This window comes from Vicia villosa, linkage group LG5, assembly GCF_029867415.1.
Source record: "Vicia villosa cultivar HV-30 ecotype Madison, WI linkage group LG5, Vvil1.0, whole genome shotgun sequence".
In the NCBI taxonomy this organism is placed as follows: Eukaryota; Viridiplantae; Streptophyta; class Magnoliopsida; order Fabales; family Fabaceae; genus Vicia; species Vicia villosa.
This window is the reverse complement of record NC_081184.1, coordinates 168291997-168348181: the sequence shown is the minus strand read 5'-3', so window position 1 is coordinate 168348181 and position 56185 is coordinate 168291997. Positions and strand designations below refer to the sequence as shown.

The following is a 56185-nucleotide window of genomic DNA, read 5'->3' as shown; positions in this document are numbered from 1 at the left end:
CGAGTGTTTCTGATCGGCCTAGATATCAGACGAGAAAAGGTGGACTTGCAACAAATGTCTTAGGTGTTTGTACCAGAGATATGAGATTTATATATGTGCTAGAAGAATGGGAAGGATCAGCTTCAGACTCCAGGGTATTACGTGATACAATAAATAGACCAAATGGATTATCGATTCCAATCGATACGACAACTTCTTTTCTTTTTAGTTTGTTAGAAAATCATTACAAAGAATGAGTTGTTGTTAATATTTTAGGTTCATATTATCTCGTTGATGGCGGATACACTAGCGGTGAAGGCTTTCTTGCCCCATATCGAGGTAAACAATATCATTTGCAAGAGTGGGGCACCGGTCGTCGTTCACCTCAAGACCGTGAGGAGTTATTTAATTATAGGCATACTCGGGCAAGAAATGTGATAGAGAGATGTTTTGGCCTCTTGAAAAAATGATGGGCTATATTGAGAAGTCCTTCATTTTATCCTATTAGAACACAATGTCGAATGATCCTTGCTTGTTGTTTATTCCATAACTTCATCCGTATAAACATGACAATGGATCCAAAAGAATTTTCTCCATTTGCAGAAGACAATGTACCTTTAAGAGAAGAAACAATCAATGTAATGGGAACTATTGAACCTAGTAATCAATGGACTCAAAGGAGGGATGTGCATGCACAAGAAATGTTTACTGAATGGAGGAATAGACATAGGCATTAGAAAAAACTTGTATATTGGATTTGTCTTTTTGGTATGGGTGAATTGTGAGTTTATTACCATATGATTGCATAATATTTTTGGATTCTTTTATGCTTATAATGGAGTTGAACTTATTACCATGTGATTGTCAATATTTTTGTCAAGTTAATTTATTTGATTTATTTTTTCTTGTTGCACTTGTGAATTATATTCGTTATTACAACCTCTTATGATTTTTTGGTATTTAGAAATGGAAAGTGAAGGTGGCATTATTAATGAGAAATCAATGAATAACATTAGAGTTCGACGTAACTGGAGTACAACTGAAGAAGAAACTTTACTCGCTATATTAGAAGAGATGGTGGTGGCTGGAAAAAAAAAAGAGAGAATGGAACATTCAAGACTGGAACTCATGAAGAAGTATGCAAGAGAATGAAAAATAAAATTCCAGGTATAGCTATCAATGTGAAACAAATAGTTAACAAGATGAAAAGGTGGTCAACAAAGTTGAACGATGTGGTTGACATGATGAATACTAGTGGATTTGGATGGGATTGCACAAAAAAAATGTTATTTGCGACAACAGTCAAGTTTTATCTCAATATTTGGAGGTATCTTACATATAATTTGTACATTGTGTTGTTTTCTAATAAATAATTTTATTCATTTGAAAATTTATTTTTTTCCTTGTAGAAACATCCCAAAGTTGGCAACCATGTCAATAAAGAATTTAAAGAATTTGAGAGGTTGCAAGGTATTTTTGGAAAAGATAGGGCAAATGGTCGTAGGGCTGATGATGGTGATGAAAATGGAACAAATGAGAATCAAACTGGTGATGATGATGAGTTAGTGCACCAGCATGATAATTCACCAACTTCTGATGGAAATATTACTCTTGGACCATCTTTTAAACGACCTCGACGTGATCAATTAGCCACTAATTTTTTGGAGAGTTTTAATAGTAAAATGGAAGTTGTGACTACTGACTTTGCTAAAATTGTATCCAAACTTCCAGATCCTTCAAAGCTGGATCCTTCAAAAGCTGACTTGGTTGACGAGGTCAAGAAATTAGGATTAACTGATGAAGAGGAAATTGACTTGTTGATTAAATTTTCTCATAACCAGCAGTACGGAAAGTTCTTTTGGGAGTTTGAAGGTTCTCAAGGAATGTCTTTTGTGAGAAAGATTATGAGAATGTGAGAAAAGTTAAGTTTTAATTTTTTTTTTTTAATTCTATCAACATTAGATTTGGTTCATAAAGTTATCTAGTTTATTTTATGGATGTTAATTGTGTGTATTTTTTTTATGTTTTGCTTTTTAATTGTATTCAACTATATGAATTTATGATATAATTTTTAATTATTTAGTTTTAATATGTTTTTTGTCTTTACCAAATTGCTTATCAAATTGCTTTGCCACCATCGCTTGCTAATCTATATGATGTGTTTTATGTGTCTTAGTTGAGAAGGTACATTGCGATCCTTCTCATGTAGTCCAATTAAATGATGTGCAGGTGATGGATAACCTGAATATGGAGACATCACCTATGCGGATAGAAGATCGGGAGTTGAAACAACTTCATGATAAAGATACAATTATTTCTATGGTTTATGATGATGATGTTTTCTCACGGTAGTTTCTATTTATGATGCTGAAGATGTAATTGATAGGGGCATCCTTAATGCTAATTGTGTGTTTTCTTGTAGAGAATATGAGCATGTCAGTGGAACACTCATTTTGGATTCTTTTTTCTCTCTACAACCATTGCATTCTTTCAGCTCAAATTGTTTGAGAACAGCTTAAATCCTCTCTATTTTGCTAAAACATCTTAGGCTTAATTGCAATTTTGGTCCCCTTATTATTAATTTTTTTTAGTTTTGATCCCCCTATTTTAAAATCCTGAAATTTAGTCCCTTTATTTTAATTTTTTGAGGATTTTGACCCCTTTTCAAATTCGAAGACAATTTTTAATGAAATGGAACACACATTGATGACATGTTCAACATAAATCTTAAATAAAATTAGTTTTTTTTTAACATTTCACTGCTGAACTGACACTGACACGTCATCAATATGATCTTCATTTCATTTAAAAATTGTCTTTGAATTTGCAGGGGACCAAAATCCTCAAAAAAACTAAAATATAGGGACTAAAATTACGGATTTCAAGATAGGGGGACCAAAACTAAAAAAATGATAACAGAGGACCAAAATTGTAATTAAGCCAACATCTTAAAACCCATAAAAGAACCATCAAGGTGCAGGTGAGAATTGGCCAAGAATGTTCCTAATCACTTAGAAAGCATTTGTTCAATGCCTAATCGATTAGAGAGACTTTATGTTCTAGCTGATCAACAAAAATAAATATTTAATATTTTTCAATAATGAATACAAACCTATTGAAGATACAAAGTTTGCTTGAACAACTAAATCTCACAAGTGCACCCAAATATCGAAGGAGAGAAATTCGGTCAAAGCATTTATTATAAGCTTGTGTCTATTGTGTATCGCTATTTCAAGACATATGTTATGAATATTATGATTTTTTTACTCTAGTGTTTTCAATTATATGAATATTATGCTTGGTTATAAATTTAGCTCAAATTCTGAGAGTTTTGGTCATGTGATGCGATTCTCATTAATAATCTTTCTTTCTCAACTATATTTATTACTTTCGATTTCTTACTCAGTTAAAGTGATCATGTCTTAAATAATTATTTGAATACGAGATTATGAAGGCTCACACTTTATTTAAACTTATTTAAACTTTTATATATATATATATATATATATATATATATATATATATATATATATATATATATATATATATATATATATATATATATATATATAATTGGAGAGAATCCAAATGAAGTGTTCCAGAAACTTATACTTATTGAAAGAAAAAAACATCATTGAGAAAAAAAAGTTTGAACATCTCATTTTGTATTAAAATAAATTCAGCAAAGGACCATCTCTACATTTTGCTCCATATTTCTACAAGAAAATACAAATAAAACTGATTAGACAAATAAACTTTATATTTCTTTCAAATACAATAAAAATATTATAACATTTAACAAAACGTATATTACTAAAATATTTAACCAAAAATTTAATAAAATGTTATAGCAATAAATACAAATGAAATCAACAACATTTGATATGATATAACTACTAATAAAAATGGATTATGTGATTTTTTAGATGTTGGTTGATATAACTACTAATAAAAATGGATTATGTGATTTTTAGATGTTGGTTGAAAAACCAGTTGAGACCATTTATAGCTAGGCTTATGTTGCCATAGTGTTATTGTGGTGGCCGGATCATTTGATCACCTTACTTGTATCGTATTTGGTTTTTGAAATAAATTTTTGTTTTTTGTTTTTGTTTTTTACCACCTGTTTAGTTCGGTTCGTGAGTCAGTTATGGCATCAAGTGGTTTTAACTCCCTCCCAATTTTAGTTGCGGAGATCGAACCGTGATTCTCCCTACCATATCTGTTCAACATGCTAATTCACTGTGAGAGAGTGTTGGGAAGATATCTAGTTGTGCTGACTCAAGGTTCAATAGGCCAGGGTATCAGTCTGGCCTCCCTTAGATCTTATTATGATGAACTCATATTGAGCGACAACTCTGCCGAGGACTATGTTTGGTTAATGACTAAGGTCTATATCATGCTGATATTTGGTAACCTTTTATTCCGAGAGTCGACAGGTAACACTGTCAACTTTTTTTATTTAAGTAAATTTGATAGTATTAGCAAGATTATGAAATATAGTCGGGGGTATGCCGTTTTGGCGATGTTATACCAATCGCTTTGTAAGAACGCGGTTGCCGACAAGTGCACCTTCTATAGATGTGCGTTCCTCCTACAAGTATGAGGTTGGTGGAGACTGCCTACGCTATCTCCTGCAGGCAGGAACAACTACACGTTTCCTTATGCAACAAGGTACATCTTTTTCAACGCTATCCCTTGACTGCTAACTCTCTTTTATATAAAAATCTGAAATGACTTGCTCTTTTTTTATAGGTTCTGTGGTCCTAAATTGGATTACAGTAAGAATCCAAGGGGGAGTGTTGTTTTGTATCGGCAACTATTGGATCACCTCCGAGCTGAAGATGTATTACCACTAAACTTTTATATGATCATATAGATGTATTACAATCCATCATCTTTTTTAATAATATATTATTCTTTTCTCCTACGCAGTTTAATTGGAGACCATACTTGATGCTAGACCATGAGCCCAACGAGAGTGACCAAGAAGTTTGGACTGCAGTGACACCTATAATAAGGTTCAACATCATGGAGATGCACCAATCTGACCGTGTGAGACTCCAGTTTAGCATGCATCAACCAATCCCGGATCCCCCCACTAATCTGGGTCGTTGGCATCTTAGAAGAGTCAATCACCAACGGGATCACGCAGATTATCATTCATTCGCACCTGAACTTTGTGAGATGTGGAAGCAGCGTCGCCACCGTCTACTACAATTCCCTGTTGCCCAACTCCCCATATATCCAACCGCGGACTACGTTGCTTGGTATAGAACAGTCATAACCCCCGATATGTATGTGTCCGACCCCTACTACCTACACGACCCCCGCCAACAGCAATACAACCAACAACCACCCCAACAACGTCAACAACGCCAACAACGCCAAACCTCCGAACAACCTTACCATGAAGAATATCAAACAACACCAACGCCCTACCAAAGTCAACCCATCCAACAACAATCATGGGGCTTCACCCAACAACTCCATGAAGCCGACCCCTCTACTAGGCTACCCATCCAACAACAATCATGGGGCTTCACCCAACAACACTACGACGCCGGCCACTCCACCTCCACTAGGCAACCCATCCAACAACAATCATGGGGCTTCACCCAACAACACGACGACGCCGGCCCATCCAACTCCAATAGGCAACCCAGCCCCGACATGGGTCTAGATGACGAATACGACCCAAACGGGCAAATGATCACTCAATCGTCACAATACCAACAACATGGTTACTCCACACCCCAACTATCACAACACCAACAATATGGCTACACCACACCCCAACAAACAATGCCTTTTTTCCAAGGCCAATCAAGCGCTGGGTTTTACCGACCATATGACGCAACTCCACTGCCAAGACCAATCTTTGAGGGCATGGGGACCCGACTGTTTGACAGCAGGATCCAAGACTACATATCCAACGAGCGCATGAAGGGGCTAATCTGAGGCCCACCGACCCAGACACAACAAGAACAACCAAGGAATAGGGGGGTCGTGGAGAAGTGGATCGTCGAGAACCTTCCAACCGGATTCGAACAATTCCAGATTGCGAAACTGGCGGTCAGAGGGGTCATGGTCCGAGGGGTCATGAATAGCATAATATCCATGTTTTAAAAATATTCTCTTTTTTTTCGTATTTGTAATGTTTGTCCCGTACTTCCCGTATTTGTAATGTTTTTTCTGTATTTCTCGTATTTGTAATGTTTCTTCCCTTTTTATATCATTAAACACTACCTGTCTAATTATTTATTTAATAGTTTTTTTTAATTATGTTAAAACAATTTAAGAAAAATCAAAAACCAAATAACATAAATATGTTAAAACAAGAAAAAAAAAAAAAGGAAAAAAAAAGAAAATACATGTATGCGCCACCCAAGGTGGCTTGATAATTCAAATTGCACTATGGCGCCACCCCAGGTGGCACATATGAAAGGGGTTTTGGGTGTTGGCGCCACGGGAGGTGGCTCCTACGTGGAGACCACCTCCCAAACCTGGTCATACAGGTAATTTTCCTGAAAACCTGGTTTTTTGTGTAAATTTTTTTTTAAACATGGTTATTTGGATTTTTTCTCAAAAATATTTATTACTATTTATTTAATATGTATATTCATTTTAATTTAATTTAATTTAATTTAATTTAATTTATTATTTAATAAAAATTACTTTTCTTCCACTAACCCACTAACTCTTATATTTATTTAATTTTTATTAAATAAATAAATAACTATAGCTATAATTCATTTTTAAAAAACTAATAACTTCCCCACTTAAATAAAATACTTCTCTTAACCATTTAACCCCACATTAAATAATTTTTAATGTAATAATAATAATAATAATAATAATAATAATAATAATAATAATAATAACTAACTCTATTACAAACAAAAAAATCAACTTCTTTCACTTCCATAACCCTACTAATTCTATTAAATTATAATTTATTAATTAAACCATATTTTTGTGGTCAAGAATTTAATTATTTATCATATCATACTAAATAATAATCTTAGAATGTCTTCCTTAATTTTTCTCTCCAAAACTTTGAAGGTTAAAATTGGTATTTTGAATTCCTAACACTATTAATTTTAAAAAATTAAATATGACACATAATTCTAATTAATTAATAAAAATATTATAACTTAAAATTGGTATTTTGAATTCCTAACACTATTAATTTTACAAAATTAAATATGACACATAATTCTAATTAATTAATAAAAATATGGATTAATGAAATTTTTCGCCCCTTTAAATATTTTAAATTTCGTTTTAGTCCCTCCAAAATTTTCCTTCAAGAAATCATCCCTTCAAAAAATTTCTTCTGAACTATTGGTCCCTAACGTCAAATTTCGTAGCAAATCGGTGGCTAAAGTCGTAGCTAATCTCTCCCAAATTTAACGTTATGGACCAATAGTTTAGAGAAAAATTTCGATGGGATAATTTCTTAAAGGAAAATTTTGGAGTGACTAAAAACGAAATCTGCGACCAAAAAATTCATTAATCCTAAAAATATTATAACTTACCAATCACCTCCACCACTAATATTAAATAACTCCCACAAAAAATCACTAAAAATAATTAATACTAATAAAAATATTAATTAATTAATTTTTAATAAAAACTTAGTTAGTTAATTAAAATTTAAAAATTAAATAACAATTTTAATTAAATAATAAAAATATTATAACTTACCAACCACCTCTACCACTAATATTAAATAACTCCCACAAAAAATAAAACTAATTAATTAATTAATACTATTAAGAAAAACAATAATTAATTAAACAATTAATTAATTTTAATAAAAACTTAATTAATTAATTTAAATTTAAATTTAAAATTTAAGTATTCCACACGTTATTAATTTATATTTCAAAAATTAAATATGATACATATATCCAATTAATTAACTAAATCAAAATATTATAACTTCTCCACTATTTTAGAAACCACTTTCCACTTTCACAAAACCAATTTCCACTATCCTTACATTCATTATATTATACTTATCTTCATTACTTTTTGCCCTTTTCTTTCTTCATAAACTATGGATTATTTTTTTTTTTTTTGGGTATATTTTACTATACTTTTCTTTTTGCTTTTACAAGTTACTTTCACTTCCTATCAAGGTAATTGTTCCTCTCTCATATTTAAAAGACCACCTATTAAATTCAACATTGTGCAAAATAGAGTTTCTAACATCATTATTTTTACCTTTATGAATTGTTTTATTTTTATTTTTGGTACAATCTACTCTATTTTTTAATTTGTTTTTACATGTTGCAACTTGCAAGGTTGTAATTTTTTTATATCGTGCTGAATTAATGTTCAATTGAAAATTGGGTCATTTTAAGAAATGATGTAGATGTTGTTCCATTATATGAATTTGAGAATAGCCGAGTATCAAACGATTCTAACAATACACTAATTTTTTTGGTAAATATTGAGATTGAGACTTGTATATCATATCTAGCATTTATTAGTTGTATAGTTATCTACACGCATGACATTTTTTTGCGTTACATTAATAATATTTTATTTTTAATTATTTCAAATTGACTTAAAAATATAAACATTTAAATAGCATAAATATATTAAGGGAGATTTTCTTTGAATTTTAATTCTATTAATTATGTTGAAAATATATTATTATTTTTTAATAAAACATAAATTATTAAATTATTGTTAACTTTGGCTATGAATATAAAGTTAATATTATTATTTTTTAAAAAGTGTAAAATATTATTTTATTTATTTTTATATTGTTTATTTTTCTTTCACTTTTTATTTTTTAGTTTAAAATGTGACAAATATAATTTATCTATTAAAGTTGCACATTAATTTTATGCAATTTTTGTCATGAATGTTCATTCAATAGAACATATTCCTGCATCGCACGGGTAGACGACTAGTATGTATATAATTTATAAAAGTGAGTGTGAGTTTTTCAATCAATAAGTTTCTTACATTTTTTATTACTTTTTCTTGTATGTAGTACTATATATATATATATATATATATATATATATATATATATATATATATATATATATATATATATATATATATATATATATATATATATATATATATATAAGGGTTTAATTGGAGAGAATCCAAATGAAGTGTTCCAGAAACTTATACTTATTGAAAGAAAAAAACATCATTGAGAAAAAAAAGTTTGAACATCTCATTTTGTATTAAAATAAATTCAGCAAAGGACCATCTCTACATTTTGCTCCATATTTCTACAAGAAAATACAAATAAAACTGATTAGACAAATAAACTTTATATTTCTTTCAAATACAATAAAAATATTATAACATTTAACAAAACGTATATTACTAAAATATTTAACCAAAAATTTAATAAAATGTTATAGCAATAAATACAAATGAAATCAACAACATTTGATATGATATAACTACTAATAAAAATGGATTATGTGATTTTTTAGATGTTGGTTGATATAACTACTAATAAAAATGGATTATGTGATTTTTAGATGTTGGTTGAAAAACCAGTTGAGACCATTTATAGCTAGGCTTATGTTGCCATAGTGTTATTGTGGTGGCCGGATCATTTGATCACCTTACTTGTATCGTATTTGGTTTTTGAAATAAATTTTTGTTTTTTGTTTTTGTTTTTTACCACCTGTTTAGTTCGGTTCGTGAGTCAGTTATGGCATCAAGTGGTTTTAACTCCCTCCCAATTACAATTGCGGGGATCGAACCGTGATTCTCCCTACCATATCTTAGGCCACTCACCACTAAACCAACTAACTATTTCAAAAAAAAAAATGGCTTATAAAAGTAAAAATTAAATTATTTTAAAATATATAATATTTAAAAAAACATTATATTTTCAAATATTTTATACAATTCAATGTTTCCACAAAATTCAATATTTACTTTAAATAGAAGGGTAAAAAATATATTTAGATCAATAATAGAATTTTTTCATATATAAAAATATTTTGATCAATAATAGATTTTTTTCCGTATACTATTTTTGGATTATAAATATCATTTTTCGTGTATAAAAATATTTAGATCAATAATATTTTTTTTTCCGCATACAAATATTACTTTTGTTTAGGTATAGATTACAAAAATATCTGGATCAATATTAAATTTTCGTATATAAAAATATTTAGATCAATAAGAGTTTTTTTTTTCTCGTATTCCATTTTGAATAATTTTTTAATCATAAATATCATTTTTCGTATATAAAATATTCAGATTAATAATAGTTTTTTTCCCGTTTACAAATATTATTTATGTTTAGGTATGGTCGGGCGTTGAAGTCGTATAAGTTGACGCCGCGTTTTGTTGGTCCTTATTATTAATTTTTTTTTAGTTTTGATCCCCCTATTTTAAAATCCTAAAATTTAGTCCCTTTATTTTAATTTTTTGAGGATTTTGACCCCTTGCAAATCCGAAGATAATTTTTAATGAAATGGAACTCACATTGATGGCATGTTCAACATAAATCTTAAATATAAGAACTTTACAGATTTCAAGATAGGGGGACCAAAACTAAAAAAAATGACATAATTGTAATTAAGCCAACATCTTAAAACCCATAAAGGAACCATCAGGTGCAGGTTAGAATTGGCCAAGAATGTTCCAAATCACATAATTGTAATTAAGCCAACATCTTAAAACCCATAAAAATATTTTTCAATAATATACAAACCTATTGAAGATACAAAGTTTGCTTGAACAACTAAATCTCAAAAGTGCACCCTAATATCGAAGGAGAGAAATTCGGTCAAAGCATTTATTATAAACTTGTGTCTATTGTTTATCGCTATTTCAAGACATATGTTATAAATATTATGATTTTTTACTCTAGTGTTTTCAATTATATGAATATTGTGCTTGGTTATAAATTTAGCTCAAATTCGGAGAGTTTTGGTCATGTGATGCGATTCTCATTAATAATCTTTCTTTCTCAACTATATTCATTACTTTCGATTTCTTACTCAATTAAAGTGATCATGTCTTAAGTAATTATTTGAATACGAGATTATGAAGGCTCACACTTTATTTAAAGTTATTTAAACTCTTATATATATATATATATATATATATATATATATATATATATATATATATATATATATATATATATATATAAAATTAGAGAGAATCCAAATGAAGTGTTCCAGAAACTTATACTTGTTGAAAGAAAAAAAAACATCATTGAGAAAAAAAAGTTTGAACATCTCTACATTTTGCTCCATATTTCTACATGAAAATACAAATAAAACTGATTAGACCAATAAATTTTATATTTCTTTCAAATACAATAAAAATATTATAACATTTAACAAAACGTATATTACTAAAATATTTAACCAAAAATTTAATAAAATGTTATAGCAATAAATAAAAATGAAATCAACAACATTTGATATATATTGATATAACTACTAATAAAATGGATTATGTGATTGGATTATGTGATTTTTAGATGTTGGTTGAAAAACCAGTTGAGACCATTTATAGCTAGGCTTATGTTGCCTTAGTGTTATTGTGGTGGCCGGATCATTTGATCGCCTTACTTGTATCGTTTTTGGTTTTTGAAATAAATTTTTGTTTTTTTTTTTGTTTTTTACCACCGGTTTAGTTCGGTTCGTGAGTCAGTTATGACATCAAGTAGTTCTAGCCCTCTCCCGATCACAGTTGCAGGGATCAAACCGTGATTCTCCCTAGCATATCTTAGGCCAATCACCACTAAACAAACTAACTATTTCAAAAAAATGGCTTATTTAAGTAAAAATTAAATTATTTTAAAATATATAATATTTTAAAAAACATTATATTTTCAAATATTTTATACAATTCAATGTTTCCACCAAATTCAACTCTCGAATAACTTTGTTAGTATTTTAATAACTGATGAAATGATCATAAAGCTGATATGTTTCTATTTTGAGTGACTTTAAATAAAGTTTGAACATCTCATTTTGTATTAAAATAAATTCAGCAAAGGATCTACATTTTGCTCCATATTTCTACAAGAAAATACAAATAAAACTGATTAGACAAATAAAACTTATATTTCTTTCAAATACAATAAAAATATTATAACATTTAACAAAGCGTATATTACTAAAATATTTAACCAAAAATTTAATAAAATGTTATAGCAATAAATAAAAATGAAATCAACATCAAGTGGTTCTAGCCCTCTCCCGATCCGTGATTCTCCCTAGCATATCTTAGGCCAATCACCACTAAACCAACTAACTAGCATATCTTAGGCCAATCACCACTAAACCAACTAACTATTTCAAAAAAAAAGGCTTATTTAAGTAAAAATTAAATTATTTTAAAATATATAATATTTAAAAAAACATTATATTTTCAAATATTTTATACAATTCAATGTTTCCACCAAATTCAACTCTCGAATAACTTTGTTAGTATTTTAATAACTGATGAAATGATCATAAAGTATTATGGAAATAAACACACAAAAATAATTATTGATATTAATACATACAATATTTTTAAAACCCATTATTTGATATACTATCTAAAAAAATATATTTTATCCACTTAAATAATTACTCTAGAATCAATATAAAAATAAAACGTACCTACAATGATGTACTCAACATTTGCTGAATGTGAGTTTTGAAGCAAGAAATTCACCACTCTATCAAATTTGGATACGCCATAAAGCTGATATGTTTCTATTTTGAGTGACTTTAAATTACTTAGGGAAGGCGACTTATCCTTGAATAAATCAGGAAAATTGAAAAGAACCTAACAAATAACAAATTAGGGTTAGTTGTAATTCTATTTTTTGATAAATAGAATATAAAAAGTAAATTAAAATATTACAAAATACCTGAAGAGTATCTGTATCAACCGTCAATGATTCAATAATACTAAAAGTATCCAGCCATTTGAGTAGGGTTGAATAGTTTTTCATAATATTAATTTTTAACTGTTTAATAGAAGGGAAAAAGCTCTTGGTGCCAAAAACTTTTGAAATGTGAATACCTTTAAAAGAAAAGGTACTAAGATTTGGAGCATATAACTCTATATCGAAATGGAATCCATCAAAAATATTGTCATACATAGCTATGGTTAAATTTTCAAGTTTGGTATTTGAGATGCATAGGTTTCGTTGATGCAAGACCTTACATTGATGAATGATCAAAGTATTCAACATGTTAAATGTGGAAAATGGCTTAGCACAACCATCTTCATTGGGAGCAAAAGTAAAATGGGTTAGAGAGAGGGTGGCTAATGCTGGAAAATGAAGGGAATTTGGAAATACACTATCCACACCCGAATCACAATGGGCACTAGTAAGTTCAAGTGACTTTAATGTAGGACATGAAAAGGAAATACAATTAGGTTTAAAATAAGTGATCTTCAATAATAAGTGTTGGACATTGTGTGAAAAAACATATTTTACAATCTGGGACACTAATATGTTGCTTCTCTTTTTGGTAAAAAGAGGATAAAGTTGGAGAGAATGAATATCGGTCCGGTCATCCCGAAGAGACAAAAGCTTGGGTACAAATTGTTGATAAAATCCATCAATCTCTGATGGATAATAGAATACGAGAGTGGGGAGTTTCTTCCAAACATTGATCCATCTTTTAGACAAAATACAAGTTTGAACAGCCTCTTTTGCATGCAAAAAAGACATTATGTGAATCAGAATACAATCCGACAAATCAGAAATCATATCTACAAAATAAAAAAGACATTATGTGAATCAGAATACAATCCGACAAATCAGAGATCATATCTACAAAATAAAAAATAATACAAATCAATATGATTCTAGTAACACAAATAAATAATACAAATGCAGTAGATAAATTTTAATCCATAAAAAATCCAAACATCATGAGTTTTTATTATAGTTTTTAAAAAGAGATGCAGTCGTTTTAGTCGGTACCAATATGATTGTGGCCATCGACAATAATTTGTATTTTAATATAAAAGCGTTGAAAAGAGTAGGCATCTGTCGATTTTTTGGTGGTTGTAGACCCTTTTATAAAACCCTAATTTTTATATTAAATAGAAGAAACGAGGAACCTGGTTGGTCGATGGGAGCCTTTGCCTTCTTGGCTGATGCGAGATGCCGTTGATTTCTGCGACCCTTCACATTCTTGGCTGGTGCGATTTGTTGTTGTTGATTTCTGCGAGCCTTCACATTCTTGGCTGGTGCGATTTGTTGTTGTTGCTTTCTGCCCTTTGTGGATTTCTTGATCTTCTTGGCTGGTGCGATTTGTTGTTGTTGAGTTTTGCCCTTTGTGGGTTTGGGGGTTATTTGGTTTGAACGTGCCATCTATATTAGTGAATTCTTAAGTATTATTATTCAATTTGACGATACTTATATAGATGAAAATATGACCTTTTCAAAACAAGACTGTTAGTCGGTTTGGATCTTATACACAACATATCCGTTATTGTTATTATTTGAGAATATCTCACCCTCTTTTGATCTTCTTGGCTGGTGCGATTTGTTGTTGTTGTTGCTTTCTGTGAGTTTTGCCCTTTGTGGGTTTGGGGGTTATTTGGTTTGAACGTGCCATCTATATTAGTGAATTCTTAAGTATTATTATTCAATTTGACGATACTTATATAGATGAAAATATGACCTTTTCAAATATGATCTTATGCACAACATATCCGTTATTATTATTATTATTTGAGAATATCTCTTCCTCTTTTCATTAAATTTTCTATCTTTTTTTCACATTTATATATTCAGTGAATCCACGTAATAAAGTTGATATATTATTTTCATAGATATTTTAATTAATCAAAATCTATACGCTATTAATTTTTTTTGTTTAGTTTTCTCTCTCTTACATTTGAAAACATTGCTTTTTTAAAACAAAAACACAAATGCTTGATTTTATTTCAAGAAAAATATTTTTAAGAAAATAACTATCATGCACACTTTGAATAATTTATTGAAAATTACATTGAAAAAATAACCTAATTAAAATAAAATAATAAAACGTAAAATATTTTTAGAATATAAAAATTTAAACCAGCATATATATTAATTGTTAAATTAATTAAATATAAAGTCTTGCATTTATTTAAAATACTAAATCACATGAAATTCTTTCCGTCACTAATTAGCGACAGATTTAAAAAAAATGCCACTAATTAAATAAAAATATTAAAATAAAATATTTTAAAAGTTAATAGATCAAGAGACAGAAAAAACATTAATCCCAAAATATAGTTAATTTAAGTATTTTGTCTATAATTTTCCTCCAAAACTTTCACCCAATTTTCCACTAATTAATAAAAATAATAATTAATAATTATTTTATATCAATGTAATACACCTCAATTATAATTAATTGGACCACGTCCATTTTCCTACACCTGTCCAATTAATTAAATATGTACACGTACACCTCTTCACTTGATAAATTAATTAAGAAAACGGTTATAGAATTTCAAAAAGAAATCACTAACTTGCCAAATTTATTTATGGAAAAAAAGGATATGCATAGTTTTTTTTTTTTTTTTGGTAAAAGGGAGGGCCTAAGCCCAAAAGAAACAACTACACAGGAGGACCATTAGAGTCAAGAACCCCAAGAAGGTCATGTTCTAGTTTATCATAAATAAAAAGAGGCATGTCAAAGAAGACTTCTAAACCATGTTGCATACGCCTTCCTTGTAACGCTAACGCATTGGCACATTCGTTAGATTCCCTATGAGTAAAAGAGAGCTCACAGATGGGAATCTTATCCATGAGGTGAATAATCTGATTCTCTACAGTCGAGAGGCCAGACTTATTTCTCTTGGCTTTTGAGAGGACATCAATCACCACTTTAGCATCAGTATTTATTTCTACTCTGTCAAACTTGAGCTCAACAACCATTTTAAGTCCTTCACAAACACCCCACAACTCAGCTTTGATAACACTGCAATTTCCAATAAACTTGGAGAAACCTCTGATCCATTTACCATTTGAGTCGCGAATAAGCCCGCCACAACCAGCTGTTCCATCTAACGCTCTAGAAGCATCCACATTAAGTTTGACAAACGACAAGCGAGGAGGAATCCAGCGAATAGTTCTCTTCGTCTGCACTGCGTCGATTATCTGCGTCTGAGTCTTCATAGCCATAGCATAATCTTGCACCTTATTCGCAATAACCATGCACTGATCCGGTGGTCTAGAATAATTCACAGTGTGAAGTTCTGCATTACGCCAAGACCAAATAGTATGACACCCAACAGCCCAGAAATTCCTCCAATCCACATCTTCATGAGGACACGAAGAAACATTCAACCGAATCCAGTCATGCCAATCTAGCTTAAAGAAATCATCTATAATACTGGGAGGCACACGATTGATCCAGATTTTGCGAACCTGCAAACAGTCCCGCATAGCATGCATAGAGGACTCACACGAGTTCCCACATAGAGTGCAAGCAGCTCCTCCAATGCCAATGACGTTTTTTCTGAAATTTGTCATCAACCTATCATGATTCATCAGCCAAATAAAATACTTGACTCTTTCAGGAACCTTCAAGTTCCAAATCCTCTTCCACACGGTATCGACGGAAGCTAACTCATTTCTCATGCGACTGTGGTAAAGAGAACTAACAGTGCACGTACCATCTTCTTCAGTTGCAATCTTGAATTGATCAGTCGTAGCATTCGACCACGGCGGCATAATAGAAGCAATCTTCTTCATAAGAATATCCGGCATCCAGTCCTCCATCATACTCCAGTTCCAGTCTCCATCCACATCAATTAAATCTTTCACCATCATGTTATGAAATTGCAAGGGGATATTAATATGATAATCAGCAATATTTTTTCCAGCTTCGACCCAACAATCGTGCCAAGCCCTAACATCAGCACCATTCCCTATCTGCCATTGGCCATGCATCATCAGCTGAGGAATGTTTTTTGCAATATCCTTCCAAGTACTTGAATCAGGATTTTTAGCTTTAGTTATCAAATGAACATTGTCAAGGTTATACTTACCCTTTAAAACTCTGCACCAAAGCTCCTGATCATTATTAATTAACTTGCCACCAAGCTTCATGATGCACGCCTCATTCATGCCTCCAAGATCACGCAGCCCTAGACCACCCTTCTCCTTATCAATCGTAATGTTCTCCCAACTCACAGCATGATACTTTTTACTATCCTCAGTATCACCCCATATAAAGTTCCGTTGGATTTTCTGAATGTCTTTGATACACGCCTTCGGAAGAAGATTCGTCATCATCGGGTAAATAGGGATTGCTTCCATGACGCTCTTCGCTAAAGTAACTCTACCAGCAAAGGAGAGCTGCCGCGCTTTCCAACCAGATAATTTCCTAGAGATTTGGTCAAGAATATAATTGAAATCAGCTCTCTTTAGGGGCTTTCCCTTCAGAGGAATTCCCAAGTATTTTCCAAAACAGTTTACTTCTCGAAACTCTGCAGTATGCACCAGCTTGGATTTCAAACTTCTAGAAATGTTTTGAGAGAATAAAATGCTAGATTTTTCCTTACTGATCTCCTGACCAGACATGAGGCAGAAGTCATGAAGGACCCTTTTCACACACATCAATTGCTTTTCGGATGCCTCTCCAAACAGAAGCAAATCATCGGCAAACATCAAATGCGATATGTTGATACCCTGAGTACCAAGACGCATAGCCTTCCAGTTATTCTTGCTCACTTCATGCTCAATTAGATGAGAAAGTTTGTCCATACAGAGGACAAATAAATAAGGGGATATAGGGTCACCCTGACGAATCCCCCTACACGGTCGAAAGAAATCACCTCTGTTGCCATTCCAGTTTACATTGGTCTCTACACTCGAAACTCCATGCATAATAAGATTAATCATGTTACCGGGTAACTCAATCTCAACAAGAGTTCTCCAGATAAAATCCCAGTTGAGCTTGTCGTAAGCTTTGGCTAAATCAATTTTAATAGCAAAGAAACCCTTCTTTCCTTTCTTTTTGCTCATAGAGTGAAGGACCTCTCTAGCTATAATTGTATTCTCATGTATCGAACGACCTGGGACAAAACCTGTTTGATAGGGAGAGATCAGTTTAGGCATATAAGGTTTTAACCTTTCTACCAGAACTTTACTAACAATCTTATACATCGTATTACATAGGGAAATAGGGCGAAATTGAGTAATTTTCTGAGGATGCTCAATTTTCGGTATCAGGCAGATATCAGTCTTATTAAATTCACCAACTGCACTGGGATTTAGCCAAGTAGATTGAACAAAATCACATACGTTTTTACCAACCACATTCCAAGCTTTTTGGTAGAAGCCGGCTGGGAATCCGTCAGGGCCTGGGGCTTTCCATGGCTTCATAGAGAAAAGCGCCTTGTGCACCTCATCAGCACCAATAATTTTATTCAACTGTTGCAGCTCAGCCGGATCAAGCTTCGGAAAGCTAACATCAGTCTGCCTCCAGTTACTCAAACTACTCGGGCAAGCAAATAACTTCTTGTAAAAGTTTGTCACATGATGTTGCAATTGTGTATTGTCTTCTATCCAGGTCTCACAATCATCTTTTAGCATAAGAATTTTATTTCTCTTCCTACGCTGGATAGCTTTCATATGATAGAATTTTGTATTTCGATCTCCGTCTGCAAGCCACCTCGATCTAGACCGTTGGAACCACATAAGTTCCTCTTGAGTCAGAATATTACTTAACTCATTTTGAAGTTTCTTTTCAAGGGCCTTCATTCCTCCATAATTATCATTCTGCTGTAGGCTTCTTTGAACTCCATTTAGCCTATTAGTAATATACCGCTTACATCGCTTAACTTGATCAAAAGTTTCAAACTTCCAATGCTCAATACCTGTCATAGTGTTGTGAAGGTTTTGGCTGATATTTTGGTCATTCTTCCAAGAATTCTGCAACATATCCTGATAAGAATCGTGTAGCAACCATGCACTTTCAAACCTGAAGCTTCTTTGCCTAGGGCACACATATTCTTCTTTAAGATTAATGAGGATTGGGTGGTGATCAGAAAATGCAACCCTCATTAAAACTTTCACAACCATCTCTGGAAATATGACTTTCCACGAATCGTTGCTCATTGCTCTATCTAACTTCTCATAGATATGCTGTCCTCCATGATAAACTGGCCCTCTCCAAGTGAACTTAGGGCCATGTGAAACTAACTCAGTCAGCTTACACATATTCATTCTGCTTTGGAAATTTCTACACCTTCTAACGGAAGCTGGGGCACCTCCTTTTTTATCACTCGGATCCGCCAAGTCATTAAAATCCCGTGCCAACATCCAAGGATCATGTGTGTTAGCTGCTATAGTCTTCAACTCTTCCCACAACAGTTGTCGAGTACTTTCTTGGGGACTCGCATATATGGCAGTAAAGAACCATTCAGTACAGTCCTTCATCTTAACTTTAACATGGATGAATTGATCATTCTTATTACATAGAGAAACATCCATCTCACTAGTCTTCCAAGCTAAAATTATGCCCCCCGAAAAACCTCTATTCTCCACACACTCCATATGATCAAAGCCCAGCTTATTCAAAGGCTTAATAGTTTTATTAGGATTACATCTAGTCTCTACTATAACAATCATAGATGGTTTATGATTATCCACATAATGCTTGCAAAATCTATAGAAAGCACTACTAGCTGCGCCTCGACAATTCCACACCAGGATTTTTTGGTTTGTACACATCATAAAAGATATGAGAAAGAAGGTAGCCCTCAAGCATTCATAGGAGTTTCGCAAACAAACTCCACAGATGTCTCAGCAATTTTCTCTTCGCCACTCACACTATCAACTGCACTATCGCCCATAGTTTCCATTGTAACATCTATGTCTGTACCTCCCTTGATATCTACACTAGGCGGATCCGGAGGTTTTTCAATATCAAAGCTCGTAACTATGATGTTCTTCAGGGGGGCTGCAACAGTCTTGTCTTCAAAATTTTTCCTTGTTTCCTCATTAGCAGGAAGTTTATTAGTGCTCCCTGTTAATTGTCTTGAAATAAGGCTAAAGAGATTCTCACTAGTTGAATTGCCAAAAATATCCTCCATCCCTTTTTTACTTATGCTACTAGTTTTCTCCTTTACAACAATTCCCCCACGTGCTGCTAATCGAATATTTTTATTTTCCTGATGAGTCGCATGATGATGTCTCCCAGCTCCACCAATAGTGGTCCCCACTCTTCTATTATTTATATTTTCACTATTATGATTCTCAATAATGTTCAAATCATTGACCGGCTCTGACAAACCGTTATTGAGACTGTTCCTTGAGATTTCATACGTAAACTTCGCCTTCCCATTATATACTTTCTCTCTCCTACTATTTGTATTAAATGTATCATTCCCATGCAGATTTTGTGCACCACCAGACTTTCCTATTTCCTTATCTGCCTCAGTATCAATATTCCCATTATCTCCATTAATTTCACCATCTTCATTTTCTAAAACGAGAAAACGAGACCCCACTCCATTCTTGCCATCATTAATGTTCACCGGAGTACCGTTTTTCCGACCATCTGCCGCTCTCTTATTTCTCCTAGGCTTCTGGACAATCTTCCATGGTCCTCCATCTCCAGTTATGGCGTTACTCGTTTCTCCATTCAATGGTAAAACCTGGCCTCCACTTATGTTGTTGTTCTTCTCGACAGCAGAGCTACTCTCCTTTCCTCTATACACACAACCTTCTTTGTAATGCCCATATCTTCCACAAGCAAGGCAAAGAAGATGGAGCCCTTCATATTCAACTTTATAACAGCTCCCATTAATTTCAAACATGGCCAACAGAGGTTTGGTCAGATCAACTGTGACGCATATTCTAGCATATTTTCCTCTTTCTTGTTTGATAGTAGTTTTGTCCACCTTTATCGTGCTTCCAATTCGATTTCCAAAAGCCGTTAAAGACTTCGGATCATAGTATTCAATGGGAAGCCCAGAGATTCGTACCCACACAGCCACTTCAACTATAGAATCACAATCTGGTTGAAAGTTTGGTCTCCAGTCTTTAACAGTGAGATAGTGATCATATATAAACCACGGGCCCTTCGACATTGCTACCTTCTTATCATCCTCATGTGAGAAAGCTACAAGGTAGTAATCATTGCTAAGATCAATGATACTAATAACACCTTTGCGCACCCACATCTGATTCAAACGGTTTTCAAGCGCCTTGTATCCTATTTTTCTTCCCAGCAATTTGACAATAACTCCCCTCCTCCATGGCCTCTGTATCCTTTTTTCTTCAGCTTCAGTAAAAATGAAGGATGGACAATCATATCCACCCACCTTTTTTTCCTGCACGAGTATTCCGCCTGTTTCCTCCATTTGCTCTTCATCATCAGAGTTTGTATCAGATACTTCCTCCTCCATTTCAACCTCCTTCTGACCAATCATAATATCCCGGAATGACACCACAGCTTTCTCCTTTGCTTTCTTGACACTTCTTTCTCTTAGATCTTCTTCCTCGGTTGACTTGCCGTCATCAGTAACAAACCCTAGGAGAGGATTCGCTGCCATCGGACTCTTATTTTGGTGTTTTTTGTAATTATTATTTTGCCACCCCACTTTAGGTTACAAATTATACTAAATTGATAGATGTGGATATGCATAGTTTTACACAATGAATTACAAACATGTATTTTACTAAGTAGTGCATCTCCATTAAACTTTTTTTATTAATCAAATACTAATTAAATAACTTGTTAAATATTTTTATTAATCAATTAATACTTAAATAATAATAATAATAAATTAAGGCTCATGTAATACACCTTAATAATAATAATTAAATAATTATTGTTATAAATGATATGATTATGAATATCATCAATTAAGATATTTCAATTTCAGGTTGATTTTCCATTTATTATATATGTTTTATAAATAGGACTCATATTATATATACTAGAATCTCTTCCTCTCAAAATATAAATAATATCACACTACTAAAAAATTCGCTTTTAGTGACCGAATTAGAGACCAAAAATGCTTAAAAATCGGTCACTAAAACGTTTAGCGACCGATTTAGTGACCATTATTTTTCGGAGTTGTGATACCTAGAAATCTAGGTTGTGACCTCCGCATATATTAAGAAGAACTTACCACTACACCACTTTACATCTATTATAGATGTTATATTTTATATTTAAACATATATACATATAGTTTTTTTACAAATATATTATATGTTAAAACAATAAAAAATATGAAAATTTTATTAAAAATTAAAAAATTGAAAGAGAATTAATATCTTTAAAAAAATGGAAAGGAAATAATAATATAATAAAGAGGATTAAAAATAAAAAATCAAAACAAAAAATATTAGTGACCGAAATTTCGGTCTCTAATTTATATATATAAATTAAATTGCATAAAAAATATTTTTTGTGACCGATTTAGTGACCTCTTAAAATTTGTTCATGAATATCAAATTTTGGTGGCTAATTCGGTCACTACAGTGACTGAAATTTCGGTCACTAAATTTTGGCTGATGTTTTTTAGTGACCGAATTAGTGACCTATTAAAATTGGCTCATGAATATCATATTTCGGTGGCTAATTTGGTCACTACAGTGACCAAAATTTTTTGGTCACTAAATCGGTCACCAAAAGCGAATTTTCTAGTAGTGTCATACACTCTCTTCTTCTCCTTCTCTCTTCTATTATTTTAATCAGTTTCATAATAATTATAATCTTTTAATTAATCAATTAATAATTAAATAATTTGTCAAATCTCTTTATTAATCAATTGGTAATTAAATAATCATAAATAATTAATTAATACACATCAATAATAATAATAACAACAAATGTTAAAGCTAGTGCACTGACAGTGTAAAATATAACAATATGAATTACACTTAACATGACCGTGATTAATATGACTTCATATTACTATTAGTGTATATCATTTTTTTCTCTTAATAATAATTGAGATGGAAAAGGATATGCACTGACAGTGTAAAATACTCAATCACAACCATGTATCTAATTAAAACACAATTCTAATTTGAATAACTAATATGACATGGTAAATGTAAAGATTTTGATTGGTTGTATGGTTAAATTTTTTTTTATATAAAATGGTAAAATAATTTTTACTATTATTATATTTTTAATTTTTATAATACTACATGTCCTACGTTAATAAACATCTCACCTTAAAACTTTTAATCATACTTTTCTAAGCAATGTATTTTTAGGATCAAATAGTATATCAATAGTCTAATCATCTCAACTTTTTCAAATAAATTATTTTTTATGATCTTTAATTATTTAAAGTTATCCGCGGCTTCTTCCGGAGTGTTTCTACCCAACTCATAACAAAGAAAAAAAAATTAAAAGAAAAATTTATATATGTAAATCTAAAATTTTCATTGCAACAACATACCTTATAGTAACTTATCTCTAACTAGATGAATCATCACACTTTTCTCATGTTTCATATTGCTGATGGAAGTAAAATGATTGTTTTATCTCAAATTTAGAATCTGCTTAAAAATAGTGTATATGTTGCTTTCATAATGACACAATTAGCCAGAGCTACAAAATGAAACATTTAAATCAATAATAATTTCATTCGGTTCCTTTCTATTCTTGTAAATTTTATTACTACCTCTGGTTAAGTTCCTCTAGATCTTAATGTAAAAATGTATTGGACTATAGTAACATATTTCGTTTTATCTAGTGACATAATTTAATAAAATTTTACATAATTGAAATATGTACAAAAATTTCATATCACTGATGAGAGTAAAATTTCATACGGTTCTATTTAAGTGTATTTAAGTAACCATGAAAATATTGAGAAGGAAATCTTGGAGTTCTATACTGCATTGGTAGGGAGTAGGGACCATGAAAATATTGAGAAGGAAATCTTGGAGTTCTATACTGCATTGGTAGGGACAACTGCTAATAATCTAGAAGGAGTCGATGTGCCTACTATGAGGCATGTAAAGACCCTGTCTAGAGATCAATCCATGCAGTTGATTATCCCTATAATAAAAAAAGAAATTTGGGATGCCCTGCGCAATATTGGTAACACTAAAGCCCTTGGTGTTGATGGCTTCAATGCCTTCTTTAAGAATACTTGGCAAATATTATAATCTGATGTCAATGCAGCAGACATGGATGGAATTCTTCTCCACCTCTAAATTGTACAAAGCCATCAAGTGGTCCTTAGTCACCCTGATCCACAGGTCTCAAGAGGCAGCAACAATCAAAGACTTGAGACCTATTGCTTGCTGCAATACTATTTACAAGATTATATAAAAAACCCTCACTTCAAGATTAGGTTAAGTGATTAGCTATATAGTTATTGATAACCAATCTGCTTTTGTTCCAGGTAGAATGATCCATGACAAATATCATGCTTGCTCAAGAACTTGTTAGAGGATATGTCAAGAAAAGTATATCTCCAAGGTGTATGGTCCAAATGGACATACAAAAAGCCTATGACACAGTGGAATGGTATGCTCTGGCTCAAATTATGACTGAGATGAGATTCCCAAACATTTTCACTAATTGGATACTCCCCTGTGTGACCACTGTTTCATAGAGGTTTGCTATAAATGGTGTACCATCTGTAATGCTCAAAGCAAAAAGAGGGTTGAGACAGGGAGACCACATATCCCCCTCTTGTTTGTGATCATTATGGAATATCTACAAATGGTGCTGCAGGGGCTGAATAATAATCTCAACTTTAATTTTCACCCTAAATGTGAGAAATTGAAGATCATTAATGTGTGTTTTGCATATGACATCCTCTTATTTGCAAGAGGTCGTACAAAATCTATCAAATTGGTCATGAAGAAAATGAAATATTTTTCTGCTACAACTGGATTACAGAAAAGTATTCCAAAGAGCAAGCTGTATCTTGGAGGGTTGGATGTAGAAACAACAAGACTTATACAACAGGCAACTGACTTTGATATAGGTAATATGCTTTTTCAAATATTTGGGGGTCCCTTTAAACAACGGGAAACTATCTATATCCAATTACCAACCTCTAATAGAGAAGATGATGAGAAAACTGAACCATTGGAGCACGAGACTTTTACCATATGGAAGGAGACAACAATTATTGAAAAGTGCCTTTTTTTTATTTCTAACTATTGGATGCATATATTTCCACTACCAAAAAAGGTGATTGCACACAGTGAAGGGCTATGCAGGAACTTTTTATGGACTGGAAAAGACAGCTACATCAGAAAAGCTCCCATTGCATGGGAACATGTTTGTGATCTAGTTGCTGCAGGAGGTTTAAATCTTATATCCCTCACTGCATGGAACAAAGCCACCATAGGGAAAATGTTATGGAATATAGCTAAAATAAAGGATCGACTATGGATTCATTGGATACATGAATATTACATGAATAAATGATGGGCTTAGGCTGATGTTACCAAATCCAACAATCGGGGTTTGGGACCCATTTGCAACGCTAATATGGCGTTTATTAGGTAAAGGTGAATAAGAAGAGAGATATGACATATATGGAGTCATGTGATCAGTTGCACCGAAGTCAATAATCCAGATATCTTTAGAACATGAGGCATTTAAAGCTAAGAAGCTAGAGTTCTTACCAGTCATGGTCAGAGAACTAGTGTTAGAGAACTTACTTAAGGAGTCCATAAAGAGAAACAAACCGTCTCGAGATCTACTATTAGGAGAGGATCGAAGGGCTGCCAATGAGAAACACCAACAAAGATGACAACCAAACAATCAAGGGTTGCAAACAGCGAGAAACAAAGGTACAACAATGAAGGTTGTCTTGAAAAAACAACAATGAAAGTGAAACCGTCCGGATCTGCAACGGCGGTTGAACGGTGAATGACAGTTGCAAAGTCACCAAGATCACTAGGGTTCCAAGAGAAAGGGAACCTTGACCAAGAAAAACGGTCGTAATAAGAACGACTAGTGTTTTGAGCGCGGAAGAAGAGCCCCTAGAATCGGGTGATCTAATACCATATAGAAATATAAAAAGTTTTATATATATATTGTAAAGAATACATAAGAGGTATTTATAGACTATAAAGCTATCTAAATAAGGGAAGGATAATTATTCTTCCTATAAATGCTAATTTAGTCATAATGAGCTATACTGGACAGCAACTCATAATGAGTTGTATGATATTCAAAATATTTTAATAATAATAATACTAATATTACAACAGACACTTATCGTAGAATAGCTAAGACACAGTCTAGATTACACCTGAACTCTAAAGCATAAAGCATTTGAAACCTCCCTCGTCCATCTTGGTTTTCTATAGTGCCAAAGAGTCAATATTTTCAAATATGATTTAAATTGTAACTTTTGTTCACTTTAGAGGACTTCCCTATCCTTTACCTTTAAAAGAGCATACAATTGTTGAAAGACATTCTTTCAATTTTGGGTCAACTTCTCCTCTTGATTAGTAACCTCTATCCTTTCCAAACCTTTCTCCACCTATAAATCTTCTCCCAAAGAATGACATACCCAAGTTTTTCTAGATCTACAATAATTTTTTTTAGCACAATTGATAACTCCTCAATCCCACTCTAACACTCTCTAGAAGAGTTTTAAAAACCGGACCGATCATCAAACCGATGAGAGTACTGGGTACTGGTTCATTGGTTGAACCACTGGGTTACTGGTCGAATCACATGACTAAATCGGATAACTTGGCTGAATAAACCAGTCTCTATTGCAATACTATATATTTATTAAATCGATCGAACCAGATGACTTGGTCTTTAAAAAATATCATAACACATACAAAATTTTACAATTTTAAAATATCATAATTTCACATGTTTATTTTTTACTTTCAAATTCTAATATAATCATCACTCACAACAAAATAATACAAAATATAAATTTAAATAAATATCATTGCATAACAGGTTCCTAGAGAACAAAGTTTCTCATCTTCTTCCGCAAATCCCTAAAGATGGATACTTACAACTCCTGTGTGGCTTTGTCGGAATCTTCTTCTTAGAAATAACCTGCAGTTTCGGATACTAACACTTGGTTTGTCTCCCGCTCTGGGGAACTTGACCATTCGATTGATGATTGTCAGCCATTCAGAGACAAGATTCAAGGCCTAATAGACACAAAGGTTATCACATTCACACCTGCAAGCCAGATTTGAAGTTCTCCTTCGACTCAACGGATCTTTTGAAGCATTAAGTCCATACGGAGAAAATCTCCTCAACTTCGATAATCTCTACATCAGCATACATGTTCTTGCGTATTATTTCTTTTTTTGATTCAATGTTTCCACCAAATTCAATATTAATTTTAAATAGAAGGGTAAAAATATATATTTAGATCAATAATAGAATTTTTTCATATTTAAAAATATTTTGATCAATAATAGATTTTTTTCCCGTATATTATTTTTGGATTATAAATATCATTTTTCGTATATAAAAATATTTAGATCAATAATATTTTTTCTCCGCATACAAATATTACTTTTGTTTAGGTATAGATTACAAAAATATCTGGATCAATATTAAATTTTCGTATATAAAAATATTTAGATCAATAATAGTTTTTTTTCCCGTATTCCATTTTGAATAATTTTTTAATCATAAATATCATTTTTCGTATATAAAATATTCAGATTAATAATAATTTTTTTCCCATTTACAAATATTATTTATGTTTAGGTATGGTCGAGCGTTGAAGTCGTGCAAGTTGACGTCGCGTTTTGTTGGTCCTTATTAGATTTTGAAAAGAGTAGGTGAAGTGGCTTATCAAATTGCTTTGCCACCATCGCTTGCTAATCTACATGATGTGTTTCATGTGTCTTAGTTGAGAAGGTACATTGTGATCCTTCTCATGTAGTCCAATTAAATGATGTGCAGGTGAGGGATAACCTGAATATGGAGACATCACCTATGCGGATAGAAGATCAGGAGTTGAAGCAACTTCATGATAATGATACAATTATTTCCATGGTTTATGATGATGATGTTTTCTCACGGTAGTTTCTATTTATGATGCTGAAGATGTAATTGATAGGGGCATCCTTAATGCTAATTGTGTATTTTCTTGTAGAGAATATGAGCATGTCAGTGGAACACTCATTTGAGATTTTTTTTCTCTACAACCATTTCATTCTTTCAGCTCAAATTGTTTGAGAACAGCTTAAATCCTCTCTATTTTGCTAAAACATCTTAGGCTTAATTGCAATTTTGGTCCCTTTATTATTAATTTTTTTTTTAGTTTTGATCCCCTATTTTAAAATCCTGAAATTTAGTCCCTTTATTTTAATTTTTTTGAGGATTTTGACCACATTGCAAATCCGAAGACAATTTTTAATGAAATGGAACTCACATTGATGACATGTTCAACATAAATCTTAAATAAAATTAGTTTTTTTTTAACATTTCACTGCTGAACTGACATTGACACATCATCAATATGATCATCATTTCATTTAAAATTGTCTTCGAATTTGCAGGGGACCAAAATCCTCAAAAAACTAAAATATAGGGACTAAAATTACGAATTTCAAGATAGGGGGACCAAAACTAAAAAAAATGATAACAGGGACCAAAATTGTAATTAAGCCAACATCTTAAAACCCATAATGGAACCATCAATGTGCAGGTTAGAATTGGCCAAAAATGTTCCTAATCAGTTAGAAAGCATTTGTTCAATGCCTAATCGATTAGAGAGACTTTATGTTCTAGCTGATCAACAAAAATAAATATTTTATACTTTTCAATAATATACAAACCTATTGAAGATACAAAGTTTGCTTAAAAAACTAAATCTCAGAAATGCACCCTAATACCGAAGGAGTGAAATTCGGTCAAAGCATTTATTATAAACTTGTGTCTATTGTTTATCGCTATTTCAAAGACATATGTTACGAATATTATGATTTTTTACTCTAGTGTTTTCAATTATATGAATATTATGCTTGGTTATAAATTTAGCTCAAATTCTGAGAGTTTTGGTCATGTGATGCGATTCTCATTAATAATCTTTCTTTCTCAACTATATTTATTAGTTTTGATTTCTTACTCAATTAAAGTGATCATATCTTAAATAATTATTTGAATACGAGATTATGAAGGCTCACACTTTATTTAAACTTTTATATATATATATATATATATATATATATATATATATATATATATATATATATATATATATATATATATATATATATATATATAATTGGAGAGAATCCAAATGAAGTGTTCCAGAAACTTATACTTATTGAAAGAAAAAAAAAACATCATTGAGAAAAAAAAGTTTGAACATCTCATTTTGTATTAAAATAAATTCAGCAAAGGACCATCTCTACATTTTGCTCCATATTTCTACAAGAAAATACAAATAAAACTGATTAGACAAATAAAACTTATATTTCTTTCAAATACAATAAAAATGTTATAACATTTAACAAAACGTATATTACTAAAATATTTAACCAAAAATTTAATAAAATATTATAGCAATAAATAAAAATGAAATCAACATCAAGTGGTTCTAGCCCTCTCCCGATCCGTGATTCTCCCTAGCATATCTTAGGCCAATCACCACTAAACCAACTAACTATTTCAAAAAAAAAAAAGGCTTATTTAAGTAAAAATTAAATTATTTTAAAATATATAATATTTAAAAAAACATTATATTTTCAAATATTTTATACAATTCAATGTTTCCACCAAATTCAACTCTCGAATAACTTTGTTAGTATTTTAATAACTGATGAAATGATCATAAAGTATTATGGAAATAAACACACAAAAATAATTATTGATATTAATACATACAATATTTTTAAAACCCATTATTTGATATACTATCTAAAAAAATATATTTTATCCACTTAAATAATTACTCTAGAATCAATATAAAAATAAAACGTACCTACAATGATGTACTCAACATTTGCTGAATGTGAGTTTTGAAGCAAGAAATTCACCACTCTATCAAATTTGGATATGCCATAAAGCTGATATGTTTCTATTTTGAGTGACTTTAAATTACTTAGGGAAGGCGACTTATCCTTGAATAAATCAGGAAAATTGAAAAGAACCTAACAAATAACAAATTAGGGTTAGTTGTAATTCTATTTTTGATAAATAGAATATAAAAAGTAAATTAAAATATTACAAAATACCTGAAGAGTATCTGTATCAACCGTCAATGATTCAATAATACTAAAAGTATCCAGCCATTTGAGTAGGGTTGAATAGTTTTTCATAATATTAATTTTTAACTGTTTTATAGAAGGGAAAAAGCTCTTGGTGCCAAAAACTTTTGAAATGTGAATACCTTTAAAAGAAAAGGTACTAAGATTTGGAGCATATAACTCTATATCGAAATGGAATCCATCAAAAATATTGTCATACATAGCTATGGTTAAATTTTCAAGTTTGGTATTTGAGATGCATAGGTTTCGTTGATGCAAGACCTTACATTGATGAATGATCAAAGTATTCAACATGTTAAATGTGGAAAATGGCTTAGCACAACCATCTTCATTGGGAGCAAAAGTAAAATGGGTTAGAGAGAGGGTGGCTAATGCTGGAAAATGAAGGGAATTTGGAAATACACTATCCACACCCGAAGAACAATGGGCACTAGTAAGTTCAAGTGACTTTAATGTAGGACATGAAAAGGAAATACAATTAGGTTTAAAATAAGTGATCTTCAATAATAAGTGTTGGACATTGTGTGAAAAAACATATTTTACAATCTGGGACACTAATATGTTGCTTCTCTTTTTGGTAAAAAGAGGATAAAGTTGGAGAGAATGAATATCGGTCCGGTCATCCCGAAGAGACAAAAGCTTGGGTACAAATTGTTGATAAAATCCATCAATCTCTGATGGATAATAGAATACGAGAGTGGGGAGTTTCTTCCAAACATTGATCCATCTTTTAGACAAAATACAAGTTTGAACAGCCTCTTTTGCATGCAAAAAAGACATTATGTGAATCAGAATACAATCCGACAAATCAGAAATCATATCTACAAAATAAAAAAGACATTATGTGAATCAGAATACAATCCGACAAATCAGAGATCATATCTACAAAATAAAAAATAATACAAATCAATATGATTCTAGTAACACAAATAAATAATACAAATGCAGTAGATAAATTTTAATCCATAAAAAATCCAAACATCATGAGTTTTTATTATAGTTTTTAAAAAGAGATGCAGTCGTTTTAGTCGGTACCAATATGATTGTGGCCATCGACAATAATTTGTATTTTAATATAAAAGCGTTGAAAAGAGTAGGCATCTGTCGATTTTTTGGTGGTTGTAGACCCTTTTATAAAACCCTAATTTTTATATTAAATAGAAGAAACGAGGAACCTGGTTGGTCGATGGGAGCCTTTGCCTTCTTGGCTGATGCGAGATGCCGTTGATTTCTGCGACCCTTCACATTCTTGGCTGGTGCGATTTGTTGTTGTTGATTTCTGCGAGCCTTCACATTCTTGGCTGGTGCGATTTGTTGTTGTTGCTTTCTGCCCTTTGTGGATTTCTTGATCTTCTTGGCTGGTGCGATTTGTTGTTGTTGAGTTTTGCCCTTTGTGGGTTTGGGGGTTATTTGGTTTGAACGTGCCATCTATATTAGTGAATTCTTAAGTATTATTATTCAATTTGACGATACTTATATAGATGAAAATATGACCTTTTCAAAACAAGACTGTTAGTCGGTTTGGATCTTATACACAACATATCCGTTATTGTTATTATTTGAGAATATCTCACCCTCTTTTGATCTTCTTGGCTGGTGCGATTTGTTGTTGTTGTTGCTTTCTGTGAGTTTTGCCCTTTGTGGGTTTGGGGGTTATTTGGTTTGAACGTGCCATCTATATTAGTGAATTCTTAAGTATTATTATTCAATTTGACGATACTTATATAGATGAAAATATGACCTTTTCAAATATGATCTTATGCACAACATATCCGTTATTATTATTATTATTTGAGAATATCTCTTCCTCTTTTCATTAAATTTTCTATCTTTTTTTCACATTTATATATTCAGTGAATCCACGTAATAAAGTTGATATATTATTTTCATAGATATTTTAATTAATCAAAATCTATACGCTATTAATTTTTTTTGTTTAGTTTTCTCTCTCTTACATTTGAAAACATTGCTTTTTTAAAACAAAAACACAAATGCTTGATTTTATTTCAAGAAAAATATTTTTAAGAAAATAACTATCATGCACACTTTGAATAATTTATTGAAAATTACATTGAAAAAATAACCTAATTAAAATAAAATAATAAAACGTAAAATATTTTTAGAATATAAAAATTTAAACCAGCACATATATTAATTGTTAAATTAATTAAATATAAAGTCTTGCATTTATTTAAAATACTAAATCACATGAAATTCTTTCCGTCACTAATTAGCGACGGATTTAAAAAAAATGCCACTAATTAAATAAAAATATTAAAATAAAATATTTTAAAAGTTAAAAGATCAAGAGACAGAAAAAACATTAATCCCAAAATATAGTTAATTTAAGTATTTTGTCTATAATTTTCCTCCAAAACTTTCACCCAGTTTTCCACTAATTAATAAAAATAATAATTAATAATTATTTTATATCAATGTAATACACCTCAATTATAATTAATTGGACCACGTCCATTTTCCTACACCTATCCAATTAATTAAATATGTACACGTACACCTCTTCACTTGATAAATTAATTAAGAAAACGGTTATAGATTTTCAAAAAGAAATCACTAACTTGCCAAATTTATTTATGGAAAAAAAGGATATGCATAGTTTTACGCAATCAATTACAAACATGTATTTTACTAAGTAGTGCATCTCCATTAAACTTTTTTTATTAATCAAATAATAATTAAATAACTTGTTAAATATTTTTATTAATCAATTAATACTTAAATAATAATAATAATAATAAATTAAGGCTCATGTAATACACCTTAATAATAATAATTAAATAATTATTGTTATAAATGATATGATTATGAATATCATCAATTAAGATATTTCAATTTCAGGTTGATTTTCCATTTATTATATATGTTTTATAAATAGGACTCATATTATATATATTAGAATCTCTTCCTCTCATAATATAAATAATATGACACTACTAAAAAATTCGCTTTTAGTGATCGAATTAGAGATCGAAAATGCTTAAAAATCGGTCACTAAAACATTTAGCGACCGATTTAATGACCATTATTTTTCGGAGTTGTGATACCTAGGAATCTAGGTTGTGACCTCCGCATATATTAAGAAGAACTTACCACTGTACACCACTTTACAAATATATTATATGTTAAAACAATAAAAAATATGAAAATTTTATTAAAAATTAAAAAATTGAAGGAGAATTAATATCTTTAAAAAAATGGAAAGGAAATAATAATATAATAAAGAGGATTAAAAATAAAAAAGTAAAACAAAAAATATTAGTGACTGAAATTTCGGTCTCTAATTTATATATATAAAAAATTAAATTGCATAAAAATATTTTTTGTGACCGATTTAGTGACCTCTTAAAATTTGTTCATGAATATCAAATTTTGGTGGCTAATTCGGTCACTAAATTTTGGTCTCTAAATCGGTGGCTGATGTTTTTTAGTGACCGAATTAGTGACCTATTAAAATTGGCTCATGAATATCATATTTCGGTGGCTAATTTGGTCACTACAGTGACCAAAATTTTTTGGTCACTAAATCGGTTACTAAAAGCGAATTTTCTAGTAGTGTCATACACTCTCTTCTTCTCCTTCTCTCTTCTATTATTTTAATCAGTTTCATAATAATTATAATCTTTTAATTAATCAATTAATAATTAAATAATTTGTCAAATCTCTTTATTAATCAATTGGTAATTAAATAATCATAAATAATTAATTAATACACATCAATAATAATAATAACAACAAATGTTAAAGCTAGTGCATGACAGTGTAAAATATAACAATATGAATTACACTAAACATGACCGTGATTAGTATGACTTCATATTACTATCAGTGTATATCATTTTTTTCTCATATTAATAATTGAGATGAAAAAGGATATGCACTGACAGTGTAAAATACTCAATCACAACCATGTATCTAATTAAAACACAATTATAATTTAAAAAACTAATATGACATGGTAAATGTAAAGATTTTGATTGGTTGTATGGTTAAAATTTTTTTTATATAAAATGGTAAAATAATTTTTACTTTTATTATATTTTTAATTTTTATAATACTACATGTCCTACGATAATAAACATCTCACCTTAAAACTTTTAATCATACTTTTCTAAGCAATGTATTTTTAGGATCAAATAGTAGATCAATAGTCTAATCATCTCAACTTTTTCAAATAAATTATTTTTTATGATCTTTAATTTTTTAAAGTTATCCGCCGCTTCTTCCGGAGTATTTCTACCCAACTCATAACAAAGAAAAAAAAAATTTAAAAGAAAAATTTATAGATGTAAATCTAAAATTTTCATTGCAACAACATACCTTATAGTAACTTATCTCCAACTAGATGAATCATCACACTTTTTCTCATGTTTCATATTCCTGATGGAAGTAAAATGATTGTTTTATCTCAAATTTAGAAATCTGCTTAAAAATAGTGTATATGTTGCTTTCATAATGACACAATTAGCCAGAGCTACAAAATGAAACATTTAAATCAATAATAATTTCATTCGGTTCCTTTCTATTCTTGCAAATTTTATTACTACCTCTGGTTAAGTTCCTCTCGCCAACTTTCAGATAATATATGTATCTAGTGACATAATTTAATAAAATTTTATTAATTGAAATATGTACAAAAATTTCATATCACTGATGAGAGTAAAATTTCATACGGTTCTATTTAAGTGTATTTAAGTAACCATGAAAATATTGAGAAGGAAATCTTGGAGTTCTATACTGCATTGGTAGGGACCATGAAAATATTGAAAAGGAAATCTTGGAGTTCTATACTGCATTGGTAGGGAGTAGGGACCATGAAAATATTGAGAAGGAAATCTTGGAGTTCTATACTGCATTGGTAGGGACAACTGCTAATAATCTAGAAGGAGTCGATGTGCCTACTATGAGGCATGTAAAGACCCTGTCTAGAGATCAATCCATGCAGTTGATTATCCCTATAATAAAAAAAGAAATTTGGGATGCCCTGCGCAATATTGGTAACACTAAAGCCCTTGGTGTTGATGGCTTCAATGCCTTCTTTAAGAATACTTGGCAAATAGTATAATCTGATGTCAATGCAGCAGACATGGATGGAATTCTTCTCCACCTCTAAATTGTACAAAGCCATCAAGTGTTCCTTAGTCACCCTGATCCACAAGTCTCAAGAGGCAGCAACAATCAAAGACTTGAGACCTATTGTTTGCTGCAGTACTATTTACAAGATTATATAAAAAATCCTCACTTCAAGATTAGGTTAAGTGATTAGCTATATAGTTATTGATAACCAATCTGCTTTTGTTCCAGGTAGAATGATTCATGACAAATATCATGCTTGCTCAAGAACTTGTTAGAGGATATGTCAAGAAAAGTATATCTCCAAGGTGTATGGTCCAAATGGACATACAAAAAGCCTATGACACAGTGGAATGGTATGCTCTGGCTCAAATTATGACTGAGATGAGATTCCCAAACATTTTCACTAATTGGATACTCCCCTGTGTGACCACTGTTTCATAGAGGTTTGCTATAATTGGTGTACCATCTGTAATGCTCAAAGCAAAAACAGGGTTGAGACAGGGAGACCACATATCCCCCTCTTGTTTGCGATCATTATGGAATATCTACAAATGGTGTTGCAGGGGCTGAATAATAATCTCAACTTTAATTTTCACCCTAAATGTGAGAAATTGAAGATCATTAATGTGTGTTTTGCATATGACATCCTCTTATTTGCAAGAGGTCGTACAAAATCTATCAAATTGGTCATGAAGAAAATGAAATATTTTTCTGCCACAACTGGATTACAGAAAAGTATTCCAAAGAGCAAGCTGTATCTTGGAGGGTTGGATGTAGAAACAACAAGACTTATACAACAGGCAACTGACTTTGATATAGGTAATATGCTTTTTCAAATATTTGGGGGTTACTTTAAACAACGGGAAACTATCTATATCCAATTACCAACCTCTAATAGAGAAGATGATGAGAAGACTGAACCATTGAAGCACGAGACTTTTACCATATGGAGGGAGACAACAATTATTGAAAAGTGCCTTTTTTTTTATTTCTAACTATTGGATGCATATATTTCCACTACCAAAAAAGGTGATTGCACACAGTGAAGGGCTATGCAGGAACTTTTTATGGACTGGAAAAGACAGCTACAGCAGAAAAGCTCCCATTGCATGGGAACATGTTTGTGATCTAGTTGCTGCAGGAGGTTTGAATCTTATATCCCTCACTGCATGGAACAAAGCCACCATAGGGAAAATGTTATGGAATATAGCTAAAATAAAGGATCGACTATGGATTCATTGGATACATGAATATTAAATGAATAAATGATGGGATTAGGCTGATGTTACCAAATCCAACAATCGGGGTTTGGGACCCATTTGCAACGCTAATATGGCGTTTATTAGGTAAAGGTGAATAAGAAGAGAGATATGACATATATGGAGTCATGTGATCAGTTGTACCGAAGTTAATAATCCAGATATCTTTAGAACATGAGGCATTTAAAGCTAAGAAGCTAGAGTTCTTACCAGTCATGGTCAGAGAACTAGTGTTAGAGAACTTACTTAAGGAGTCCATAAAGAGAAACAAACCGTCTCGAGATCTACTATTAGGAGAGGATCGAAGGGCTGCCAATGAGAAACACCAACAAAGATGACAACCAAACAATCAAGGGTTGCAAACAGCGAGAAACAAAGGTACAACAATGAAGGTTGTCTTGAAAAAACAACAATGAAAGTGAAACCGTCCGGATCTGCAACGGCGGTTGAACGGTGAACGACAGTTCACTACAACACGGAAGGCCTACGAAAGCGCTTATTTTGGGCTTTAAAAGCGCTTTAAAGCGCTGTGAAAGCCAGCGCTGGCATAGATAACAAAAGCGCTTCTAAAAGCGCTCTGGTAGACCCCCCTATAAGAGCGCTTTTCTGGAAAAAGCGCTCTGGTACCCCCCTATTAGAGCGCTTTTTCTGGAAAAAGCGCTCTGATAGCCCACCCTATAAGAGCGCTTTTCCAAAAGCGCTTTCGTAGGTTGCGTTTTTTATTTTATTTTTTATGCTTTTTTTTATAAACCTATTATTTTTATAATTTCTAAACCTGCATTTATGGCAGCATTCTTTCATGAACCTGTAATTTACCATTGTTATCCCATAAACCTATAATTTACAATCGTAATCCCATTATTTCAGTAATCTCATTATTTCAACAAAGAAGCGATTTCGATTATATACTAAACATGCATTATAATTATACCATTGTAATTAATCCAAAATATATATACACCGATTCACATATTTCTAACATGAAAACAACTAAACCAATTCACATGACATTATAACAATAAGAAAATCATCCCTAAAAATAATATAATCAAAATAAGATTATTATTATATAAAGGCTCTAAAATAAGAAGGTAAAGAGTAGAACGAGTATATATATATATATATATGTCGTGTAAAAAGAATAATCAAATTAAATATATCAATAAATACAAATTAATTTATTAATATTTAGGACTTTATATATCTAACTTGAATACATGGAATGGAATATCATTTATTGTAAATTAGTTCAACAAATTTTGTACATAAAGTTTACCTTAAATTTAACACAGCCACGTCATATAGCCCAGAGGGATAAAGCAATATAGATCACTAACAATAATCCTGTCACAGACACCCTCAAGAACAACATTAGCTACATGTTATTGATAGGAACACTATTAGAAACTCAACCAACAGCATGTCAAACAATTACAGAATTTGAGAAGTTGTTACCAAATTGATCAAAAGAGCCCAGTATCCTTGTGAGCTTTCTACTATCTCTTAGCAATATAAGAAGTTTCTCTGCAACAACAATTAATGTAAAGTTCACAACCAATTGACAGGAAAAATTAGACACAAATAAAAGTTGAATATTAATTTCTATGACAAATAATACATGACAACTAGTTACTACTACTTACCCTTCAGCGTTTTCCTTCATCTTTGAGCTATGCTATATCTACACTTATTTTCCTACACTTGTATATTACACCGTATATTTTAACACAGATAGATACTTGTGCACAGAAATTAAGATAGAATAAATTAATAAAAAATGAATTGTATACCTTGTATGTAGAAAATTACGGTGTTGGTGTAAGCTAGGGGTGTATGTTTACTCAATCAATAAATGTTGCAATAATGAGAAGGGGTTGTTGGACTAGAAATTTGAAGGTTTTGTTGGACTTAACCTGCATCGCCTTATTTCTATCCAAGTTGTATTGTGTCACAGAATATGAATCAAATAACTGTACCCCGAAGGATCCTGCCACAGAAGACTTCGGGGTACAATACTTGATTCATATTCTGTGGAACATAATCGGCAGGGGCACATTGTGTTCTATCCTTTACCAGTCCATCCACTGTTTGAAGCTCAACCTACAATAGAAAAACGTGATTATTACTAACTACATATAGAAAATCTTGAATCATGTTAATTTCCAGATACATTATATTGAAAAAAAAATTAGAATGTGAAAGCTAAAAGAGTTCAAAAGTGATCAATCCTGGAGGCCCTTTAAATCAATTCATACTAAATTAAAAAGTGTATAAAACTATAGATAATACATCTATAGATGTAAATACTAACTTCACGGATCTAATGAAACTTTTATTCCAAAAACAAATTACTTGAGTTTTTTTTTTCTGCATAAAAACCTAACAAACTTTGTCTTCAATACTCTAAATCACTGATAAAAACCTAACAAACTTTGTCTTCAATACTCTAAATCACTGATAAAAACCTAACAAAATTTGTCTTCAATACTCTAAATCACACTGATAAAACCTAAATCACTGATAAATTAAAAAAGCCCCAATAATATTAACTATAACCCTAAATAAAATTTTGTATTTTTGAAAGCAAACAATGAAAAGAAGGAAAATTTCCGGCACAAAACCCTAACCTGAACAGAGAAGAGACGGTTGAAGGGTGGCGATGGAGTGAGGAAGGCGGTGGCGGAGTCGGTTGAAGGCTGGAAAGGGAGTGAGGACGGCGGAGAGGGAGTGAGGACGGCGGAGCAACGAAAGGAAGAAGAAGGTTCGCGTGTTTTGGATCTGAAACAAAACGCGTGTGTTTGTAAAATATATAATTTTTTAAATGGGCTACCAGAGCGCTTTTCAAAAGCGCTTTAATAACACCCCCTACCAGAGCGCTTTTATCCCAAAAGCGCTTTCGTAGCACCCACCCTATAAGAGCGCTTTTAAAAGCGCTTTCATAACCCCCCTACCAGAGCGCTTTTTAAAAGCGCTCTCATACCCCCCCCTACCAGAGCGCTTTTTGAAAGCGCTCTCATAACCCCCCCTACCAGAGCGCTTTTTTTGCATCATTTTCCCTTGTTTATTAATTTTGTTTTTAGCGAGCCTTACGAGAGCGCTTTTGCTAAAAGCGCTTTAGTAGCTGCGCTGCTACAGCTTAAATTTGGCGTAGTGGTTGCAAAGTCACCAAGATCACTAGGGTTCCAAGAGAAAGGGAACCTTGACCAAGAAAAACGGTCGTAATAAGAACGACTAGTGTTTTGAGCGCGGAAGAAAAGCCCCTAGAATCGGGTGATCTAATACCATATAGAAATATAAAAAGTTTTATATATATTGTAAAAAATACATAAGAGGTATTTATAGACTATAAACCTTTCTAAATAAGGGAAGGATAATTATTCTTCCTATAAATGCTAATTTAGTCATAATGAGCTATACTGGACAGCAACTCATAATGAGTTGTATGATATTCAAAATATTTTAATAATAATAATAATACTAATATTACAACAGACATTTATCGTAGAATAGCTAAGACTTAGTCTAGATTACATCTGAACTCTAAAGCATAAAGCATTTGAAACCTCCCTCGTCCATCTTGGTTTTCTATAGTGCCAAAGAGTCAATATTTTCAAATATGATTTAAATTGTAACTTTTGTTCACTTTAGAGGACTTCCCTATCCTTTACCTTTAAAAGAGCATACAATTGTTGAAAGACATTCTTTCAATTTTGGGTCAACTTCTCCTCTTGATTAGTAACCTCTATCCTTTCCAAACCTTTCTCCACCTATAAATCTTCTCCCAAAGAATGACATACCCAAGTTTTTCTAGATCTACAATAATTTTTTTAGCACAATTGATAACTCCTCAATCCCACTCTAACACTCTCTAGAAGTGTTTTAAAAACCGGACCGATCATCAAACCGATGAGAGTACTGGGTCACTGGTTCATTGGTTGAACCACTGGGTTACTGGTCGAATCGCATGACTAAATCGGATAACTTGGTTGAATAAACCGGTCTCTATTGCAATACTATATATTTATTAAATCGATCGAACCAGATGACTTGGTCTTTAAAAAATATCATAACACTTACAAAATTTTACAATTTTAAAATATCATAATTTCACATGTTTATTTTTTACTTTCAAATTCTAAATATAATCATCACTCACAACAAAATAATACAAAATATAAATTTAAATAAATTTTAAACCAAGTCTAATTGCAAATAGGGAAAAAAGTTGTTCCAAATATGGTTTGAATAAAGTCTAATTATATTTTAATTATATTTTTTATAAAAAAAATCATGAAAACGGCGTCGTTTGTGCGGGAAAAAAAAGTATGCATTTGAACCATCGGCTTTTTAAAACCGCCAATTTACCGATTTTTTCCGATTTTAGCCGGTTCTCACCGGTTCAATAGCATATCTAGTCCAATAATTAGACCAGACAGATGATCCCTCCAATTTTCGGTCTCATCGATCCGACCGACCAGTTCGATCTGATTTTTAAAACAATGGTCTCTAGTATCCTTCTCTTTTTGAATTTTTCGAGTGACTCTTATTCATAAGTGCCGCCTCAAAAAGAGTCACATTTCACAAAGCACTCCTCCCTTTTGAACCTTAATCCATATCAATTCATCACTCCTTCAACACATCTTTAACCCTCCAAAGATATTTAAGGGGTGTGAAAAAAAAAAAACTTATCTAACATGTATCATACTAATATTTGACATCTCCCCAAATCCAACATTGGAACACACATAACATCCTCCTCCTATGTTTTGAAAACATTCCAACTCAAAAAACATAACCTTATTAGTTACTACTAACTACCTTTCACTTTCAAAGTTGAAAAAAATTGAAAAAATAAGTGTGGACACAGATAACAGTAAACGTTCCATCATAGTACGTGATGTAGCCTGACATTAAAGATTCCCCCACAGTCATTCAATGAATACCAAATTCTCAATCATTCTTTCTTAATTATAGTGTAGATTTGAATATCTTTCAACTCATGAGTATTCACTCATTGCTTGTGATTCAAAATTGTTGGAAAAACAATTAATGTGTCTTTTCTGTTTTTTGTCAAATAAAATGCTGCATTACTCTATTGTATTATAATATTGATGATGCTTCACTTTTTAGAGTAAACATTTTCTTTCAACTCAAATAAAACAAGTTTAACTATACTAAACAAATACAAGAAACATAACTATTGCCAAAACAAAATATAAACACATGATTCAATTAAATGACTCTTACAATAAGGACCTTCTTATCATCTTCGTTATAATCCTTCAATTTTGTCTTGACTTAACCATTCACTAATCAATCATATGGAGACTCTGCAGACACTGATATAGATATCAGACACGACACGTGTAGACTCTGCAGACACTTATACAGATACCGGACACAACACTGACACTACGCTGTATTGATCACCACCTCCTTTGGTTGGAGTAGTTTCTATCAAAATCAGAGGACTTATCTAATTTACTCATAACAGCATTCTTAAAATTAATAGCATCCTGAATCTGTGAACAAGATCTTTGCATTCTAACTCCGCTCAAACTGTTTCTAGATTCCATAAGTTCATTCAATGTAAGCCTCTTCTTTGGACCCGGTTCCGGTCTTTGCTTCGGAGCACTATGAGACCTCAATTTAGCCTTAAAAGACTGTGTATTAGCCATGTAATTAGGATAGTTACCATATTCACCAATGTAGAAACTATCTCCACAAACTGTTTTAGGTGTAGAAGGTGCCACAAATCCACAACTACATGAACTTGTGAAACGCGGAGTGCTTTGCGCTGTCGAAAATCTGCATTCTTCACCTGTTATTCCCCAATCCGATTCACTGAAATTCCTTTGACTTGGAATGAATAACTGAGATGGCATAATTGGATGTGGAGATGAAGGTGTTTGAAATGACGGGTCATCGCCAAAATCGGAAATTGATGTGTTGCTTCTTCTAGACCTTGATTTCGGTCTTCCAGTATCGATTTCTACTATTTTCGGACTTCCAATATCATAACTGTTGTTGTTGCTATTATTGTTGTTGCTGTTGTTGTTCACAGTAGCATCAAAAGAAGATGATAATCTTCTACTGTGGACCGGAGTTGAAGATGTGTACTCATTCCTATTACTCTCGTTGTGATTGTACTTTTCCTACAAAACATTGATTCAAATAATCATAACAAATGCAAAGAAAAGACTATTGAAGTGATTGATACTAGAATATGTATGAGATCTGTATGTATGTATTTTACCGTGGATCTTCTTGCTTGTGCTGGAAATCTGTTATGCGTTTCATTCTTTGTGTTCATGACGAGACCGCGAGATTTATGAGATCTTACGGTTGCTTGTGCTCTAATCAGAGCTTGCATACTGTGAAGTGTTGCTGTTGCTTGCTTCCTCACTAAGTACCCTCTCACCAGTGCTTGTAACTTTACCAAACCCTTTAAGGCTCTAAGTGCTTTTCTTGCCTATTATAGAGACCAAAATTTGTTTCAGAGAGAATTCGGATTCGGATTAGGATTCTTGAAATTTGCATAATTAAGTTAAAGGTAAAGGAAACTTACCAAGTAGCCTCTAAATGTGGTTTGAATCTTGACAGCAGCGAATTTCTGGTGTCCGCCATCAAACATGGTATCCCTGCCGTGGCTGGTTAGTCTGACAACAGCCACGGCAGCCTGAGCAGCTGCCACGGCAGCATCTGCAGCTGCTGCTGTGGCAGCTGCAACAGCAATGGCGTGCTTGTTTTGCTCCTTCTCGGATTCTGAATAGAACGATTGAACCCAAGCAGCTTCTGCAGGTGAAATGTTAGGTGGTATAGTTGCTGGATTATGACACAAACCTCTTGAATCTCTCTTCGAGAATGTTTCAAGAGGAGGATTCCATTTCGAAGAATTCGAATTTGGATTATCTCTATCTTTCTTTATCCCAAAAAAACTCTTGAACCACCTAATGGTTCTACCCATTGGAAGAAGAATAATACTACTACTGCAAGAAGAAGTGAAAACCTACACAAAAAACAAGCCACGGTTTGTTTATCAAGAACAAAAGAAAACAAACACCTCGTGAAAAACTACATTACATGACAAAAACACACCTATAGAACATGGGTGAAGCATGGAATATGTAAAATAAAAAACAAGAGTGTGACATAACACATGAAACTAACCATGTTACTATTAAATAAATTCAACTTTTTGTAGTAAAAAAGAATCACCTTGATAGAATCAATCAAAAAACTCAAAAGATAAAGCAGTTCAAAAGTTGTAAAAGAAAGAAAAAAGCATAGAAAGTAAAACAACTAAAATTGTCCAATGAATGAAATGAACTCAGAAAAAGAAGATTAGAAAGAATAAAAATAGCCCCACAGTGAAATTTTCTGTCACTAATAAGCGACGTGTCCTTAAAAAAAGATAAATACCTGTGTCCTAAGATTTCTGACACACTCGTGAATCCATTCTTAATTAACTAGTAAATAATTAGTAATTATTAATCTTCCCTAATCACTTATTGGAATGAGTTTATTCATTCTATTTTCTCAGTTTCTAATGATGCATTTTTTCTTTGATTTCTGAATATAGTTGTGTTACTTTTATGCATTAAAGGTGGATCAATAAAAATAGCTTTTTAGATGAATTAATATTGTTCCTTTTTTCATCCTAACACCCTACTCTATTTATGATGGATGCTCTATGCCTGCACCTACTCTTTATCTTTTCTACTTCGTTGTTCTTTTTACTCAATTATTTGTGTACTAATATTAGGTATCCTCTTGTTTTTACTGTCCTTTTTCTGTAACTTAGAAATCAATCATGGCTTATAATGGGAAACATAGGGTCCTCATGTCATATATAAGTAGCTTATACATGTATATATATATATGGTTGTATCATTTTTATCATTTTTCTGTAACTTTAAACTCGTTTTTAATATTTTTTTTTATTTTCAATTTTTATTCGGTTCGATTTTGATTTTTGTTCAATTCTAGAACAATTTGTGTAACATAATTCGATTCATGATCAAACATAACGGTTTGGTTATTTTAACTTTTCAATTCAGTTTAACAATTATATATCACTATTTATAATTGTTTTTTTTAATGATTTGTGTTCAAACATTTCAATGTGTTATTGTTATTACTACTATCTTAGGAAACATAGTTTTTGTTATTAATAATAAATTAAAAATTGTTAGGAATCAAGATTCAAAACAAATGAATGGTGTACTTTGATGAGAGAAGAGAAACAGATGAAGACAAAGTATCTGTGAAGATGTCACTATTAACAATTATCGTGCCTGTCAGTTTGTAATCTAGTAAGCACGTTATAGTAATTCATGGTTAAAGGTGAGAATCAATAGTAAATTGTATGTTTGAAAAGTACAAACAAAATTTAGTTGTGTCTATGATGCAGTAAACTAGATTTACTTTATGAGTTTTTTCTTCTATACCTCTGAATCACTGCAAGGAAAAAGCTCTATAAACAAAGCCAATTGTATTAATCGGGGATTGTTTTACCTACGGATGATAAACTACTTTCACAAAGTTTTATTCACTTTTTTTTTTTTTTTTAATTTATATTATTGTTATTTCACAATTGTTATCATTTTATAAAATTAGAATAGATAAGGTAAATTTCATCAAACTTGATGAGAAAAAATGAACAAAATGCGCGTCTCATTCAATCACGTCAAGCAATTGAAGGTCTTCATCCATAGTTCATTGTTCAAATTTTCTCAAAATCGATCCATGCAACACTTTTATTAGAACGCTCAATCGCACTCGTAGCTCTTAATCATTTCAAGTATCTCTCTCAATTAGAACACTTAACTGGACAATGTTCACTTTTCTCAATCATTACAAGCATCGTCCATAATTGCTCTCAATCATAATTTGACAATAGAACAAAATCAAAAGTTATCAATCACTCAATTGTTTATCACTACTCTGGTCTAAGCAATGTCCAAACCACAAGAAACTGGTTCAACCAAGTTTTGGGTAGTAAGGCGGATCAAGGAACATATATGCCATAAGAGAATACATAATTTTAGGTGAAGGACCTTCCACCATATGTTAAATCGGGAAAAACATAGATTCTCAAGACACTTGTCCTACGAGACAGTTATTCTAAACAAAGTTGCAGGATCTCCTAGTCGTGTTGTTCCAAAGAATGTTCTAAGATATTTAGACCTTAAAATCTAGCAATAAAATCTAACAAAATGACTCAAATTTAAATACACATTATTCTAAAATCCTAAACCTACTACTTACAACCGTCATTGACTTCACGGTAAGAGTGTTAGAAGATACTCACCATTCATAAAAAAATAATAGAATGAGTTAGAGGGAAAAGAATTCCCTCTTACTTCACATGAAAGGGTTGATGAACATGATGTTCCCTATAATTTTCAAACTAGAGAATCAACTTGGGAATAATTAATAAATTGCATCACATGGATGTAATTTAAGAATGAAGGGGTTAGAAAAAAATGGAAGAAACACTTAGAATGTTACCATTAGTGGATGTGGCACTTCCATCTGTTGAAGCAGGTCCTTCATTTAGGGATGAGGCATCTCCGCGCACACATACACATATATGTTCATAAAGTGATAAATTAGAGCAAAAGATGCAAGATGAAACTTAAAAATCACTATTATATGAATACAATATGAATACATTTGAGTAGTTTGTCTATAAATAAAGGGTTTCTCCTCATTTCAAAATACACAATAAATTGTATTTCTATAATAGTGATGTTTTTTTTTTTGTCTGTTATGATGATGTGGGATTTTTTTGTAAGTTACTATAGAGGGTTGTCTCTTGTGTAATATTTCTTGAAGAATTCGTTGTTTGGTTCTTGACATAATCCAACTAAAAGCTCTATTTGGTTCTTGAGATTAGCCAAGTAATATCGTTGTTTGGCTTTTAAGCTAAATCCGTTAAAAACTCTCATTTGGTTATTGAGTTTAGCATTCAAAAACTCCGTATATTTCCGAAGCTTAGCCTAATGTAAAATCAATGTTTGGTTTTGATATTATACTCACAACAAGAAAAAACTTCTCCAGCCACGTGAAATAGTGACGTGATTTTCACGTAGAAAAAAATAGGTGTTATGACGTGATTACCACGTCGATACGTGTTTATATTATTAAAAAAAATGAAAAGTAACGTTAGCATAGGGAGGAGTAAGAAATTTATAAAAAAAATTGTGATGTGTAAAACACGTCGCAACTTCAAAAATTAAAATTCAAAAAAGTAACACATCAGATTTGCACATGGGGAAGTTTGAAAATTTTAAAATTTAAGTTATGCCGTGAAAATCACGTCACAACCTAAAATTGCACTTTTCATACAACGTTGACTGACAAGGAGCAAATTGGGTAATGATTTTATTACCGTTACGCCGTTTGCGACGTGAAATCCATTATGCAAAGTTGCGATGTGAATTTCACGTCGCTAAAAATCTTATATATTTCCCAAACGTATTCTTTTAATTATAATTTATAAATTTTTATTATTTATGGTTTTTATTTATTATTTATGGTTTTTATTTATTATTATATTAAAACTTTTTATTTTATCTTTAAATAAATATTTTTATTAATATTTATTAATTTTGAATCATAACTAATAATAAACCTTTTTATTAATCTTAATTGAATCAGAATTAAAAAAAAAAACGTATTTTTAGTGATGTGATTTTCACGTCACAACATACTGATTTCAAACTAAAATAAAAAACAGTTGTTTAGTGACGTGATTTTCACGTCGTACCTTGTGATATGAAAATCACGTCACACCCGAGTTTCAACAAGGGATGACATGCTTTAATGCCATGGACCCAAACTCAAGAGCATGTTTTGAGTATAGCTGATATGTCAGTAATGCATACCATATATGTATACTTTCTCTAAAATAAACCATGTATAGTTTGCAATTATTGATGCAGGATCCAAAAGGCTCTATATGAGTCGGTACCCACTCTTGAAGACTTTAGAAACTACCTCCAATGGCGTATGAGCAAGCCATTCTACTCCGGAGGTGGTAATGGTCAATCTAGTGGAGTATGTGATGTGCAAGGGGAGAATGAAGGAAATTTATAAGAGAAGGAAGAAGAAACTGAAGAAGAAGAAGAAGAAGAAGAAGAAGAAACGACAAGTGAAGACGAGGATTTAGCTTCTGGCACCATCAATGTAAATTTTACTAACTTTCATTTAATATTTTTTAGTTAATTTTATTATGCTTAGAACAATTTGTGCGGTTTTATAATTTTTTTTATGAATTACTAACAAATTCCATGGACAAACGGAGTTTTGGACATGTTGGTCATTTTGTACTAAGTACATGAGCCTGTCCAAACTCCCAAAACATATTAGTTTCATTTGGAACTCATCTATGAATGAATATTTGTATGATTTTCATGCATGTATGTGAAATTTTAACAAAGTATAATATGTACCACTAAGGTAGCAGAAACTCTCTTAGTCATTTCTGTGGCCCCATAAGTGAGTTTTGTTGCTCTAACCCGCTTAGCAAGATTCACCCAGATTAGCAAGTTGTGACGCTTCTTCTGTAGGCCTAATGAATCTTAATGACATGAGGAAATCCCAAACTTTTTTGTAGGTAGGGGAACACAATAGAGATACAAAATGAGCATACGCGCCAAAACACTTGCGATTTAACTGCTTTATTTTAGTACTTGTTCGAAAATTTTCAAAAAATTGATATTTGTTGTTTAAAGTTGTTTTCCCGTAGATGGTTCAATGAATTTGAAAAGGTCAAATGCATATGAATTAAAGTTTAGGATAAGGACACAATCAAGAATGAGAGCATGATAAAAGGTTTATTCTTTTAAATACTTCATTCGTAATTAGTATTGTGATTATCTTTAAATTAATTTCATGATCATAAACTAGTTACTTAATTCAAAATCTAAATTAATCGCCTGTTTAGTGAAAACACGTCAGACATAAATATTCTTAATAGAACTTCATAACTTTTGCGCTTGGCATTTTGATAGAGGAAAGTGTAACCCACCAATAATACAACATTGAAGATAACTTTTCTTAATAGAACTTCATCTTCAGGTTTCTGCACAAACACATCACAATCATGTAAATGTCAAACTGTGCCATAGTCACTTAAAGATATACGGTAAGAAAATAAGGAAAAAATCCATAGATTTGCAAAACAATGGCACCAGTGGAGTAAACTAATTACAACTATCAACAAAACTTGAATTCATACACAAATCTGAGTATAAATTTCCATATAAAAGGGGGAATAAATTGACAAACAAATACCTAATTAAAACATATTAATACTAACATAATATGAATAGTACAAAATCCGAAAGAGAGCATTGGATTATGAATTTAAGCATTAAAAACATCATTAAAACCTAAAAGTAAACACTAAAGAGAATCTTGTTTAGTCAAAAAATTTCAACAACCCAGATCAATAAAACCCTAAAAAAATTGAGACCCACATAATAATTTGCATTTTATCATGTTTGTCTACGAAACCACTTTTTCATGTTTGCAATTTTCTTTCTAATTGAAACAAAATCCAATAAAGTAAAGTTTAGAAACACAATCACTCAAATGTGAGTGTGGAAAATGGTAGAGATAAAGAGAAAATAAAGATGATTGATAGAAGATGGTTCAAAAACCCTATTTTTTCCAATCAGATTATTGTAGAAAGTGAGATAGTGAAAATAATGGAACTGGTATGAAAATTAGGAATAAGAGAAGAGGAATAGAGGATGAAGATGAGAGGGAATGAAGTTAAATAAAGCTTCATCTCCTTCCAAAATTTCAAGATAGAGAGGAAATGAACCCTCTATACTGAGGGAGAGAAAGGGGTTTTTAAAACCCTATTCATCTTCTTCCTTGTTTTGGAGAAAGAGAGAGATAATAGATAGAAACAGGTTTCTAAAAGCTTATTGAAGTTGTTTTGTGTTTTTGAGCAAGAGATAGCGAAGGGAAATTTTGAATTAATGTTGCAACGTGTTTGATTAGAAATGGTATAGAAGTGTAATTATTTTGGGCATTTGTCAAATATGTATTTATCCTTGTTGTAGTGTAATAAACCGAAATAGATTAGAGTATTCTAATGAAAGTGGTAGTATGTTTTAATAGGTAATATATGTTGGAACAAAATCTGTTCATACTCCTTGGATATTGGTGATAACAAAGTCCTTAAAGAATAATATGGTATACTAACATTTGTCTAAGTCTGCATGATCATTAAGCTAGTAATTAACTAGGTTCTGACCCATTTAAATGACTCGTAAATCAGAAGCATATAATTCATATTTTAATGGATTAGAATCTAATTTTCAAATACAACCTCGACGCCATATTGACTCATCCTCTAATTAGCTAGAAGCGTTGTACAATGACTTTTGGTTCGTACTCTATGCAAAAGCAGCTCAATCTTATCAATTGCCAAAATTATGGATAAAGTTAACTAGAGATTTTAGCACAAGGCTCAAGGTTGTGTGACACAATTTCTCCAGTCTACTCCTGCATGCCTATGGACTCCTTAATTGAGAAAGACACAATGAATAAAGAGATTATTCAGAAGATAAAAATCCTAATCGTACATACTCCAACGTCCCTCTCTTGAAAGTCGCTTCATCAACAAAGATACTCATGCAAACAAGCTTCCAACGTCTCTTTTGGTTCCCTCTATGAAAGGAGATGAAGATTCAAAAGAAGAAACAAGAATACACACAACAAGATAGAACATGAACTATTTTGCTCTCTAAGTTTTCGTACATAGTTGTTGTATTGCACATAGACTTGAGATTTTCTTACATGTGTATATCTTAGAAATCTCAAGTAACAAGGTCTTTGCTTGTGTTGTATTCTTTGTACCTCTGATTGTATATCATGTACATTTTATTGTAATTTTAAACAGTTTTTTTTAGAATTTGTAAAAGTCTCAAACAGTGTGTTTGAGCAAGGAAGTGTCAGACAGAGTGTTTGAGCAAGGAAGTCTCTTTCTAGTTAGATTGTGCAAGGAACTCCTGAGTTGTGAATTAGAAAAGGAAGTCTTTTTCTAGTTAGATTTATCAAGGAAGTCTTTTTCTAGTTAGATTTATCAAGGAAGTCTTTTTCAGGTTGATTGGGCAAAGAAGTCCTGAACGGGTGTGTTTAGGCATGGAAGTCTCTTTCAGGTGTGATTGAGCAAGAACTTTTGGACTGGCGTGTCTAAGCAAGTTGTATTCAGGTTTTGATTATAGTGAAAAACTCTTGTGTGACAAGGGGACTGGACTACTCTCGTTATATATGAACCATAATAATTTATATGTGTGATTTTCTTATTATTTCTGCACTTTAAATTATTCCGTTGCTGCTTACTTTAGCTTATAATTTGAACTTGGTCCGATTTAGAAGCTCTAATTCTAGTAAAACAAAAATTATCAGATACACAATTCAACCACTCTCCCCCTTGTATATTTTTCTCACCTTCAATAAATAGTTAGTGTTTTGGAGAAAGAGAGGGATGATAGAGAAGAATGGATTTCTAAAACTCATTTGGTGTTAATTTGCGTTTTTTGAGAAAGAGAGAACGAAGGAAAAATTTGAATTTATAATGTTACGTGTCAGCTTAAAAATGGAATAAGAGTGTAAGAATTGAGGACATTTGTCAAATAGAATTGATATTTGTACATGCACTAATTGGACACCATTCAACGTCCTTTGCAATTTTTGATATATAGCTATACTTTTGAGATTTATAAAAATATATACAACTAAGAGTGTGCATGGTTCTAAAACCAAACCAAATATATAGTTCAACTTGGTTCTTAAAACAATTTTAATGAAACCAGTTAATTTTTTTTAAAACCGGTTTACAATTTTAGATCGGTGTAGTTTAAAAATGATTTATATTAAAAATCGGTTTTTGATATAAACCAGTTTTAAAATCAAATTTTCCTCAAATTTGTTTTGATTAAAACTCCGTTTTTACTTCTTAACTATACTCAATTGTTTTAAATCCCTTTTGTAATCAACAACCACTTGTTGACGACGAAACTTAAAATTTCAGTTATGACATTTCCAAAATTCGATCAACAATTATTTGATTTTTGAAAGAATATAGAGCCAATCAAAATAATAAAATAATAAGAAAGGACAATAAACATAAAAACAAATCAAAATGTTATGTAATTTTGACTATCAAAATGTTTTTATTGAAGAAATTTTTTGATTAAATGTATAATATGAGATAGTAATAAAATTATATAGTTAAACAAAACATTACATTGAATTAAAAATAATTAACAATTATGAAATAAATATGCTAAAAAATTGTTTAAAAAATGGTCTTAATATTCAATTGGGTAAATTAAATATGAATTTTTGTATGATAATTATCTGGTGTGTTACCGTTACTATTGGTAATCTAGTTATGTCTTCACATTGCAACAAAATTACTATCTAAGTTGCTGTGCAATGAAACAGAGACAATGTGCATAGCATGTTGAATTAGAAGTTGTGCAATGAAACAGAGACAATGTGCATAGCATGTTGAATTAGAAAAGCAGATTAACCATTTTTTATTAGTTTTAAAAAGTGGATACCGGTTTTTTTGTGATTTTAGTGAAATGGATTTGGACAAATTTTTAACCAAATAATATAGATTTAAAAAATAAGTACACCTTATTTCTTAAAATGGTTGATGGGAACAGATTTTTTTCACACTCCTATGTACAACTAAAAATAGTTAAAATATAAAGTGAGAAATATAAAGTGTTCATACGGCGGTGGTGTAGACATTTTTTTATGTTCACATATAATATCTCTTTGTGAAATATGTATTTGTCTTTATTGTAGTACATTTTTTTTGACAGAATTATTGTAATATATTTAGGGTAGAAATAGGCCAGACCGATAAGAGGGGCCTACAGGCTAGCCTATATAGGCTCGGGTCAGACCATACATTATTTTTAAATAGGCTTTTATGTAGGCTAACAAGCTAACCAGGCCTTCGAAAAGGCCGGTCTCAGACCTAAAAAATAAGTCTACGACAGGCTATAGGCCAGACTTAAGCTTCAGTTTTTTTTTGACAGGTCAGACTTAGGCTTAGGCTTGGCAAAACCTAACTCAGCCCAATCTATTTTCACCTCTAAGTACATTAAATAAATGTTATTTTAAAATAAGTGTTAAAATAAATGTCGTTTTAGAAAAAAAAAATTATTACAAAATAAGTGTTATTTTTACTTTTTAATATGAAAATGATGATTATTTTTTAAATTATGTACTTTAATTATTAATTTATATACTACTTTTTTAATACATTAATAAGGTTAATTTAATAAAAATATAATATTTTATGACAATATTATTATACTATTTAATCTGTGAAAAAATTTCAAACTGACATTCATTTAAAAACAATGGAATATTTTGATAGAAGGGATTAGAAATTTATACCATAATATTCCACTTTTCCTATTTAATACCTAAATTATCTCACTTTTCAACATAAATATACTTTAAACATTTTATTTTATTTTATTTTATTTTACATGGTGTCGTGAATGTTATTTATAGGTATTCCCTTATTATTTTAAGAGGGAGACCCAATAGTCCAAGAGTCACTTTCTTTTTTTTATTTGTTTTTATCATCGTGTCACAAATGCTATTGGCGCCCCCATGTTATTTCAAGAGGAGATATAAACAAAAGAGTTTTTAAATGACATACTTGATTAGACTGATTAGACTATTAGAGTTAGTCGATTATCAGTTTTGTAATACTAACAATGGGTTATTATAAGTTTTAATTAGGGATGATAATGAGTATCATATGGATATGGTATTATAGTATTTGTTAACATATTCGTAGTTTGAATAAATTCATGTATCCAAATCGGTATCCGTTACCTACAATTCTAATAAAATAAATATATAAGTTGAAAATTATATCATTTTAAACTTTTAGCAAAATTAATGAAAAATTAAAATAAATTACTATTGAATTATGAAATAAACGAACACTTATATTAAAATATGTAATGGTTTATATGTGATGTATTTCTTTAAAGAGATAGACATACATTTTATGTATGTTGAAATAAATTAAAATATATAAATATACGTTGTGCATGTATGTGGGTGGGTATTAGGGTATCCACACTTGCACTTATACCCGTTTATTTTAATAGGTAATTACCTGTGTCCGCACTCATATTCATTTTGTAGATTTTTACCCTATCCGTTGTGAGTATTTATTGCGGGTATCCATTAGGTTTAGTACAATTGACATCCATACTCTTAATCGATTAGTGACGACACCATTAAAAAAAACCTCCTTTTTATCACATAATCCATTATGTGATATGCATGAAGGTAGTGAGAGAGAAGATGAAATTATAAAGAGAGAGTAATTGAGGGAGAGAATAAAAAATGACATTAATTGAGATGAGGGTGCATCAAATACATGTGTTTTTAAACAATTGGGACCTAAAATAACAACTTAAAAAACAAGAAAAATCTAAAATTCGGGTTGGTAATCGGTTAACATATCCCGTTAACCGGTTACTAATGACTAAACAAAATAATTCAGTATCAGGTGTAACCGGTTAACACATTTGGTTAACCGGTTACAACAACGCAAAACCAACTTTTTCCTTTTGCAAAAGTGCTTTTCTCCTTGTTGTAACCGGTTACACCCCCGTGTTAACCAGTTACAGCACTCGAGTTATTGCTTTTTCATCCAACACACCACCTTAACTCAAGTGCTCCAAGTTCTCCATGTTCATGCTTATCTTCAACCTCTTGAACACATTATTTGTGACTCCCTTAGTCAACAAATCAACAACTTAGTCCTTACTTCTACAATATCCCAATCTTAACTTGTCTTCACTCACAAGTTCCCTCAAGTAGTGAAACCTCATCTCAATGTGCTTGCTCCTCCCATGTGCAATTGGATTCTTAGCAAGATTAATGGCTGAAACATTATCAACCAAGAGTGTGACAGGTCCACCCTCATTGTTGTCCAACTCTTCCAATAGATTCATAAGTCATATGGCTTAGCACGCACATAAAGAAACAATAATATACTCGGTCTCACAAGACGAGAGTGCAACTATCGATTCCTTCTTCGAACACCATGAGATTGGTGTTCCTCCGAACATAAAGATGTATTCAGCTGTAGACTTATGATCATATTTATCTCCACATTAATTGAAATCAGTAAAACCAAGCAAATTTCATTTTGTGCCCGTATCTGCCGCGGGAAAGAGAATTTTACAACTAATACCGACACTAAACGAAAAATCTGGCCGTGTATTGCATAAGTAACACAATGATCCAATCAACCTTCTATGTTGAGTAGGACCTACATTTTGTTCCTCTTCACTCTTGGACAACTGCAACTTTGCTTGCTGGTGTAATGGCAGTATTACAATGCTCCATGGCGCTGTATGAAACTCATTTTACAAATTGGTGTTGATGATTGCTTTCTTTATTTGGATCTGGATTGTTGCAGAAATGGACGGTTCGAATCCAGATTTAGGATGAACATCTATTGGGTTTTAATTCTAAAGATAGATTAAGGCTTAGTATTCACCTGTGTATCAGAGCTTAATGCTTCCGTGTTGTTTGTGTTTATCTGAGAGATCACCTCCGCGAGAGATACAGTTGATATCTTACTTTGCGTTAGAGATAACCTCTATGTGAGTGATACGTGATAATATTGACGAGTGATTTAGGTTGAGTACAACTGGGTAGTAGGTTTAAGTATTTGATAGGGTAGATGAAATGCAAACCTGAGAGTTTTCTACTCTCCAAAGAATGAATTCTTTTTATGTTCATAAGTTCAATTCTTGTATTTACTATTTTAACCCAATGTAACCCAAACTCATTAACGCGAGAAATTATCGAACGACAATTCAATAGCACCAATCCCTGTGGAGACGATATGATAAAACTAAACAAGTACTTACTTTTTACTGCCGCTTTAACAATAATGTTACCGATGAACGTCTGCATGTAACTGGTTACAAGTTGTTCCACTTGCTTTAATTCGTGGATTACAACGTCCCACCTAATTAAAATCCTCCTGTTTTCAACATAAACAGTTTGTAACCTCTAGTAGGGTGTTAAACAATAAGTATCATTAACCCTTGTCATCCAACTTCTTTCTAAGTTGACCCGGAACATGTCGAAATGCCATGGAATTAAAAACTCTCAAATGGTTTAGGCTCGATTTAAATCCATACCATGTATCTTTTGGATTTATCTTCTGAAGCTTCTTTGTAGGTCACATATTCAACAAATAGGCAGTTGTGGAAACTGCTTCTCCCTACAACTCTTTCGATAAGTTCTCCCCTTTTAACATGCTTCCCACAATGTTCATAATCGATCGTTTCTTCCTCTCAGAAACACCATTTTATTGCGGTGTATAGGGTGGTACAACCTCATTCACTATCCCATATTCATCACAAGACTTCTCAAAGTCACTTGAGACATACTCGCCTCCACCACCCGTTTTGAGAATTTTGAGCTTGTGACCACTTTTCCGCTTAACCATGGACTTGAACTTCTTAAAAACTTTGAATACTCCATCCTTTCTCTTGATTAGGTATGTCCATAAATTTCTACTATAATCGCCGATAAAAGTGAAAAGTACCCATTTCCACCCCACGAGTCAACT

At 31.6% G+C, this 56185-nt stretch overlaps 4 protein-coding genes across 4 annotated transcripts; 1 reads left to right on the top strand and 3 right to left on the bottom strand.

Moving 5' to 3' along the window:
* Positions 1-12740: 12740 nt before the first annotated feature.
* LOC131608158 (F-box/LRR-repeat protein At3g26922-like) lies at positions 12741-14554 on the bottom strand. Its single transcript, XM_058880087.1, has 2 exons — positions 14071-14554; positions 12741-13716 (listed from the first exon to the last, which is right to left on the bottom strand). The coding sequence occupies exons 1-2, from the start codon at positions 14321-14323 to the stop codon at positions 12758-12760; spliced, it is 1212 nt and encodes a 403-aa protein (XP_058736070.1). The 5' UTR covers positions 14324-14554; the 3' UTR covers positions 12741-12757.
* Positions 14555-24662: 10108 nt separating this feature from the next.
* Positions 24663-25379, top strand: LOC131605978 (uncharacterized). Its single transcript, XM_058878266.1, has one exon. The coding sequence runs from the start codon at positions 24663-24665 to the stop codon at positions 25377-25379; it is 717 nt and encodes a 238-aa protein (XP_058734249.1).
* A 236-nt stretch (positions 25380-25615) lies between these two features.
* LOC131605977 (F-box/LRR-repeat protein At3g26922-like) lies at positions 25616-31822 on the bottom strand. Its single transcript, XM_058878264.1, has 3 exons — positions 31339-31822; positions 30131-30984; positions 25616-25939 (listed from the first exon to the last, which is right to left on the bottom strand). The coding sequence occupies exons 1-3, from the start codon at positions 31589-31591 to the stop codon at positions 25616-25618; spliced, it is 1431 nt and encodes a 476-aa protein (XP_058734247.1). The 5' UTR covers positions 31592-31822.
* Positions 31823-41697: 9875 nt separating this feature from the next.
* On the bottom strand, positions 41698-43681 carry LOC131608157 (protein IQ-domain 26-like). Its single transcript, XM_058880086.1, has 3 exons — positions 43085-43681; positions 42773-42988; positions 41698-42671 (listed from the first exon to the last, which is right to left on the bottom strand). Exons 1-3 carry the CDS (start codon positions 43481-43483, stop codon positions 41943-41945), a joined length of 1344 nt encoding a protein of 447 aa, XP_058736069.1. The 5' UTR covers positions 43484-43681; the 3' UTR covers positions 41698-41942.
* Positions 43682-56185: the final 12504 nt, after the last annotated feature.

Excerpts from the sequence above, each read along its gene's own strand:
- LOC131605978 (XM_058878266.1), top strand. The coding sequence starts at position 24,663 with ATGGTGCTGCAGGGGCTGAATAATAATCTCAACTTTAATTTTCACCCT.
- LOC131605977 (XM_058878264.1), bottom strand. The coding sequence starts at position 31,591 with ATGGCACGTTCAAACCAAATAACCCCCAAACCCACAAAGGGCAAAACT. Across the intron at positions 30,985-31,338 it reads GGCTCCCATCGACCAACCAG|ATATGATTTCTGATTTGTCG; the intron begins GTTCCTCGTTTC and ends TTTATTTTGTAG. Across the intron at positions 25,940-30,130 it reads TTGATACAGATACTCTTCAG|GGGCTCTTCTTCCGCGCTCA; the intron begins GTATTTTGTAAT and ends ACCCGATTCTAG.
- LOC131608158 (XM_058880087.1), bottom strand. The coding sequence starts at position 14,323 with ATGGCACGTTCAAACCAAATAACCCCCAAACCCACAAAGGGCAAAACT. Across the intron at positions 13,717-14,070 it reads GGCTCCCATCGACCAACCAG|ATATGATTTCTGATTTGTCG; the intron begins GTTCCTCGTTTC and ends TTTATTTTGTAG.
- LOC131608157 (XM_058880086.1), bottom strand. The coding sequence starts at position 43,483 with ATGGGTAGAACCATTAGGTGGTTCAAGAGTTTTTTTGGGATAAAGAAA. Across the intron at positions 42,989-43,084 it reads CCACATTTAGAGGCTACTTG|GCAAGAAAAGCACTTAGAGC; the intron begins GTAAGTTTCCTT and ends TCTCTATAATAG. Across the intron at positions 42,672-42,772 it reads CACAAGCAAGAAGATCCACG|GAAAAGTACAATCACAACGA; the intron begins GTAAAATACATA and ends AATGTTTTGTAG.